Raw genomic sequence first — 70676 nt, forward strand, 5'->3', positions numbered from 1 at the left:
TTTCAATATTAAATGTAAATATACTCCCAAGACCAAGTGTACCCATCCCGGGGCATCCATTTCTCATCTGGGATGACTTCCTATCACTCTTGGATTCCCTCGCCAGGAGGACACTGGAGAAAGCTGCCAAAAACTAACGTTCCCCCCTTTGTGATCTCCGTGGGAAAGGGGGTGCCACCAGCCGCGCCGGCAACACCGGAATGCAGGTTTTCCTGAAGGCTCGTGTCTATTCTGGGAAGTGGCTGTGGTTCTGTTAGGCTGTCTACTTACCAGAAAGTAAGGTGTCCTCGGGCAAAGGGTGGGGGAGGCTGCAGTGGAGTCCCCTCTTCTGTGTGTTTGTCTTGGTGATCCCCTACCGCACATGGTGGCTGACCCCAGGCCATTCAGGCCACAAGCACTTATTGAGCACCTACTGTATGCCAGACACTGGGCTGGGTATCAGGAGAGGTAGCTTAGCTATGATTCCTCCTGTTGTTGTCCAACGTCTCTCAGGGAAGAGGAGCCCTTTGCTCACATGGATATAAAAGATAAAGGGCCAAAACTGTCAGAGGACAGAGGGCTGGGGCTGGGGAAGGGCAGGAAGGCGCAGGGGTAAATCTGTGTTTGAGCCGGTGCTTACTGGACCATATTTAGTTCCCTGTTGGTCCCACCCTGACCAGATGGCCCTCTTGTCTTTCCTAAGCATTTGCTCCTCAGGCCAAGCCCAACTGAAAGCCCAACTGAAATATCTGACCTTGGCCTTTGACCCCGGCCAGCCTGGGCCCTGGACCCAGCTCCTCACTCAGCTCTGCCTCTGTGCTGTGGTTGTGATCTGTTCAGGGGCTCACCTGGTGCACAATGGCCAGGAGTTCCTGGGCCAGGGCCAGCCCTGCCACCTCTGGCGGACCTCCCTGAAGCTGGCCAACCGACCCCGACCCTGATTCCCATCTGTGCCATTCATGCGCTCATGGTCCACACTGTCCTGTCTGCCACACTGTCACCTGCATGACTGGCTACTGCTGGGCACCCTTGGAAGGCCTGATCAGACCCAGGTTGCTGAGTGTCCCCTCCCTGCACCACTGGTGGGGACAGTTCCCCCAGCCTTGGCCAGCTCTCATCTGGGCCCAGTCTGGGTCTACCACTAGGCCAGGCCTTCACTGCCTGCCTGTCTGTCTCCAGATGCCCAGTGACAAGAGGTCTGTTTGGCCAGCAGTTCCCATGCATGGACAGTGACTGCAATTGACAGGGCACATGGTACAATTCCCTGTACACACATCATCTCGTGGTCACTCTTGTACTTGACCTTCATAAAGAGGAAGCAAGGACACTGGCCTTGATGAATCACCAGCTGTGAGCAAGCAAGCCCTAGGGCCCCCTGAGCAAGGGCGTTGTTCGCTGTTTGCAGGTGAGGACACAGCCCAGTGCCTTCCCGAGTGAACGGTGGTGTCAAGGTGGAGCGGGAACCTGAGGACCATGGGCGGTTCTTTTTCCTCCTCCTCCCAGCGCCAGTGGGTCCCTCCCGCCCTGTCTCCTGCTCCCTGGAGCGGAGTGCCTGTTCACTCTCATTGAAGCCACCCACTCGTGAAGGGCACCTTGATGGGAAGCTGTGATCGCAGGCACAGAGGCTGGATGGGGCGAGGGTGGGAGCCCCACCTGCGTCTGGCAGGTTCACCCCGTGCCAGCTTCTCCTCGTCACAGCGCGTAGATAGATAAGGCATTCCAGCCTTAACAGCCCTCATTATCTGACCCAAATACCTCCTGCTGCAATTGAAGTCCACCCTGCGGACCCGGCCCTGAGTGACACGGAGGCCCCATCGCACACCCTGAGGGGTCAGGTAGGGGAGGTGCCCGGGGCCCACCTCACCGGCGCTCTGCCTTGATGCCCACTTCAAGAGAGACTCGGCCCTCAGGTGCCCCCCTCTCCTGAGCTGGGGCTGGAAGGATGGCGTGATGGACGGGGTGGGGCCACACCAAGCTCCGGCCCTGGAGCCTCTGTAGGCTGTGCCCTCTCCCTTCAGGTGCCAGCTTTTATCCATGGACCCTGCTGTCGTGATGTGATCAGCTGTGAAATTAAGTTTGATGTCAGCCTTCTCCATTGCACTGTCAGAGGTTCCCAGGGCTGCTCTCACGAAGTGCCACAAACCAGGTGGCTTAAAAACAACAGAAATCCGTTCTCTCGCAGTTCAGAGGCCAGAGGTGCGAGATCCCAGCCTGGGCAGGGCCACGCTCCTGGTGGTGGCTGGATGCCATGGCATCCCTCGGCTGGCAGCTCTGATCACCCAACCTGTCTCACTGCTCCATGGCCCCTCTGTGTGTCTGCATCCCAACTCCCCTCACACAGGACCCGAGTCCTATTGGATTTAGGGCCGGGAGAACCTCGCCTTAACTAAGTGACATCGGCAAGGCACCCGCTCACGCATGGCACCTCGCCCTGGAAGGCACGTGTGGGTGTCTGGGGAGATGGGAGAATGAGCAGGCAGAGAGCTGACCCTGCAGCCAGACTGGAAATGAAAAGCCCGGGCATCCAAGAAAAGTCCGGTTTGTGCTGATGATTTCTCTCTTTTCCTCTGCCTTCTTGTATGTTTTGGTTCTTCTGTCTCAAATGTGAATTCTCTCAACTTCACCGCCCCTCCTCCATTCTCACTTCCTGTTTCCTGCCTCTCATCTGAGCTGTTTCAGAACTCGAAACCATCAGGGCTGAATAAGAAGCAATGGTGGGACTTTCTCTTGCGCCCTGACACCACACAGGTCCCGAGCAGCTTCCTGTGTCACCCTGGGGCTGCTGGGCATGGACCCTTGTAAAGTGCTGGCAGGGAGAGCCCCGGGGGCGTGATGCAGACCTGCCGTGATCCTCAGGGGCCAGGCAGCCCTTCTCACGCCCTGTTTTATTTCCACTTGTCTGCAGGGCAAACTCCTACACAGGCACCTTGCAAGGCCAGCTCTGACCTTGGGAGCTTTCTCCTTCACCCAAGAGGCTCTGAGCTCATCTCTGTGTCTCAGAAAACCAGCAAGACTAACAGTGCTAGGTGCTTACTGCCACCAACGTCCTGGCTAGCTCCTCCCATCACAGTGTCTTAGTCAGCTGGGGCCACCATAACAACATGCCACAGCCTGTGTGACTTAAACGCAGAAAGTTATTCATAGCTCTGGAGGACGGAAGTCCAAGATCGAGGTAACAATACCTTCAGTTTCTGGTGAGGATTCTTCTTACCTTTCATATGGCCACCTTCTTACTGAGTCCTCACATGGAAGAGAAAGCGAGAGAGTGAGAGTGAATGAGAGAGAGAGAGAGAGAGAGAGAGAGAGAGAGAGAGAGAATGAGAGAGAGAGAGAGTGAATGAGAGAGAGAGAGAGAGAATGAGAGAGAGAGAGAGAGAGAGAGAGAGAGAGAGAGAGAGAATGAGAAAGAGTGAGTGAGAGAGAGTGAATGAGAGAGAAAGAGGGCTCTGGTGTCTCCTCTTGTAAGAGCATGGATCCTATCAGATGAGGGTCCCACCCTTATGACCTCATTTTACCTTAATCACTTCCTTACCCCTAATATAACCGCACTCGGGGTTAGGGCTTCAACCTACACATTTTGGGAACACACAGAATTTCAGCCCATAGCGTACACACTGTAGTGGAGACTGTTGAACCTCTGTTCCTAGGACCACAGAACTTAGAGCCTGAGGTGAGAAAGGCCTCCTCCCTCCACAGGTGGAGAAAGCAGGCAGAGCTCAGCTCAGGTACCAACACTGAAAGCAGAGAGCACGGTTCATGTCCATAGAGACACTGGTTCCCGGGACAAGAAGCATGCTCATCCCGTGTGCTTGTGCATGTGTGTGAGCATGCTGGGTGTGTGCCTCTGCACGTACACACACATATGAGTGTGTGAGTGCGAGTATGCAGGGGCATGAGTAAATGTTCAAGCATGTGTGTCTGCATGTGCACACCTACATGTGAAAGTGTGAGTGTGCGAGTGCACAAGTGTGTGTGAGCATCTGCACAGCTGCATGCACATATCAGTGTGAGAGTATGGATGTGCATGAGTGTGCATAGGTGAGAGTGAAGGTGTGTGAGTGTGCACACATGAGTGTGAGAATGTGTGAGTATGGACATGTGTGAATGTGCCTGTATTATGTATACATACAAGAGTGTGAGTGTGAGTGTGTCTGTGTGCATGCATGAGTGTGAGTGTGCATATGTGTGTCTTTAAATCCAGCATCGCACCATGGAGGCTGCACCTAGGGTTAACCGGGATCTTTGCTGGATGAACCTATGGCCAAGCACACCCAGGAGGTGATAGATGTGATGTCCTGGAGGGTTATTTCCTCTTCAGAGTGTTTACATGAAAAAGGCAGATGTGGAAAATCCCTACAGTCATCATGCAGAAAAATATGCCTCCATAACAACTGGAGGAAGAGACCCCATTGTCGATGAAATTAACACACACACACACACACACACACAGACACACATCCTCCTTGTGCCTGTATGAGAGGGAGGTTGAGGGGGGGCCAAGCTAGAAACAGACTGTCCATTTTGAGGGTTTTATTACATTATATGAGTTTCAATATAAACAGAAAATGTGTGTGATGACATTTATTTTTATTTATTTATTTTTTTAAAGTCAGATTATCCTTAATCTTTTTTTAATATATATTTTATTGATTTTTTAGAGAGGGAGGGAGAGAGAGAGTTAGAAACATCGATGAGAGAGAAACATCGATCAGCTGCCTCCTGCACACTCCCCACTGGAGATGTGCCTGCAACCAAGGTACATGCCCTTGACTGGAATCGAACCTGGGACCTTTCAGTCCGCAGGCCGACGCTCTATCCACTGACTGAGCCAAACCGGTTACTGTGTGATGACAATTAATGGAGAATTTCAAATTAGAATGAAGTGCCCAGCTGCTAACATGTCGTGGCTTTGCTACCCTCTCTGGAGGCTGTGGCTGGATGTGCTGTTGGTTGCACTGTGACCAGCCAGGGAGTGGAGTGGAGCATGAAGGACTCGGCCTTTGGGGCCGACTCTCCCACTCGCTGGCTGCGTGGCCTCTCTGACCCTCAGCTTCTTCTTCTGTGCCGTGGGCTAAGGGACCTGCTTCGTAGGGTTGTCCTGAGCATGAGAAAAAATGGTGCACAGCACCGATTTCAAGTTTTAAAATGTATCATTACTCTTGATTTCACCTGCATATTTTATAGAAATGGCTATACATTATAGAAGCCAAAAGCTCTAAGAGATGATATGATAGAATGTCATCATAGAGAATCATCTCACATTTTTAAACATTGAGATTTCCCTAAATTACAATACATTTTGTATTTATTCTGTGAGTGCTCATTAAATTTTGTTCTCTTGAATATTGTCTTATAGCTTTAAAATGTATTCTTTTCTTATCGAGACTGTTTTTAACCTTCGTTCCAGCACTATCTGGGTCGAGAGTCGATCCTGCTCGCCTGGTTCTCTGTGAAGGGTGCTGTCTCCCCGGAGACTCGCGCTGAGCCCCTTAACTGCGCGATTATTTCTAGCTCCCTTTTTTGGTGTTCTCATCCTGGCATGTGTCGTTTAGCCATTAACCATGCGAACGCAGCAGCCAGTCATCTCAGAGGCTAATCCACGGAGAATGGGAGACATAGCAACGCAGCCACGGTGATGCGGGTGCCAGGCTAGAAGCTCCCTCTGGAAGAACTGCTTGGTGTTTCACACACAGGGGACTTAAACTTCTGCACCTTCAGCCAGGATGGGTCTCTGCTGCCCTAATTGGAAGTTTTCTCAGCAGAATTAATGAGATCTTCACCTAACGTTTGTGGACGAAAGGGGCCACACGCTGACCTGACAAGCTCAGGGAAGGCCTGCGTGGCAGCCTAGCAGACTCAGAGACCTAAAATAACCACAAAGGATGGTCTGAAATTAAACTTTAACTAAAAGCAGTTATGGTGGGCAGTTATGTCCTAGGCCGGTATCTTCACTGACAAGATCAACTTTGATCCTTACTGAGCCCATTTGCCTTTTTGCCTCTAAGATAACATTCCTTTGAAGTGTCTGGGTAACTTGTAACTTCCCTTTTTCTGGAGCCCCTGGGGCATAACCAAATGTTCTGGGCGCCAGGGCAGATACTACAAATTCCTTCATTATCATGTTGATTGATCCTGCACCCACCTAAGTATGTGTCCATCATTTTACTTTTTATCCTATCACAGAGGTTTCCCCGGCTTCGCTTAATCCCACCTCCTTAAATCTGTCACCAATGAATTTCATGTATAAATACGAATGTAACCCTGCCATTCTCCGGAGCACTATCTCAATTCATTGAGGTTCTGCTTCCTGGCATATGTCGACAGTTTGGCTCAAATAAACTCACAAAAATTCTTTACAGGTTTCAATGGTTTTTTTACGTTAACACGTTCAACATCGTGCCTGGGTTTTTAATACCAGGCACCGAAAAACAACCCACCAGGGGAACGAGACAGCACCCACCAGGCAGCATTTCATAGGAGATTTAAACCCGTTTCACATACAAGATCATGGCTACTGACATAAAACGGAGATCAGCCATCATTCTGTCGCCCTCACTATGGCTCCTTTTATTCCCGCGGCCCTTTTGGGACTGTGTCCACTGATATATAATACAGAGTCGTGGTCTTTATGGGGACAGACTGTGTGAACTGCCGTGTTGACCTGGCTTCACCTGTGTGAAGTTTTGTCTTCCTGCTGCTAAAAGCCTTCAGGCGAGCCTGTCATTGTGTGTGGATGTCACGCCCAGATGCCCTGTGGTCATTTACGCTCCCGCTCTCCTGTGATGCTCACTTGATGCTTTTCCATGTTAAATCCTGACAGGGAATGAGCATCTCTGGGACCACAGTGTCCTGGCCCAGGCAGGTCCTCTGGAGCCATCACTGGGTTAAGCTGAGGGCCGTTTTCAGGGCTTTTGATCTGTACTGTCTGCTTGTGGGAAGGATGCCTTTCTGAATCTGATGGACCACTTTGATTTGACGCTGTTGTCTCCTGCCAGTTCGCAATGATAAGCGTCAGAGAGTACTTTGTGCTTGATGGAGGGAGTCAGATTCGGGTCTGAAATGTGTTTCCTGCGTAACAACGAGATGGGACCCAGCGATGCAGCCTGGCGGGTGGGTACTCGCCTTTCCTCAAAGATGCCGTCAGCCTGGAGGGAGAATGGGCTGTGACATGCAGGCGCCCCCGGGGACGCGGCCGTGGCAGCAGCAGGCGCTAACGAGAAGGCATAAGGGACTGCTCCCTGGGAGCGCATCCTCTGAAGCCATTGCCACTGTCGGCGGCACAGGGAGCAGAAGGGCCCTCTCTCCAGCCCAGCGGCCCAGGCCCCTTTGTGCTTCTGCTCAGGAGAGGCCCAGAGCCGCCGCCACTGCCCGGCCATGCTCAGGACCCTGGGGCTGGCCCTGCTGCCCCTGCTCAGCATCGTGGGCTCCAGCCAGGCCAGCAGCTTCACAGGTGAGGGGTCCCGGCTTCACAGTGTAGGTGATGCCGGAGGAGGGAGCTCCCCTGGGGAGGGTCTCCATGAGTACGGGCAGCCCCGCTGAGAGCTGCTTGGAGCGGTAGCATCGGTTCTTCTCACCAAACTTTCTTGCAGCCACACAAGAGGTGGCATGAGTGCCTCTGAATCCCCTGGGGGCCGTGGTTCAAATGCAGATTCTGAGTCAACAGTCCGAGTGGGACCCGGAACTGTGCATTCCCGCCGGTGGTGGGGGATGCAGGGCCACAGCCACCCTGAGAGGAGGTGCAGATGAGGTCTCCGAGCCTTGGGTGCTCGGCTTACAGGGGAGATGGCGGCCCAGGGGGTCGGGACCTCGCCCAAGGTCACACAGCCGGCGGAGGGCGGTTTCCACGGGGGACCCTGACAGGGGGCCCTGAAGGGGGCTCTCCGTCCAGCTGCCCCTCACTGTGGGCTCTGCCAGCCTCCATTTCCTCAGTGGTAAGTGAGGATGGAGGTGGCCCACCGGGGAGCGAGGAGCTGAGTCGGGGCGCCTGTCCAAAGCCTTTGCCAGGCGCAGGGTCAGCTGCTGAAAAACATTTATTTCTGAAGCCCCAGATTTCAAAGAATTGAGATCGGCAACCTTTAAATCATTGTCTTCATTCAGCTGGGAACTCAAACAGGTCCATTCTGTCCCCATAATCAACTTCAGTTTTGTTCAAGTTTGAAGTTTTTTGACCCACAGGAGGATTTTGGTTTAGTTGTGATTGTTCTTGCTTGAGTTCCCCTTTGGAATGGGTAGCGTGTGAACCACGCTGCTCAGCCCAGAAGGAGCGGGACTATCGCGGAGCTAGAGGAGACCTGGGAGGTGTTGCGTGACCCCTCATGGTACATGTGAGGACCGGGGACAGAAGCTCAGCGATGCTCAGCGTCCCCATCTACTTGGTCTTCGGGGCTGGGTACAGCCTTTGCAGGCATTCATTCGGTTAATCCTGCAACCCAGGGCATAGCTAGCACTTTACAAATGACAAGACTGGGGCACTGGGAGGGCATGAAGCGGGCTCCGTACCACACAGCTGGTGATTGTGAAGCTGTGTGCATTGGGTCCTCTGACCCCAGGGCCCAGGCTCTGGAGCACGAAGAGGTCCCGTCTCTGAGACTAGAGCCTAGGACCCCCGGCTCCCACGCTGATGGCTCTCAAAGGGATTTATTTTTATTTTTTAAATATATTTTATTGATTTTTTTACAGAGAGGAAGGGAGAGGGATAGAGAGTTAGAAACATCGATGAGAGAGAAACACTGATCAGCTGCCTCCTGCACATCTCCCACTGGGGATGTGCCCGCAACCCAGGTACATGCCCTTGACCGGAATCGAACCTGGGACCCTTCAGTCCGCAGGCCGACGCTCTATCCACTGAGCCAAACCGGTTAGGGCCGAAGGGATTTATTGAATAGCAGGATCTGCTCAGGGGTGTCTACTCCGGGCTCTGCCGAGCAGCCGGGCTCGGAGAGGACCCGGTGGCCTCCGGGAGAATGTAAACAACAGAACCAAACAAGTCGCTCCCAAGTGCAGCTTCACAGGAGATGTGTGTGCGTGTGGCATGTGCGCTAATGACCAGCTGGGACTGGTGACTCTCTGGAGATGAGGACGAGGTGCCAACCACTAACGAAGGTTGGCATCTTGTCTAAGATCCAGGCCCACCTTGCCGAATTCTCCGTGCAGGAAGTCCTTGTGCCTTGTCCTGTTAGTCCATCACTTTCACGGCGGCCATTGTCCCTAGCCCCTCACCCAAGTCACCTCTGAGCTCTGGGCTAGGTGACCTTGGTCTCAGAGGCTGACTTCTCCTGCCCCACCCACCTACCAAGGGGCCTCCCATCCCTTCCCAAAGCTTACTGTCACCCACCCTTTTGGCAGAGACGGGCAGCAGTGTCTCCACTCCCAGAGGCCCTGCCACCTCCAAAGGTGACAAGGAGGCAACCAGTGGTTCCCATGGCTGTGGGGTGGGCTCACTCTGGGGTGGGGTAAGTCAGCACTGCATTCACCCCAGAGTAAGGCTGTGGGCTCTCCCACCGGCCCGGGCCAAGGGCCAGCTCAGTCCATTTCTTCCTGGGGACTGCTAGCCCGCTGTGTCTCGCTCTCTGCACACTTGGACACTGTTGTGAGGCAGACCATCCAGGGGTGCTGCCTGTTGCTGGGGATGAAGATGATTTATGCCGCCATCCCTGAGTTCCTCTCCAGAAACCCAGCTTCTCCCTGAGGGTTGTACACTATCAAATGGAGCACCTACCCATTGGCTGCACAGTCTCATAGAGCTTGGTGCTCAGAGGTTGAGAATCTGAAAGTGTGAAGTATATTCAGACCTTGCATTCATCCTGCCCTGAGAGTCCCATGCTGGCTGCGTGAGCGCCCTGGGGCTGGCGACCTGAGCTCCCTGGGGCTGCCTGGAGGAAGTACCACAGGCTGGGAACTAAAACAGTGGAGATTTATTTCCTCACAGTTATAGAGGCCAGAAGTCTAAGATCAAGGTGTTAGCGGAACTAGTTCCTCCTCTTGGCTGCGAGAGAAACCCTGCCCACCCTCTCCCAGCTCCTGCTGGTTGCTGGCCCTCTTGGGGCTCCTTGGCTGGTAGAGTGTCACCTGGATCTCTGCCTTCATCTTCATGTGGCCTTCTCCCTGTGCCCATTCCTGTCCCTGTGTCCAAATTTCTCCTGTCCTATTGGATGGGGGCCACCCTACTACAATTTAGCCTCATCTTAATACCTAACTGTATCTGCAAAACCCCTATTTATAAATAAGGTCACCTTCTAAAGTACTGGGAGTGAGGACTTCAGCATATGAACTTTGGGTGGGTGCGGGACACAGTTCAGCTCATAACAGTCCCTGCTACGTGAGACAAGAGCTCCCTGGGCAGATGGGATGCTCCAAGGCCACAGTGTCCATGACAAAGAGGCATAGGACTGGAGACAGTAGTGGGCACCACAGGGTCAGAGCCTTGAGTGATCATGCCGATGAAGGGGCCATGGGCATAGAGCCCAGTGTCATCCTACAGCGGGCACAATGCCTTCATCTCTCGATGACGACAGTAACAGTCAGACAGAACTTGACCATCTATGATTCCTCACATGTGTTTGAGATTTCTCTTTACTTATCTTCCATCTCATTCCTTTTTTTTTTTTTTTTTTCAGAAAAGAAAGGAAAGGAAAAGGTTTATTCTGCGTCCCCGGGAGACCCATGTACCCCAAGGACAGGGCACGTGGATTCACGCCAACAGGGAGGGGGGCGCTTTTTTTATACTGCAGTTGGGTGAGGGGCGGGGACATGAGCTGAGGAATTCTCTGCTGCAGGGAATGGGCGGAATACTCAGGACGAAGTTCTTATCTGTGTGGGGGCATGTGAATTCAGGGAGAAGAAGCTGGTATCTGTGTCTGGCCATCTCATTCCTTAAAAGGGTGTGATTGCTCTCTGAGCCTGGTGCATAGTAGGCCTTCAGTATATAGTTATTGTGCAAATTGTTACTGATGCACTTCTCTTGTGACAAACTGTGGCTCATGGAGATTGAGATGTGCACAAGATTCTCCTGGCTGCAGGATCACAGAGCATGAAGCTGAGAATGGGCCCTGAGCCCTAGAAGTCTGACTCCTCCGTGTCTCCCCACTGTGCACCGGGGGCTGGGCACAGCGCGGTTCGGCCTTGTGGCTGCTCCGTGTTCTGTAGAGGAGGGTCTCTCAGTGGGCAGGTCTTTGTTTACACTTTATCCCTTTGAGTTTCCGCTGCTGCATTGACTTCTCAGTGGGGCGGTGGGCAGATTCCGAGGGTACCCGAATGCAGAGATCTTGTTTCACTCGCTTCTGCAGAAGCCAGATAAACCCTCACTTCGATTTGACTCTGGTGTTTGTTCTTTCTTTGGCTCCTGCATCCTCCCTGCTCCCTCATAGACAAAGGCCTGTCCTTGCTGAGCTACCAGCTGTGCAACTACAGCGTGACCCAAAATGTCCAGAAAGTGGAGGCCGTCCGGATGTCCCATGTGACCTACGCCCCCTGCGGAGGGTGGATCCCATGGAGGCGGTGCCCCAAGACTATTTATAAGACCCGGTACCTGGCCGTGGACGTCCCTGAGTCCAGGAACGTGACCGACTGCTGCCAGGGCTACGAGCAGCTGGGCCTCTACTGCGTCCTGCGTGAGTCCAGGGCTGTGGGTGGGCTGTGGGCCACTCCCCCCACTTCCTTCCCCCTGGGCGTCCTGATGAGTCTTGGGATGGTTACTGATCACATCCACTAGCCCTGAACTTACTAGATCTTTGGGAAACACTGGTTCCTAAGCTCGAGCATAGGATCATGTGGAGGGCTTGCCCAAGCACACGTCACTGGCCCACCCCCGGCTTTGGATCCAGCGGGTCGGGGTGAAGTACAAGGTCCCAGGTGGTGCTGATGCTGCCGGCCCAGGGTTCTGGTTTGAGAACCTTTGCTCAGGAGCTGTGGCTCCCAGACCTCACTGCACACCGAAGGCCCCTGGGCAGCTTTAAAAACACAGCTGCCTGGGTCCTGCCCTTGGAAATTGTGATGGACTTGGCCTGGGGCATGGCTTGGGTGGTGGGATGTTGTTAAAGCTCCCCAAGCTACTAACTCATAGCTGAGTTTGAGAACCAATGTGGCAGTCACCTTTTCTTTTTAAAAGTGGTAGTGGATCCCTTTTTAAAATCTGAAATCCTAATCTGAACTCCAATATATGAAAGAGATGGAAGGGGTCCCCTCAGTACCCCCTACCTGCTCAGAGGCTCCAAGCCCTCTTACTTCCCCGGTGTGGTTTGGAAGGTTCTCGGGGCGGTTACCAGGGTGACCGGTGCGAGTGCGCTGGGCCAGCGTCTGAGGCCAGGTGGGCTGTGCTGTGTTGGGGTTCAGGGCTCAGCCTCTTGGCAGGAAGTGAACTTTCCAGAAGACCTCTTCTAGGGGAGAGGGTGCATTGTGAGTGTGTGTGGGTAGTGGTGATTGTTACATCTGAGTCAATACCAGATCTCAAATGAGTTTGAGCAGTCGGAGGTACCTCTGTCCCCATCCGTCATGGAGGGGAAGTGGGAAGGGTGTGACTTCAGTGAGTGCCAACGGGGTCACCCTGAGTTGTGAGGGCTACCATCTCCAGGGTGCAGAAGGCACCACTCAGGCGGGTCTGAGAGGGGATCCCACTTGATCCATCCTGGGCCCGAGGCTAAGGCGTGGCCATCACACCCCAGGGGCCACAGGATGCAGCCTGTGTCCTGCAGACCTGCAGAAGGCTGCGTGGGCTTGGCCCGCTGAGTCATGCCGAGCCCCCTCCCGCAGGTCCCCTACACAACTCAGCAACCAAGGCCTCAAAACGGGAAGAGCATTGAGGGCACGTACGATATTTCTTTCAGTCCAAGTGACTTTAAATTTTATTTTTAAACTCAGCACTAGGAATGCAGCGGTAACTCAGACATCACTTTATTGAGATGTATCTTTTTACTATAATTACAAATATGAGCACACGAGCCATGCGGAAACTCTGGAAACAAAGACGAATCTCCCAGGGACAGGGATGCCATTGTCCACGGACCTGCTCAGAGGGCCAGGCACAGGGATGTCCTGACAGCTCAGGGCTGTGTCTTCAAATGAAACCATTGTCACCAACACTGCCACCACCAATAAAAACCAGACAGGGCCAGCTGACCTCAGGGCAATGGCTTAGAGCCAGTTGCACATTCCTGTTGATTCTCTAAAGGGGTGCTGAAGGGAGGGCGGGGCTCTCCCCTGGAGATCCCGCCCGCCCAGGTGCTGGGTAGAAGGAGTCTCTTCCTGTGCTGACACCTGCCCCCTCTCCTCTCTCCGTGTCTTCAGGGCACATGCGTGAAGGGGTAGCCAGCTGGGCTGCTTGCCCATGCCCTGGGAGCCCCTCTCTTCCTGGGGGGGCGGGGGTTCCATTGTTTGTGAAGACCTTGGGGCTCATGAACCTTGGTATGGAGCATCAGAATCCACAGAGAAAAGGCAGGTGTGGCCCTGTTCCATTTGTCTTCATGTGTGAAGGCCACACAGGTCAAAACCTGCTGGCTGTGGTCGGGGCTAGTGAGGTCACAGGTCCAGTGGTCTGGAGGAAGGTCCAGGATTGGCTGAGCCACACCAGCCCCGCCCACCATAGGGTGACCTTTCTGTAAGGGCTGTTGCCCTGCAGAGCTGAACAAGGCAAGTCCCAAAGGAGAGGAGGCAGGGAGGGCTGGTGCTCCTCCCCCACCACCTGCCTCTCATCTTTCTTCCCCGAAGCAAACCAGCCACCAGGAAATGACTCTCATGGGACATCAACCCCACTTTTAAAGTGTTAGCACCTTTAATTAGAAGCTCACCAGGTGAGAGTCCCATGGGCAGGGCTGCTCTGGGGAGTTACAGTAGAGGTGTGGCTAGAATAAGGAGAGTGAGGATATGGGGGGGGCAAGCTGAGCACCTCAGGGCCAGCACATTGGCAGCTGGAACTGCCCTTGGTGGAAGCATTTACACCAGGGGCATTGGCAACACACCTCCTCCTCCTCCTGAAGCCCCTTCTTCAGAGCCTGACTGTTCGATTAGCGCTCATTCGGAGCAGCCTAGCAACAGGCTGGCTCTTTGGAAACTGAAGCGATTCAGTCTCTGTAAGGGATCCCCCGACCCACTGGTTACTTTGCACAGGTTGGGGCAGAGGCCAGACCCTGGATGCGGTAGCTATGGGGACAGCCTGGGCATCTGGGGAGGACAGGTGGGCCTCCAGGTCCCCCTGGGCCTGGGGAGACTTGTGTCTTGGCAACCCAGGGCTCTCAGCTCACAGGTCTCATCTCCAGGCAGCAGGGAGACGCAGACGAGCTTCCTCCTTTCCCCTCCCACTCAACAGCCGATTCACTAAAAAGGGAAGAGCGTTATGAGAACACAGTGACATGCCTTTCGGTCTAAATGGCTTTCGATTTCTAGAAACCCAGCCTTTAGAAGGCAATGATAACTCAGACATTATTTTTTTTTTAATGTATCTTTGTGCTATCATCACAAAGCAGAACGCACACGCCATGCAGAAAATCTGGGACACAGAAGAGATCACAGGGCCGTCACCAGTCAGCTGCCCCACTCCCCAAAGCGGAGCCACTGAGAACATTCTCCTCTGTCTCCATTCAGGGCGGGCATTCTACGGAAGGGGGTCACCCTGTTTGAGATTTTTCTGTAATAGGCTTTTACCACTTGGCAGTGTATTTGGGCCACGTTTCATGTCAATAAATACTGTCCTGTAGCATGATTCAACGGCACATGGCATTACCTCACATGGATGTATCAGCATGTAGCCATCTCCCACCATTTCACATCTAGTTGCTTCCAAGTGTTCATTATTGTACATAATGCTGCCATGAGTGTCCAATGGTGCAAACACCGCGACACACAGCTGGGTGTGGCGCGAACTGAGCGTCTTAGCCGATGCTAGCCAACTGCAGTGGCACCCTGGCTTCCCCTCAGCCTGCCTTCACCACGGGCCCATCATTGTGGCAGAAGGACCCCACTGCTCCCAGAGACTACCCCAAACTCCCCGTCCCCCAGGCTGAGACCAGGGCCCCTTTGGGGAAGGAGTTGGCCTGGGAAGGTGGTGGGAGTGGGAATGACATTCCAGAAGGATCACATTTCTGAGCCCAGGCGGCCTCGGTGCTGCCGCTCAGACAGAAACCTCTGTGGGTCGTCCCCTCGCACCGTGACTGACCTTGGGTTGCCAGGCACGGAGCAGTCCTGTTTCATTGTCCGTAATGAGATAGTGGAAAGAGAAGCGGATTTCTGAGTTTCTACCAAGTTGGGATTGTGGACTGTATTCTTGGGCTCTCCGCGAGCGCCAGCCCTGTGGGGAGGGAGGAAGGGTGTCCCCACAGCAGTCAGGGCAAGATGAACTTGAGCTGGAAAACACATCTGTTGTGATTGACAACCATTCTTGGCTGCTGTTTTTCTTGGTGGCCTATACTTTCTTCTCACTTAAGTAAACCTTTCAGTTTAGAATAGTTCAGATTGACAGACAAGTTGCAAAGGTGGTAGAGTTCCCCATACCCGTCAACAGGGTCCCCTGTGTTAGTGTCTGTGTCACCATCGTATACACGTCCCCAGGAAGCAACCCACCTTGGTGCATTGTTGTTCATTCGACTGCACACTATTTGGGTTTCCCTGTTTTTCCTCCTAATGTCATTTTTCTGTCCCAGGAGCCACCTCACATTTAGTCTCATGTCTCCCTAACTGTAAGGCCGTTGGCGTTTAGGATGGGGAGAAAGCAGTCCTTGGTCTTGGGCCCACAGGGACGCTGGAACTTCTGTCCCAGTGGCTCTCTGGGTGGCGCCACTTGCCCATTTTTTATGTCCCCAAAGCCAGTCCCCATGTGGCAATTTCTCCAGCACTTTAGATATCAGAATGGCGCTGCCCAGACCTGGCCGTCGCCCTGGAGCGGCTGCCCTGTGCTCTCCTAGGTCCATAGAGGGAATGAGTGTCGGAGGCACCTGGAGGTGCGGCCTGAGCGGCTCACCTGGTTTTTGTTGCCGACACCATTAACGGCTAATTGCTCTCCCCCAGCCCTGAATCGGTCCGGGGAGTTTGCATCAAGACCCGGCATCTGCCCGCAGGAGGGGCAGGGAGCATCCACCGCGCTGTGTACCCTGGATGCCGACTGCCCTGGACTTCAGAAATGCTGTTCCTTTTCGTGGGGCCACCGCTGTGTGCCTCCTGCACCCCAAGGTGGGACTGAGACCTGCAGCAAAGCAGGCGCCCGGTGAGGCAGCCGCCCGTGGGCTGGGCCCGGTCCCGATCTGGTGAAGGTGGGGGGGGGGGGGTGATTTCCAGGAACCTCAGGCAAGGTCATGATTCATGGGGAGTCCATAGCTGTGTGCGGGCACATCCCACTCCCACTCGATGCAGCGTCTCTGCAATGACTCTGACACTGACGCCTCAGGGGACGGAGGGGAGGAGCCTCACAGGCCTTCCTGGCAGAGCACTAACCGGTTCCCCAGTTGCCTGGGGGCCCTAGAGTCAGCGGCAGGTGGTGCTTATTGGAAGCGGGCTGTCTGGTAGCTGCTCCTGAAACGCCACAGGGGCACGAAATCCTGCTCATAGCACCTGCCTGGCAGGCCCGCAGGCCCAGCCCTCAGGGCATGCCTGTCTGGTCTGGGAGGTTCTCCTTGATCGTGGCTGCCCCCAGGAGAACGGGTTGGTCAAGGTTCAGAGCTAAGGATGAATATATCGTCCTCATTGCCCTGGCTGGGTGGTTCAGTTGGCTGGAATGTTGTCCTATCACCAAAAGGTTGCAGGTTTGAGTCCATAACCTAAGTATGTGCTGGGCAAGGCACATACCTGGGTTATGGGTTTGATCCCCAGTTGGGGCGCATATGGGAGGTAACCAATGGATGTTTCTTTCTCACATCAATGTTTCTCTCTCTCTCTCTCTCTCTCTCTCTCTCTCTCTCTCAAAATCAATAAAAAAACATAACCAATGCATATCCTCTGGTGAGGATTAAAAAAGAAAAAGAAAATATCATATACATTATATGTTATAATATAGTCTAGTATTAGTATAGTATAAATAATGTAAAGTATTATATATCACATATATTAATTATGCTATTTTACTATCTATCACAGTATACATATCCTATAAAATACATATTACACACATTATTATCTAGTATACATTATCTCCAAAAGTATAGTATGTAGTATATATAAGATTACAAATGTTATAATGTAAGAGACGTGCGGGACAGGAGGTGGGGGAGGTGTCCCATGCCGGCCATGCGGCAGCCCCCCTCACGCAGGAGGGTGAATGCAGACGGGCCAGCTCCTGCCTCCCAGGCCTCCTGTCCCCCTTCTCAGCCCAGGGCCTCTGGTGGCCCCACCTGGCCCTGGGCCTGTAGCTCATCAGCCTGTGGCCCCTGCAGCTCCAGAGGGGACTTCGGTGCCTTCCTGGTACAACGTGACCGTCCTGGTGAAAATGGACTTCGGGGAACTCCAGCAGGTGGACGCCAGGCTGCTGGATCACATGCGGCTGCTGCACTCCATGGTGGGTGAGGGGCGGGTGAGCCTGCCAGCCGCCCTGCTGGCGCCAGCGCAAACCAGGGCTTGGGGAGGGGTTCCACGAGTGAACGTAGAATGCCCGGCTCTGAAGCAGATGTCAATTCCTAATTTAAAAACAAAGCTTCAAAGAGGTGTGATTTATGTGCAACAAAGGGCACACACAAACGTGTGCAGTTTGAAGTTTGACACACATGGCGTTGAAGCCGTACACCATCATGGGGTAGAACACGGGACCCCTAATCTTCTAACAGGCTGTTGCTTAAACCAAAGGGTGTCCAGTGTAGATGGCCTGGGCCCCAGAGCTGTGCCCTCACTGGCTTCCCCCTCGATCCCCAGTGTGCTGGAAAGTGCTGGATGGGGACCTTTACCCGGCGCTATCGCTGTTCGGGGCTGGATGGCTCTCTGTGGTGGGGGCCGCCTGTCATCATGGGGCTGCACAGCATGCCTGGCCTCTCTGCACACGCACCCAGATGCATGCCTAGCTGTGACAGCCACACATGTCTCTGAGTAAGGTCACATGTCCCCTGAGGGGCAACCTGTTCCTGCTGCAGACACAGCTCACACTTGCTGACACTGCAGAGCCTTCCAGCCAGGATGACTTTACCCGGCGGTGGCCGGGCCATTGCCCATCCTCACGGTTGGAGGTCTCTCCAGGGTGTGGTCTGCCCTCAGGGCCACGTGGGCCCGTGTCCCCTGGAGTGAGCCCAGGCTCAGAAGGCCCCACACTGTGTTTAATGCTCTGGCATTGCCCCTTGAGATGCTTCATACTTTTTGAGCAAGGCCCTCAATTTTGCTTCTGCACTGGGCCCCACACACTCTGTGGTTGGTTTTGCCTGACCTTCAGATCCCACAGATGTGTCCCATGGGTGACGGGGAGGGGGTAGACCCGGACTTGGGTCCCTTTCCCACTGAACAGGTGGCACACACACTTACCTTGCTCTGGGATGTCCAGTAAAGTGACTTGAGAGGCATTCTGAAAGGTTACCATCCCCCAGAAACCTCCTTACCTGCCCCAGCTGGAGGAGAAGATGGCCCAGCTAGGGCAGGTAAGAAGATGGCCCAAATAGCCAGTGAGAGCATGGCTCAGGAGCCAGACTGCCTGGGTTCAAATCCCGGTGCTGCCACTCATCAGCTGTGTGGCCTTGGGCAAGTTACTTAACCTCTCTGTGTCTTAGATACCACTTCCTTGAACTAGAAGTGGTCATAATCCTGTCGGAGACAGTGGCTGTGAGGTTTAAACAGTGCATGGAAAGAGCTTAAAGAGATATAAGGCTGGAGCAAAAAGGATTCGGATGAAATGAGGAAAGGGGTCATGAAAGCTAAAAAAGTCAGATGTGCAACATGAGACCATGGCTTGACGTCCAGTTCTCTAATTCCTGATATAACCCTCTGTCATGAGCGGTGAGGATGGGGACCGCGGGGCCCGGGGTCTGACCGGTGTTTTTCCCGGGGGTGGCCGTGACAGAGCGCCACAGACTGGGGGGCTTATGTAACAGACACTTAGGGTCCCACAGGTCTGGAGGCCTGAGATCGAGGTGTGGGCAGGGCTGCTCCTTCCGAGGCAGTGAGGGAAGGGTGCCTCCCAGGCCCCTCTCCGTGGCTTGTAGGTGGCTGCCTTCTCCCTGTGTCCCCACAGCGTTTCCTTCTATCGGTGTCTGTCTCTGAGTCCAAATCTCTTCTCTGTGTAAGGACACCAGTCACACTGGCCAAAGGCTCACCCGAATGACCTCATCCTAGTCTGGTTACATCCACTGAGACCCTATGTCCAGATAAGGGCCATTCTGACGTCCGGGGGGGGGGAGGACTTCAACATAAGGATGTGGGGGTGGGTGGGTGGCCACTATTCAGCCCATGGCAACCAGCGTTGCAGAAGTATTTATAATCTGGTTTGCAGGCTTTCACTGGGCTGATGACAGAAATAAACTACCATAGGGGTTCTCTTCTGCAGACCAGAATGCCGCATGCGCAATTAACTTAAATTCTCCGGGCCTCCGTCTCCCTGTCTGTCTGATGGGGCACTTTCCCTGGGCGACGCTCTAACTCTGGCTTCACAGGTGACCAGTGCCCTGCGGCCGATGGACGCCGCCGTCTACCACCTGCACTCGGCCTGTGGGGACACCTCGACCACAGTGTCGCGGCTGCTGCTGGGCCTGCCGTGGCCGGTGCCCGTGGCCAACGTGTCCACAGTGTTGGACGGCATCGTGAAGCGTGTCTATGAGGTGATCAACATCCAGGTGCAAGGTGTGCTTTCCCTTGGTCCTCTCCTTGGGGCGGGGGTGGGGGGGCGGTGGGCGAGAGGAGTGGAAAAACAATCCGGCAGGTGAGGGTGGGCTGACCCACCTTAGGCCATTCTGGTCCAAACCGAGTTAAGCTGTGTCTCCGCCACACGCTCCGGCTCCCGGCTTTCTCCTTCCATCCAGGTGGGCGCTGTGAACAGACCCCAGAACACACCAGGATTTCTCCCTTCAGTTCTCGGGTTCCTACACTTCCCCTTCTTGCCCCTTTCCCACCCTCGCCAAGGACATCCTTATACCCAGGGGCTTTGTCAGCAGAACTCGTACGAAGTTGGATTTGGTGAAGCGCACAGATGTGGACTTGTGTCTGGAAGAAATGACCTGGTGTTTCCTTCTTTTTCTTTTCCTTTTTCCCTTTGGTCTATATCAGGGGTGAGCAAACACTTGAACAGTGTCAGGCAGTAAATGCTTTGGGCGGTGGACCACATGGCCTCTGGCTCAGCTGCCGTGGGTCGTGGAAGGAGCCGTGGTAGGGTGTGAGCGCGCCCACGGCGCCAGCAGCACGTCCTGTCCCACGACAGGAGGACCTGAGTCCCCTGCTCCCCTGGGAGGGTGGCTGCTGCTGTGGGGAAGCTCCTCCCAGGACGGTGAAGGTCACACACAAGGATGCCAGGCCCTGGATCTTTAATTCCCCTGAAAATCCACACATGTGCTTGAGGACCAAACCTACTCGTGCCAATAAGAGAAGTGCCTGGTGGTCTGTGAAGGCCCCCAGCCGGAGACAGGAATGCACCTGTAGGTGAACAGATTGGGGTAGCACTGAAGGGAGGGAGGAAGGGAGGGAGGGAGGGAAGGCCACGGGGTGGCGCAGGAGGGGTCAGGTGGGAGAATCTGTTATGGGATGTGGGCTTTGACTGGGTGGGGTATTTTTTTGGTGTGTGTGTGTGTGTGTGTGTGTGTGTGTGTGTGTGTGTGTGTAGCTTTGATCCAGGGCTTTGTTCTAGATTGGATGGTGTCAGAAAGTGGGGATGCTATGATTGGGTATCTCAACAAGGAGCAAATTTGCCTGAAGATAAGCTATAATTAGTAAAACAACGAAGAGCCACTCCTTTTGCCCAAGGGGTGTGTGTGATATTCTGTGGGTAGCACAGTGGTCTTTTTGTGTGTGTGTCTGGCTTTGGTAAAACCATGCAGAGGCATGGTTCTGTGTCACTTTATCCTGGTCGGGAAGTAGCCTGGTGTGTTCTGAGATGGTTTCTGTCGGTAGGAGAGGGAAGGACCCAGCTGTGAGGGACAGGCCACCTCCGAATGCCAGGGGCTGCTCTGCTCCCTTTCTCAGTCCAGAAAGGAGCCCATCCACCAGACCAGTTCTTGGGTAGGATGCTTGGACCCATCATCTCATGACCCTCAGACTCAATACAGCCCCAAAGCGATTGGCTCAGGCGACCGCAGCCACCCAAGCGCAGGTGACGGCTGCAGGCGAGGGCGGCACGTGTCCTGAGACGCGGGCCAGCTGCTCTGCAGGCTTTCTGCTACACCGGGGCCCACTGCCCCGTCCACTCCTCAGCTCAGAGGACACACACTGGGAGGCTAGTGAGAATGACCAGTGGGTGCCACTCACCTGCTCTTCTTTTCCATAGATGTGAACGAATGTTTGCATGAGGAGCTTAACGCCTGCTCTGGAAGGGAACTGTGTTTAAACACGGAGGGCTCATACCGGTGTGTCCGCCACCCAGAGGCGCCGGCCTCGTCTCCGCAGAAGCTGGACGGCACGTGTGAAGGTAAGATGTCACAGGTCTTGGCTAAGGAACCTTTTCAGATGGACCGTGGACCACAGACATCCTCTCGCAAAGATGAAGGCTGGCTCATGGGCAGAGAGCAGTCCCTGGTTCTGTAGGTTGTTCTGGCTCTCATACCCGGCTATTCTCACCTTCTTTCTTCAATTGAACCAATCTGCGAGATGCTGGTAATAGAAACACGTATGAGTAAATCATCATCTCTGCTCTCAGGAAACTCGGTGGAGAGCATGCCAGATGCTAGGCAGGCGTGATGCATATGAGTAGGATGCCTGTGGAATTTATTGTTTAAATCAGGACACTGAGAGTGAAGGGGCCTCATTAATACTTACACTGGGCGCAGGAGTAACCCGGACCATCCCTGGGATTACTGATTAATTGGATGTAAAAGAGAAAGAGAGAAATGAGGCAGCATGCAGATGTTTTGGCCGAACAGTGTAATAGATGGCAATTCCTGAATGAGTTGGGGGAAGACTAGGGTTATAATTATTATTTTTAACAATAATTGTTTAAATTGAGAAGGGGTTGAAATTGAGTGGAGAGGCCAGGGTGCGGACTGAGCTGCATATTGGATGCTGGAGCTCAGAGGGGGCTGAGCTGCGTACGGGAATCTGGGGTCATCAGCGTCCAGGTAGCATCTCACTATGGGCATGGTTGGGGGTCCGGAAGGGGGGCCTGGTGCCTGGGGCTGAGGAACCCTGCTATTTAGAAGTCAGTACAGGAGGAGGAGGGGCTTGCAAAGAGACGGAGTGAGATGGGAAGAACAGTAGGAAAGACAGTCTCAGGAGTGTTTACAAGGAGGAGGTACAGAGCCTGGAGGAAGGGCAGACTCCCGGGAGGGCCTTTCTGGAAGATGGAAGATGGTGATGCCAGAGCAGGCTCGTGTGCTGATGGGAGAGACCCTGGTCGGTTCTTGCAGCTCCGGCGCCCAGTCAAGCTTTCTCTCTTCTGGGAAGCTGCTCTTGGACGTCTCCCCTCCCCCCAGGGCTTCCCCAGCTGGGATGACGGTCACCTGCAGCTGCTCTGGTGGCCAGCGTGTGGTCAGGGGAAGCTCGGTGGCCACAGCCTGTAGGGCTGTCTGCAGGTGAGTGAGGCTGCAGGTGCAGCTGGACGGTGAGCTGGACAGGAAGGGGCCAGTTAGTGAGCATTCATTCATTCACTTACAGGACCCATTTTACTGAGTTCCTGTAATGCGCCAGGTGCGGTGCCTGCTGTGCTGGGTGAAGAACAGACTAGAGGAGCCATGGCAGACCACAAATCCACTCTTTCCTTCCTTAATGACAGAAGTTAGGTTGCGTTTTGTGTGGAAATGTTAGTTGAAGAGATAGGTTTCCCTACCTCTCTTGCAGGCAGGGTGGCCATGTGACTTGTCTTAGCCAATGAGACCTGGCAGAAGTTTCCATGGAACGAGGAAGACTGCGTAATGGTTATAGGCCCTGCTAAGACCAGGCTGAGCACAGGATTATGATGGCTGAGGCCCCCTGGCCATCTGAGCCATAGGGTGACCTTGAGGATAAGGCTCAGACACTAGTGATGGGGAAGCAAAGACGATGAAGAGGCCTGGTCCTGAGGTACCATAGATGTTTCCTACACAAAGGGTCCACCTGACGGGTGTCAAACCCTGTTATGTGGTGGGGTTTCCTATTATATGGAACAATTTATCCCAATGCAAGTGGCTTGGGGTAAGGCAGGAAAGTGCAGGCAGGGTCCCGGAAGCAGGTGGCTGGTGGCAAGGTAGTGGGTGTGGCGGGGAGGGGTGTCTGCTAGACAAACACCAGGCCTCCCAGGACAACGGGGCACAAACGACAGACTGGGCGTTAGTGGGACAGGAGACTGCAGGATGGGACTCCATGGACTCGGTACCTCTCTCAGGGTTCAGCCTAGAGCAGATACTGCTTATTCAATTTGGCCACTAAAACTTTCTCTTGTTATTGCAGAGTCTGATTTATTACTTTAGCAACATTCTAGCAACAGCGGAAAGATAAGTCACCCCCAGTCTCAGCGTGCCAGAGAACAGTTTTCTTTTTCCCTCTTCTCTTCCAGGTTTTCTACCCTATTTAAATCCTGCTATGCGTGCAGTTTCGTATTCTGCTTTCTTCACTCACCATTATGTCTTGTAAAGGCTTCCAAGAAGCAACCTGGTCTTCATCATCCTAATTTCGATGGTTGAGTAATAGTGATGGCGTATGGCAGTGATATAATGTCTTAGCTATTTGCCTCATGGGGGGCATTAAGGTGGCTCCCAACATTCTGCTATAGAAACTACAACTTCCATTAGCGGTGTGAAGCGGTTATGGAGAATACTGTCATACTCCCGTTTGAATCACTTCACTTAATCCGCATGTCCTATCCCCTTAAAGGAATGGAACAGTTCATAGTAACACAGTCAAGAGCTGCTTAGCACGTAAGTCACGCGGGCTCTGCAATAAGCACCTTTACAGCATCACCTTATTTAATCCTTAGAACAACCCTGCCAGGCAACTGCCCCACGGTGCACCCCCCAGAGGCTGCCCTCGCACAGCGTTGTGCCACCCAGTGGCCGTGCCCTTTCCTCCCCCATTCATGTGGAGGATCGGGAGCTGACCAGGGTTCTAGGGCTGTGGACTGTTTCCTCAGGTGACCCAGAGCTCAACGGGATAATGAGCGCAGGGTCCTTGCTGACTCTTCCCGCTTTGCCATGGAGGGGTGAGGGTGGAGGCTGAGGGAGGATGCGGGGAGGACCTGGAGGGTCAGTCTTCATCACTGGAATGTTCTACTTCTTCCAGGATGGAGCTCCACGGAGCAGGTCTCCTGATCACTGCCAGTGAGTCCTGTACTTGGCAAATAGTGGACACTCAACACATCTCTATATATAAAAGCCTAAGTAATCATTATGACCAGACGATCAGAGGACTGGCCAGTAGCTACTGAGCACCAGGGGGCAGATGCTCAATGCAGGAGCTGCCCCCTGCTGCTCAGTGCACTCTCACAGCCAACCTCCCACGGCCAGCCAACCTCCTGTGGTCTCTCCCCCCAGCCAGCAGGCCCCGATTGGCCCAGATTGGGACTGGGTGAGATGGCCCTGATTGGCCGGGAGGGACCCCATCTGTGCACAAATTCATGCACCGGGCCTCTAGTATCTAATATTAGTGAATGAAGAGGGAGGTTTGAATGGTGGCTGCTCCTAGGATCTCTGAGTGTTGAGTGGTGAACATACCAGCCCACCTGTAGCAACAGGGCACTCCTCCACTATGCGGGTCTAATTAGAACTGTGCGTGCCCTCCACGTACAACTGGGCCTGCACAGACTCCCTTGCAGACCACCCTGGATCTGCACTGTGGCCTCTGGGGGGAGAGTCCTTCCGTCACTGAGAATAGAAGACTGGAATCAGTTCTTGAGAATACTCTGGTCAGTAATCTGAAAAAGACATTAGGCTCTATTTATAGTTAGGGATGTTGTCAGCCAGACTTTGCCATGCTGCCCGGACACTGAGTTACAAGGTTCCGTGCAGATAAAGGGCTGTCCCACAGGTGAAGGGAAGGCTGCCCTGCCCGGCTTCACTCCCTACCGGGCGGGAAAGGCAAACCAAGCGTGGCCAGCTCCGAAACAGAGTGAATTCCAATCGCATATTGCTAAGGGAAGAGGCACATGGTTTAAATTTAGAAGCTAATATAAATGAGCAATCTGCTGGAACGGTTTAGAGGTACAAACCCGTGGAAAATACAGCACAAATTTCACATGCTTTTCTTGTGAAATTAGTCATTCGATTAATGACACACGGGACAGCTGGATTCTTGCACAAAACAGAGACCGTCGGAAATGTTGCCTGGTTGGCATGTGACGTTCCAGGAACACGCTCTGCTTTCCGGACGGGGTGGAACTGTTCTCGGACCCTCCTAACTCCGTCTGCCACGGTCCCCTTCTCCCCTGGAGCCGCATAGCTGGCCAGCACCGTAAAGAACCGTCTCCTGAACGCGTGCTTGACCAGGGCAGGGCTTGCCCGCTCCAGAGCGGCCAGGCTGGCAGGCCGTTCACCGAGCCAAGACCCCTCATCCCTAACTGAATGCTCAGGCTCTTGGCTCGCATCCTCAGCATTTCTACCTTTACGGGGTCAGGTCTCAGGGTGACAGGCCCCAGGGAAAAGAGAAGCAGCCTGACCGGGGTACCCTGGGAAAGGCAGCATCCCAGCAGGCTCCTTCCTGCTTCCCCAGAGGTGGGTCAGGGCTGCCCCAAAGAAACAAGGCCCAGACCCAGGGACACAGGGACTCCAATGTGCTCACGGAGATAAAGATCACGTTCCCACATGAAGGTCGGGGAGGCACATGGCAGCAGTCTCCTCGGGTCGCACAGACTCAGAGGTTGGGTGTTATTTTCAAGGGCCTCATTATACGAGGGGTGTCAAAAAGCTAAAGGGCCGCGAGAGCAGCTGTCCTGGCTAATGAAGGACTAAAACCCGGGTTCGAGCACAAGGGGGAGAGGCATCACATCCAGTTTAACAGGCCTGGAGCTCTGATTATAGCAGAGGGCTTTGGCCGAGTGTGGCAGGGAGCTGGCGGATTCTGCAGCAACACGAACAATTTTCCAAGTGGCTGTCCAGCCAACAGCTGCCTTGAAACTCGTTAAAGAAGGCTGGGAGGTGGATTTGTTTCCTGTGGCTGTTGTAACCAAGGGCCACACACCTGGTGGTGTCAACCAGCAGAAAAAAGGTAAAAAGAAAAGCAAAAGAAGGTGATCAAATGTATTTATTTATTTATTTTTTTAAAAAGACTAAAAGAGCAGTCATGTATTCTCTCACAGTTCCGGAGGGCAGAAGTCTGAAAAGGACAGATGTGCCTTCCTCAGACACTCTCTACCTCCCATCCTGGCAGAGTCGTCAGGGCACAGTGAGAATTTAGGTGGAGGTCCCAGGTCCCATCCAAGTAAGGCCGGGAGGGAGGGCTGGGCTCACTGTAATTTATCTCCATCTGCTTTGAGGGGGATCCACAGGGGCTCACAGGAAGGAAGCACACACCCACGGGGCACCCCCGCTTATAAGAGGCAGCTCCGTGCTCCATTGGAGGAAGACACAGCAGGGCTGAGTCATAGGACTAGGGTGAGGTACTAACCTTGATTCTGAGCCTCTTGGCAGCCAAGGCAAAAAGGAAAATGGGTTGAATTACACTGGTTTTTATTCTTATTTTTTTTTTACTGAAAAGAAACATACACATTTGTTTGGAAAGATGGAATTTTTTTCATGATCCTAGAAAACATGTTTTATGAAGCCTTTCTTGAAGGGCTTTGGAAAACTTTAGTCACTTCTTAACTCTGTCCTTTTATTATGGTTTTGCAAAAGGTTTTTTTAAAATCCTCATGATTGCTTTTTTATAGCACTCAGATTCTGATATAAGAATTATTGTGCCTAGACTGAGGGCTAAACTACTTTTCACATAATTCATATTCCTTAGGTGCCTGTTGTATGCCAGAATTTTTCTTCAAAAACAGAGATTAATTATATTTGAATATAAAAATATATGTTAATGATTTTATTAGAATACTAGAGGCCTGATGCATGAAAATTCATGCAAGAGTAGGCCTTCCTTCCCCTGGCTACAGGCACCAGCTTCCCTCCAGCACCCGGGATGCGGCTTCCCTCCTCTGGCTGCCTGCAGGCACCCAGGACCCAGGCTGGCTTCCCTTGGACTACCCACAGGCACACAGGACCTGGTCTGGCTTCCCTCTGGCCCCGGCTTTGTCAGTAAGGACATCCGGAATGACATCCGGAAGATGTCTGTTCTAATTAGCATATTACCCTTTTATTATTATAGATTACATGTTATAAAGTGCAATATTACAGTTTTGCTCCCCAATACATGGATTTTCACATGAAAATGTAAGAAGCCTGGTTTCTGAATCTGGCTCTCCTTCTTAAAAGGACACAGTCAGCCTGGCTGGTGTGGCTCAGTGGTTGAGCATGGACCTTTGAACCAGGAGGTCACAGTTTGGTTCCCGGTCAGGGCACATGCCTGGGTTGTGGGCTCGATCCCCAGTAAGGGGTGTGCAGGAGGCAGCCGATCAATGATTCTCTTTTATCACTGATGTTTCTAACTCTCTTTTCCTCTCCCTTCCTCTCTCTGAAATCAACCAAAACATTTTTTTTTAAAAAAGGACATAGATTGGAGTAGGGCTCAGCCTAATTACCTAGCTTTAACTTAGTTACCTCTTTAAAGACCTGTCTCCTAATGCTGTCACATCCGGATGTACTGGGAGTTAAGACTTCACCCTGTGAATACTGGGGGATGCAGTTCAGCCCATGACACACCATAATGACCACACCTGCAGCGACAGCTTAGGTCGTTTCCATGTCTTGGCTCTTGTGAACGATGCTGCAGTGAACTCTGGGGCGCACACATTGCTTGGAGATAGCGCTTTCATTTCCTTCGGGAAAGTACCCAGAATGGGCTTGCTGAATCATGTGGCGGCTCTATAGTCTTAGTTCTTTGAGAACTTCTGTACCGTTTCCCACAGTGGCTGCACCAACAGTGCACAAGGATTCCCTTTTGTCCCCACACCCTTGCCAGCACTTGCCTCTTGTCTTTTTGATGACAGCCATTCTGACAGGTGTGAGGCGATATCTCATTGCAGTTTTGATTGCATCTCCCTGATGATGAGTGATGTTGAGCATCTTTTCACGGGCTTGATGGCCATCTATATGTCTTCTTTGGGGAAATGTGTACTCAGATTTCTTTGCCCATTTTGTAATTAGATTATTTGTTTTTGCCGTTGAGTTGTATGAGTTTCATACATATTTTGGATGCTAACCCCTTACCAGATGTGTGATTTGCAAATATCTTTTCCCATTCCTTCGGTTGCTTTTGCGCCTCGTGGCTGGTTTCCTTTGCTGCGCAGAAACGTTTTTGTTAGAGGGGTTTCACTTGTGGACTTTGCTGCCTCTCTGACGTCCTCTGATTCTTCTCTTTCTGTGTGTTCACAGACAGCCCTCCCATCACAGACTACATGGTCCTCAATGTCACCAGCAGCAGCTTTCAAGTGTCCTGGGGTTTAAATTCCACCCAGAACCGCACCTTCCACGTGCAGGTTTCCAGGGGCGAGGAGCCGCTCAGGAGCGCCAGGACCCAGGCGACGACCCTGGAGGTGACGGGGCTGGAGGCCGGGGTGCTGTACTGGGTGAAGACCAGCTACCAGGCCTGCAGGACCAATGTCACCGCCACGTTGACCGTCAGAACCGGTGAGGCCCTCATCTGAACACCGTGTGTTACCTGTGAGCTGGTCTGTCTATCCCGATTCTGTTGCCCCAGAAACTCAAACTGTGGCTCTTCTTCTCACCAGGCAGGGGCAGGCATGGGCTTGGCCCCACCGTCCTAGTGGGGCGGCGGGCGCTCCGTGTCCTCTGAGCAATGTCTGGGGGTCATGGCCCTCATGGCTCCCTCGCTCCCCTCCCTGCGTCCTGCAGGCATTGAAAGACCTTCTGTGACACTTAACCCCTCAGGCTGAGTGTGTAACTTCCCCAAACCAGGACCTGAGCGCCATGCAAAACCTGTAGAAGGTGCACCTCATTTCCCACACGGTGCATGTTTCAAGGGCATGCCCCGCCCACTGTGTCAGTGCCAGGAGAGAACTTTTCTCCAAACACACACGGGTAGGAATGAACTGGGAATTCTGGCATCCGGAAGGCAGCTGGCGTGGCCACATGACTCTGCCAGGTGGCTGACTCCTGCCTGGCCCCATGGTTCGAGCCCCCCTTGGCCTGGTCACGGTGGAACCTGGGTGGTGCAGGCCTTGATCGATATTTTTAAATTTCCCTCAAAGCACAGGCTTTGTGGAAAGCGTTGACAGAAAACCGTGGGATGCTGGGTCACTGGGCTTCCGCTAATGTGCACGATTGTCTGTCTCAGAGGCCCGTGTGTTTGGAGTCACAGTGAGGATCCTGGACCGCACCGTGACCGAGCCGCTGCTGGACCGCGGCAGCCCCGAGTTCCGGGACTTCTCCCGGCAGCTGCTTCAGGAGGTAAAGCCAAGGGGAGCTGTCCCTGATGCTCCGAGCGAGGAGCCCACATAAGCCGTTGCTCAAACACTCCCCCCTCCTCATTTATGGGGGTCTTAATCTAGATTTGGGGCCAAACTGTCTTTGAAATACGTGTTTTGGATTCAAATGGTCTACACCACTTGATCCTACAGCTGGGTTTCCTGTCGAACTTCCTCCCTGGGATCTGGGGGCTTGGTCTTCCCACTTGGGAGCGGCTTCATCAGGAACGCTAAGCAGGGATCAGGCATCCATCCCCCTGTGGCTAAAGGGGCACGTTAGCACCCAGCCTGGGAGGACCAAGAAAGAAGTGACTTCATAAACAGTCAAGAACCATGAAAGGGCTAAGATTTTACCCTCCCTGCAAACGAATAAGTTAGCCTCTTCCTGTTGCCTGGGTGCTGGCCGGAGACACGGGATGCCTGGGTTAGAGACACAGGGCTTTGTCCAGCCCAGCAGGCAGTGTGAGCATCCCGCGGGGGCCCGTTCCCCCTCTGCCCCCGGGTCCCACAGGTGTGACTCAGAGGGGCCCAGGTGGGTGATGCACGCAGTAGGTCTGCATCACAGCAGGGGAATCCCCAAGCTTGCGGAGCTCGAACCTTTGTAACTGGGCTGTGAGCAACCCCGACTAAACCTTACTCCGTAAGGAGACATTACCTTTATTCGCTCCGACAGGGAACAAATCTGCCCTTTCTGTGCCATGTTCTCTCTCCCCTAAGGCTGTTCATCATACAAACGGAACGATATTCTGGAACAAAAAGGCAGTTATGGCTTCTGCTTCTGCTTGCAAAATGTGTAGAAATGCGAGAGACCAGAGGAGGGCTGTCTCTCCACAGTCACCTACAGGGAAATTTGGTTTTTGGACTTTCTGAGAGAAGCCCCTCTGCTTTGCACTGGGCTTGGCGTGTGTGCAGGAATGGTGTGGCAGGAGCTGGGGACAAGGCTGCTGTCTCCCTGGCTCCGGCAGGGCTGGCCCTGAGCCCCTGGCTCTGCCTGGGGGAGACAGCCCTGTAAGTGGGGGACAGTGCCAAACAGCCATGAGATTGTTCCTTGGCGGCCCCTTGGCCAGTCAACCATCCGTCCGTCAATCCAGCAACCCCCTTCTCTCTCTCACACACAATTTGCCTTCACACCGATGTTCAGAGCACCCAGAGGGCACTGCATCTCTCATGCTCCACGACAGAGAGCCGGACTGTAGTGGCCACTGCCCGTCCTCACCAACGCCCGGTCTGCTGTCCCAGGGGAAGCCCCTTTGGGGTGCAGTGAGCTGGGGGACCTTTGCTTGCCCCAAGAGGTTGGTTGCTGGGTGCCTCTTCTTGGTCCTGGAGGGGACACATGGATCCTGTGCCCGGTCTGCAGCCACGCCTGGGCCTGCTGGCGGAGTGAAGGATGCCGACGGAAAATCGGGTCTCACAGGGCTGTCGCCTCTCCCTGGCCAGGTTGAAAGTGCCTTCCCGCCGGCGGTGTCGGACCTGTGCAAACGGGGGAAGCTGAGGCTGCAGATCGTGTCCCTCCAGGCTGGGAGCGTGGTCGCGAAGCTCAGAGTGACGGTGCAGGACCCCGAGTTCCCCGTGGGTGTCTCCACACTGGCCCCCATGCTCCCGCGGCTGTGGGCAAGCACCGTGTTCCAGATTGACCAGAGCGGGACGCTGGTGCAAGGTAGGTGAGGAGAGCCAGAGGCCACTGGGGGCTCTACCTGCTGCAGGCCTGCCTTCTCCCTCGGACCTGGAGGGCCGCCTGGCCTTGGGCTTTAATACAGGGCCAGGTAAAGCTGTGCCGCCTTCCTGGGCTCGCTGCTGAGCTGTGTGCTGGGGGAGCAGGGGTGAGGGGTGGGGGGGAGGGAGGGGGAGGAGGGGAGTCACCAGCACTAAAAATAGCCACCAGGTGCTCTGCAATTTGAGCCCAGATCTCAACTGGGACCTTGAGCACCTCGGGGCCCTGCTGCCTGGCCAGCCTGGGCTCCGTTCTGGCCTCCACCCCCCAGCACCCTGGCGCTGCCTGCGGGCTGGTCGGGCTGGTCATCGGGCAGGGTTGCAGAACATCTGGGGGCTGGACCAGCAGGGCCCTGTCTGCAAAAGAGCCCAGGCAAGGCGTGTGTGTGTGTATGTGGTGTGTGTGTGTGGTGGTGGTGGTGTGTGTGGTGAGTGGTGTGTACGTGGTATGTGCGTGGGGTGTGCGTGGGGTGTGTGGAGTATATATGGTGTGTGGTGTGAGGTGTGTGGTGTGTGTATGGTATGTGGTATGGTGTGTGTGTGTGGTGTATATGGTGTGTGGTGTGGTGTGTGTGTGGGGTATGTGGGGTATGTATGGTATGTGTTGTGTGGTGGTGGTGTGTGTGTGTGTGTGTGGTATGTGTGTATGTGGTATGTGTGTGGTGGTGGTGTGTGTGTGTGTTGAGTAGTGTGTGTGTGGTGTGTGGTATGTGTGTGTGTATGTGATGTGTGTGTGGTAGTGGTGGTGGTGTGTGTGGTGTGTGTATGAGGTGTGTGGGGTATGTGAGGTGTGTATGGTGTGTGGTGTGTGTGGTGGGTGTGCATGATGTGTGTGCGTGTTATGTGGTATGTGTGTATGCATATGATGTGTGTGTGGTGGTGGTGGTGGTGTGTGTGGTGTGTGTGTGAGGTGTGTGGGGTATGTGAGGTGTGTTTGGTGAGTGTGGTGTGTGTGATGTGTGTGCGTGTTGCATGGTCTGTGTGCGTGGTGTGTGTGTTTAAGTGTTGCATCAGCTGACAAGTGAGCCTGCTGGTCTCCGGGGAGCTGCTTCCGTGAAGATCACATGAAACAAAACTGAAAACCACAACACAGGCCCCTGAGCATCAGCTGCAGTTTATCTGCACAAAACTGACCCCGTCCCTTATCTGGACTTGACCCCAGCCCAGCCGGCTCCTGTGGCGCACTGGGCACGATCGGGCACGCTGCCCAGGCTCAGGGAGGCGTGTGCAGAGGGCCTCGCAGCCACCCCCACGCGGGAATCCAGCCCCTCTCGGGGCCCTAGCGTGCCCTGCCAGCCGAGGTGACTCTGCTTGGAGCCACTTGTTCCCCTGAGGGAGGGGAGGTGGGGCAGGCAGTGACCCCAAGAGCTGGGTGGGAGGAAGGATGGAATTCTGGGCGTGTGGGAAACTGCCTCCCGGGCGCCCCCAGCCTGGAAAGCAGTTTGAGATATTCATTCCTGGAGGTTTGTGGTGCTTATTGCACGTAGCCATGTGTCCAAACGCACGAGGCCATCAGATTCTTTCTTAAGCAGGTAGGGAAGGACGGGGGGTGGTCCCAGGGGTGCAGGAGAGGGGAGCAGAGAGGGTGGGAGAAAGAAGGGAGTGGTGTTCCTGGTGAATTTTGTTTCTCACTCTGGCCTGATGCCAGTCCTGGCTGCGGCCGATGGGAAAAGGCAGGGCTGGGCTGGGTGTGGGTGGGTGAGCCAGGGCCGGGGGCCACTGGGTGTTTACAGGGACAGGGGCTTACCTAACATTTCCTTGCCCGAATCAGGAGCCTCAGGGCTTCCTGGTGACATGGGGACTTTGAGAGTCATTTCCCAGAGGGGGTGCTCCGGGGCCATTCCTGTCCATGTCAGAGAAAGCTCACATGATACTTAACTGGGCATCTGGCTCCGTCATTGTCCTATTTCTTTCTTTCTTTTTTTAAAAATATATATTACTGATTTTTTTACAGAGAGGAAGGGACAGGGATAGAGAGTTAGAAACATCCATGAGAGAGAAACATCGATCAGCTGTCTCCTGCACACTCCCCACTGGGTATGTGCCCACAACCATTACATGCCCTTGACCGGAATCGAACCTGGGACCCTTCAGTCTGCAGGCCGATGCTCTATCCACTGAGCCAAACCGGTCAGGGCCTATTTCGTTCTTGAACACCAAGTATTAGGGCATGTTGACACATTAGAGAGATTTAGATCTGGAACAAAGAATAAACAAGGAAGAAATATATTCACATCTGTGGGTGTTCATACTTTAAACCAGTGATGGCGAACCTATGACACATGTGTCAGAGGTGACATGCAAACTCATTTTTTTGGTTGATTTTTCTTTGTTAAATGGCATTTAAATATATAAAATAAATATCAAAAATATAAGTCTTTGTTTTACTATGGTTGCAAATATCAAAAAATTTCTATCTGTGGCACCAGAGTTAAGTTAGGGTTTTTCAAAATGCCGACACGCCGAGCTCAAAAGGTTCGCATCACTGCCTTAAACAGTAACCACCATCCCCTAATCTTTGCCGCATATCAGCCAGCCAGCGGGGAGGGTCGGCGCATCAGGCTTAGCCCGTGGCCTTGGTGCAACTGCAGGTCCCTGGGGAAGGATCTGTGCAGAGCCTTCTCCCAAGGGTGCGGGACACCCGGGCACTTCACTCACCCTGGGCTCGCCGTTGGGCGATTCCCTGAAAGACCATCAGGAAGAACTTTGCTCTGCTCCCGTCCATTTCCTGACCAGCCTCTGGCCTTTCTCCCGGGCTCCGGTCCGTCTCCCTCCCTCCCACAGACTGGGACGAGTGTGCCGACAGCCTGGAGCACGACTGCTCACCAGCCGCCCAGTGCCTCAACCTGGAGGGCTCCTATACCTGCCGGTGCCTGACGGCCAAGGACGCCAACCCCTCCAGAGCTGGCCGGGCCTGCGTGGGTGAGTCCTCCACCCACCCCTCCCCAGTGCAGGGCTGGCCCCCACCCTGCGGGCCTGCGTGTGGGGTAAGGCCACTTCTCCATCAGGCACAGCGTCGAGGGCTCCTCATACAGTTAGGAACCCACAGAAATGTTTTCATTTTTTTAAATCAGAGAAAAGGAATGAATGTAATAATAGTAGTGACTATCAATAATGAAGCCTATCTTCATACCAGTGCAGTTTTAAAATATAATATTTCATCTTTTTATGGAAGAAAGGGTTCACCCAGCAGGGGGCCCTCCCAGGTGGCCTGGAGCCCGAGGCTAGGGAAGCCCAGGCAAGTGTGGAGAAGGCCCTGATGTGGGACCCAAACATCTGCCCTGAGTTTTGGGGGGGCCAGTTCTGATTGATTGGTTGGGGCGCCTGAAGGGCCGAGTGAGAAGCAGGAGGAGGCCCGTATGGATTCATGTGCTGTGATGGGCCAGCTGTGTGTGCCCTGGACGCAGGTGGGCCGTGGAGGGCTCGGCCGCCTTTGCCGTCCCAGCTCAGGCTCTGGCTGGGAGCCCTGGCAGAGAGCTGTCCTCAGCAAGGAGCTTTGTTCCCTGCCCGCTGGGCCCCTGGTCCCACCCCCCCCCCCCCACATGGCAGACCTTCCCTTCTCCGTCTTCTCAGTCATGTGTCCAGTAGGTGGGCACCGGTGCCAGCGCCAAGCCTGCCCCCTGAGCACACATCTGGGGAAATCACTCCATTTCCCAAAGGCAGATGGATTTGTGTGAACTTGCAGGAACCAAGCCCTGCATCTAGGTCCTGGCTCAGTACCCGCCCCCCGCCCCCCCCGGCCCCCGCTCCCACCCCGGGGATGTGACTGTGGGGCACATCCCCCAGCTGTGTTGGGCCCCCAACACCTGCTCTTGGTGCCCCAGCACCCTCATGTATTAAGTGGAAAGGCTCCTCCTGGCCCTCCATGAGAGTCGCTTGGGTGACACCACATTAAACATTCCTGGTCACAGAGACAGCCTGTGGCCCCACTTGGGGTCCACCTGGAGGTCTCTCGCTCATCAGTAGCATCTGGGGCATTGCTGAGATGTTGGTGGGCCAGACACCCCATCTGAGAGTTCCTGTGTCCCAGCAGGTGACATGGTGAGCCCCCTGGAAGGTGCGCTGTCCCTGGCGGCAAGGACAACAGCCCCAGCTGTCAGCACAGAAACAACAGCCCTTGGCCTGGAGACCCCTGCCTTGTCTCCCAATCCTGGGCACTTGTGGGGCACCCCTGCAGCAGGCCAGGACAGGACCCCAGGGCCCCCGCCCAGGAGAGGGGACAGTGGCGTGGTTGGGCAGGACAGGAACAGCACAGGACAAGGCGTGGAGGAGGCGGCGCCCGGCGAGGCCCCAGGTCTGGGGACGAGCCAGTGGACGGCCAGCAGGGCTCCCAGGCCAACCCGCAGCTCCCTTCCCGGGCCCACGGGCGGCCTGTTGGAGGCCTCTGGATGGTTGCTGAGGAACTCCACTGCAGAGTCACACGCCTGGCCCAGCCCCGCTGAGGGCCCTACTGGCCACGTGTGGCACGCCAGCCTCCCCACGCAGGGCACAGCGCCTGCACCTCTGGACCCTACATGGCCGCAGAACACAGACCCTGGACACTCCAGCTCCCCAGACCTGCCCTTGGCCTCCACCCCCACGTCTCTGAAGACCCCGGCCTGTGGTGAGTGCCTGGGATGGTGTGTCCCAGGGGCACTGGGACCACGTGGTCAGCGCACGTTCTGGTGGCACAGGCTCAGACAGCTGTCGGCTCAGAGACCTTTTAGCAACACTCAGGTGGATCTCTCGTTTTAAGGCTCGGCAAGCTGCGTGCAGAGCCGCCCTGTCCCTGGGCGGCCGGCTTCGGGTCTAGTTAGGATGAGAACTCCGTCTCCGTGTTCTCTCTAGCCCTTCCTCCCTCCTCTGAAGCCTCCCATTTGCCAACACCTGGGGCAGGGATTCAGGCATCTGGAGGAGACTGTGGGGCACCTCCCCCAGCTGTGTTGGCCCCCCCCCCATTTCTGCCCCTCCCCAGCCTCGCTGACCCCAGCAGCTCCACATTATCTATTCCATGTAGGGGGGTTAGCCTCGCCAAGGCCCACGGGTGACAGCTCAGGAGCCAGGAGACAGCTCTGGCAGGAGACAGCCTGGCCGTGCCGCCTCCCTCAGGGTGGCCACGCTGGCACCTCTGTGAGCCTGCTCGGCTGGCCCGGCTCTGGACGGCATTCAAGTGGAAGTAGCTGTTCGATGTAGTTCCTCTGCTGAGCCGGCAGCTTCTAAGACTGAACTGTTCAGCCTGCGTAGCCCAGTGCTGTCGTGTGCCCCGGGCCCCCCTGTAAAAAATGATTCTGCAGCCATCAGTGGCCATTGTGCCGACTCCTTGGAAAGGCTGCCCAGGGGGTGAGGGGCATGAACCCTCTGGAGGAGCCGCCCACAACCTGTTCCAGAGGCCTTCGTTTGGGGAAGTCCGGGGACCTCAGAGGCAGACACCAAACCGAAGGGGCAGGGGTGCTGTCCGGGGACCTGCCCCCCTGGGCTCTGCTTGCAGTGAGGCCTCACAGGACTTCCCTGGGCCGGCGTCCCCTGAGGACGTCCCGAGCGAGCTGTGCAGTTGATTTTAGCACTGGGGGCGAGGCTTCTCCTTTCTTCTCTCCTTGGAACGTTTGTTTTTAATCTCAGCGTTTATATCCACTTCCCAGTTCCTGCCCCCATCGGAAGGGTCACTGTCTCCAATGTGACCAGCACCGGCTTCCACGTGGCGTGGGTGACAGATCTCGCCCCGCGCCCCACTTTCCAGCTCACCCTGATGTCCACACGGAGCCCCGCCGTGCACCTGGAGACGCGGAACACGAGTCTGCAGCTGTGGGGCCTGGAGCCCGGTGTCTTGCACCTGGTTGAGATAGTGGCCAGAGCGTGTGGGGAGGAAAGTGCCAGGGCGCACCTGAAAGTGAGGACAGGTAATGGGCTTCCAGAACGCTGGTGGCCACTTGCTCTTTAAGGGAGGGGAGATGTATGAAAAAGGGGTTTCCATGGGATCAGGGTTGAAAGAGCTGCATTTACATGCAGGCTGCTGGGTTTCCATAGAAACATGGGGTTCACTTCATGCTCGGCATGGGACAGCCAGACAGAAGGCGGCTCATTTTGGGAAAAGGTGTTAGAGGTGGAGTTGCAAAGAGCTCCAGGCTCTGCCGCAAGATTGTGGACGCCAGCCTACCTGTGCCCTCCATGTGGGCCGATGTGGGTGGTGCAGCTGAGCATCAGCCGTTCCTCCTGATCACTCTCACTCTCACTCTCACTCTCACTCTCACTCCCAGTGGCAGAGCACCCAGAGGTCCTGACACAGTCAGCTGTCAGGACCTGCATTTGGTTTTCAGGAGTTAGGACAACAGACAGATGGACACACCGTGGGTCTGTGAATGGCCCCCAGAGCCTAGGGCTGCAGAGTAAAAGGGATGGGAATAGAATTGAGAAAGTCACATGCAGACTCTGATAAGCTGCCGCTGATTGCTGACCACCTATAATAATAAAAGCATAATATGCTAATTAGACCAGACGTCCTTCCGAGGGAAGCCTGGGTCCTGCGTGCCAGAGGGAAGCCGGTGCTGGCAGCTGGGGGAAGGAAGGCCTACTCTTGCACAAATTTCATGCATTGGGCCTCTACTAGTCATATCCCATATAATAAAAGGCTAATATGCAAATAGGCTGAACAGAGGAACAACCGAACAACTGGTCGCTATGACGTGCGCTGACCACCAGGGGGCACGCACGGAACATGGCGGGCATCAACTGCAGTGGATGGTGGAGCAGGTGAGCGGGGGTGCCAGACCAAGGCGAGGCACCAGTTGGTGTCATTGGGACGAGCCTCTGGTGGTTACTGAAAATTCTTTGCTCCCGTATGCCATGTCCCGCCCGGCACACGCTCACACCTGCTTCCAGCCCTAATCGCTCAGCGCTATCAGTGGATGTGAGTGGCCGCTGCCGGCCCCGATTGTCCCTGAGGGAGTGGCGGTGGCAGGAGCAGGGCTGCAGGCAGACAGGGCACTGGGCAGAGGGGGGGGGCACAGCAGGAGGGGCTGGGCGGGGGTGTGGAGGATGGGCTGAGACCCACCCCTGTGCCTACCACAGACTCATGGCCCACAGTTCCTTTCAAGGTGCATGAATTCATGCACTGGGCACCTAGTATACAGATAAAATTCCTCTCTTCTCCTCTCTGGCAGCTGTCAGCAGATGTTTTCTTGAAAGTCTAACTTACCTGAACAGCCAAAGGGCAGGCGGGATATTGTGGTTCGTCCTCAGATCTTGGGCAGCTGTCCGGGAGGTGATGGCAGTGTCTCTAGGTGGGGTGCCCCCCCTTGGGTGATGCCTAAGGTGACCTATCCAAATGCAGTCAGAAAGTTTAGAATTTTTGTTTATATCTTTAAAGTTCTAGTTAGCCATGGGCTGGGAAATAGAGAAAAGGTGGTTGATGATGCTATTGTGCAAGTTGGTGGGACCTGGAGAGGGGGGTGACTGTCGGCCGGATGGCCCGGCAGGGTGGCCTCGGGTCAGCATCAGTCTGGCCTCTGAAGGCCTCACCCACTGGACCTTCACTGGAGGGAGGAGCTGCCGCTGCCGGAGGTGGGTTGGCATCTGCTCTCATCTGTGCACTGTCCGGCTTCTAGGTCAGGCCGCACGCTCCCGTTGTCCTGAGTCTGGACCGGTGGCCTCAGATGCAGCAGTGACCCCGAGCACTTGGGGTGTAGGCTCATCCAGAATGTGGAGTGAGATGGCACTGTGGCTTGTCTTACACGCGGGGGGAGGGGCAGCAAGCCTCTGAGGGGGCGCCTCTCAGCTCCAGGGGGAGAGCCTTGTCCTCCGCCTTCGCTGCCCAGAGGCCTGGCCCGTAGCAGGGGCCTCCCAGACGCCCGGGGAAGGGCTGCATGAGAACAGACGGCTGCTGTGCAGGAGTGGGATACGGCCGGGTGACATCCTGGACCAGCTCTGTACCCCGCGCCCCTGGAAGTCCTGTGCGGAGGAAGATCCCAGTGGAACTGGCCGGTGCAGAAGCAGGGCGGCCTGGACCGCAGCGGGCGGGGCTGTAGGGGCGAGGAAGAGCTGACTGTGTCGGGACCTCTGGGCGCTCTGTCCTGGGCACAGGGCTCTAAGCAGAGGTTTGGCAAAGCCACCTCATGTCTGGGTTTGCCAGGACAGCCGGTGTGCACCTGAGGCCCTGGCACAATGGACTATGTACGTGCCTCCTTTCACTCTCAAAGCTGTCCCCACTTGCTGGCAAATTACCTGGACAGGCTGTGCACAGAGAGTGACACAGGCAGGGAGGAGAAGCTGCCGGGGCTGAGCTGGTTCCACAGCCTCCACAAGGTTCTCCCCTGTGCCCCGGCTCTGTCCTGGTGTCCTCCAGTCTGCGGGCCATGTCTGGAAGTGTCGGGCGCTGTTCCTTCTTTGTAGAGCCCAAGTCAGCCTAGTTTGATGTTCTGCCCGGCCAACATGAAGATACGATTATTAAGTTAGAAGTGGCCATGGCCAGTGTTGCTCAGTGGCTAAAGCAATAACCCATCAAATCCTCATGGGTTCAATTCCCGGGCAAGGGCGAGTACCTAGGTTTCAGATTCAGTCCCCAGCCCCAGTTGGGACTCGTGCAGGCAGCAACCAATTGATGTGTCTCTTTCACATTGATGTATTTCTCTTTCTCTCCCCTTTTCTCTCTCTCTTTCTCCTTCTTTCTCTCCTTCCCTCCCTCTCTCTACTCTCTCTAAAAAGCAATGGAAAAAAAATCCTCAGGTGAGGATTAAAAAAAAAAATGTGTTCATCTGTTCCCTAACACATTCCTGTCCCAAACATGCTTTTTCTTCACCCTGCAGCCGCCCAGAAGCTCAGTGGGAAAGTCAGAATAGCCAACGTCAGGTATTCTGAATCCTTCCGCAACACCAGCAGCAAGGAGTCCCAGGATTTCCTAGAGCTATTCTTCAGGATGGTAAGTTGGTGAAATCGTCCTTACTTCTTCGCGGATGTGAAGGAGGGAGGCAGGTGGAGTCCTAGCTGCAGCCCAGCAGGATTTAGACCCTCTTTTCGGAAGGAGGCTGGGACTTCTGGCTCCGGCGTGGGGCCTGGGTGTCCCTGGGTCTGCTATTAAATAGACACATCAGTAGATGGGAGACACACCTTGTCCTTTGCTGCCTCCTTGCCTCACACTGTTTCCTGCTCAGTGCAACTTTATCCAGGTGGGACCCCTTGAAGCAGAAAGCCCCTCTCCTGCCTTAAAAAGAACACTTAAAAAAAAAAAAAGAGATCTATTTCATATACCACAGGACGCAGGGTTTTAAAGTGCACAGTTCAGTAGTTTGGACTGTACTGTATTCATAAAATTGTGCAACCATCACCACCTTCTAATTCCAGAACATTTCATTACCACCCCCGCCCCCAACCCTACCTATTAATAATCACTTTCTATTCCCCCTTCTCTCTGCTCCTGGCAACCACTAATGTGCTTTCTGTCTCTATGGTCTTGCCTGTCCTGGACATTTCATAGAAACAGAATCATACCATATGTGATCTTTTGTGTCTGGATTATTTCACTGAACATACTGTCTTCAAGGCTCACCCATGTTGTAGCATGTGCAGAACTTCATTCAGGAAACCATTTCCTCTGACTGGCTGAAGAATATTCCACCATGTGGATGGGCCACATTTTGTTTATCCTTTCACTCGTTGGTGGGCATTTAGGTTGTTTCCAATTTTTACCTTAAAAACTTATTTTCCTGCTCCTTCTTGCCCTTCCTCTGCCATCTCGTCGGCATTCTTTGGGATGGTATGTTGTTACAATTTAGTCAGGGTAGCAATCTAAATGTTATTTTTGACGGAGGTTAGACTTCCCTTTGATGAATAGAGAACACACTTGTCATGACCTAGTGACTTATTTGCACAGAAATCTCATGGATGCTAGCTTTTCCGTATCCTGGGCGTTTGAGATACAGAATAGCCAGAGTTTAGCAGCGCCATCTAGTGGTGGAGTGTGACGACATGCCGGCGCCTTGGCAATGCAGGTGGCCTCACCTTTGATTCTGTTCAACCCTGTCAGCATCACTTAGTGATAAAACGGTCACACAGCCTCCAGGAACTGTCCGACTGAGGCTCCCCAGGATCTGGGACTCCACATTATTTATTCTGGGGTCCCCAGCTCCTGGTCCAGTGCGTGGGTTCCAGAGCTGTTGACTCATTCATGCACCCATCTGCTTTAGGTTAAAGATAGCTACGCTGAGATTGAGCAAACACCGAAATCAGTCCACATCACAGAGCTCTGGGGGTCACGTGAGGGAGCTCCATCTCCACCCCGAGTTTCTTGGTTAACATTTCCCCTCTAAACCATTTCCTCATTTGTCAATTTTGGGGGATAATTTTTGTTTGTTTTTTATTTAGAATTTCAGGATAGCAAATAAGGTGCCACCTATCTCATTTGTAGTACTTTAAGACAAGTTTTGGGAAGTTGTGGGTTAATTCAGTACCTTGTTCTTTGTAACTGCCTAGCAAGGAGCCTGGGACTTGGTTTGAGATGGGTTTGAAAGCAGTTGAAGGTGGCATTGATCCAAGACTGTGGCAGATCCCTCTTAGGAAGTCCCAGAAGAGCAAAAGAGACAGAGAGAGGGAGGGAGAGAGAGATGATTACAGATATATGATTGCTAGCTAGCTGGCTAGATGACAGATAGATGATAGATAATAGATACATAGACGATAGGTAGGTAGGTAGATAACAGTTGACTGTTCAAATAAGAATGTTAGCCATGTGACTGCAGGCAGCTCCTGGTCTCTGGGCCTCTGCAGCCTCTGATGGGCGACACTAGATTGCTCGGGTTGACTGTCCCCAGGCTGGGAAGTGAATCCTTGGCTTGAGCGCCCCCTACAGGGCAGAAGCGGCAAGGCTTTCTCTGTGACAGCAAAGTCTGGAGGTGCGCTTTCCATAGACGATTTCGATCCTGTGGGCTCCTTAAAGCTCATCACTATGTCCTGTCTTCCTGGGCATTTTGGCACGATGGGCTGGACTGGAGTAATACCATGTGTGGTGTACGGTGCTGTCCAAAGTGATAGAATAAGAAATGGCTTTCAGAGGCAGGAACCGCCTGCCCCAGCAGGGTGCTCACGGGAAGCAGTTTTTGGAAAGGCAGGGAGGAGGATTAGAGGGGAAATGTGTCATATCAGGAGCAAAAGGATTATTCTAGGAAAAACAAAGTGAGCGACCCCTCATCCAGGCCCCCGCCCCATGGCTCTGAGCTGATGGGGGCAGATCCCAAGTGCCACTGTGAGTCCCCCAGCAAGTGAGAAGCCCCTAGGGTAGGGCTTTTGCACCAGCCCCAAACGGACAGCTGGTTAGAGGCAAACAGGACTCTTCTCAGTATCTCAGACCCGGCCTGCGGCTTTGCCCAGCTGCTGCCTGCAATCCCAAGAGGAGTCCTTTTCACCAGCTCTGTCTCTCTGAAGGTGCGCGAGTCCCTGTCACCCACCATGCGCCAGCACCTGGACGCGGGCGGGGTGCGGGTGGAAGTGACCCGCATCGCCAATGGCAGTGTCGTGGTGGAGTTCAGCCTGCTGATCCTCGCGGACTTGGAGGTCCCAGCAGTGTCTGCCGCGTTCCTCGCCGCCTTTCAGAATGCCTCTCTGCTGGAGGTGGTCGGAGGGGACACCTTCATCGGGGGTACGTGTCGGTCTGGCCTGGTGGAGGCCCACCGGGTGTGGAACGCGAGGCAGCCAGCGCCCAGCTACTGCCTTTGTTTCTGAAAGATGTCCCTCCGGGGCTTCCTCTCCGGGGCTTCCCGGCATTCGATGAGAATGGAAAGCGGGACCCTCCTCTAGCTTTTTGCTCCTATGCTGTTGTTTGTATTTATGACGTACGGGTTGAGAACAGCTCTGGTGAACCGGGGATGCTGCTCCCTGGTCGCAGGCTGCGTCCTGCCCCCGCCCCTCCTCCACTGCTGTTGCCATGGGCCAGGGCAGACGCATCCCTCTCTGCAGCCAGACTCCCTCCAGAGCACGGTTGCCAAGGAGATCCTAGCGGAAATAATTGAAAAGCAGGGAGAAAGGGCAACTGAGATGCTTCCCTCAGATGGTCTTAGTCAGCTCAGCTGTCACAATAAAACACGCAGATGGGTGGCTCACACAGCGGACATTGGTCTCACAGTCCCGGCGGCCAGAAGTCCAGGCTCAGGTGCCAGCCAACCTGGTTTCTGAGGAGGGTCCGCTTCCTGGCGTGTGTCCTCGGAAGGAGAGCCCCTGGGTGACTCTTCACGTAAGGACACCGATCCCACCAGATCAGGACCGCACCGCCATGACCTCCTTTAACCTGAATGACCCCCGAAGGCCTGTCTCCAAACACTGTCACATGGGGGTTAGGGCTTCTGCAGGTGAACTTTCAGGGGCACAGGCCCGTCCACAGCACGTATCCCACATGAAAATCGTGATAAAGGGCTTGCAGGTACTTGTATAACAAATCAAAGACAACATAGGTGAATATTTTTCTGAATTTTTGGAGTAAGAAGTGTTTTCCAAGATTAAAAGCGGAAGGAAAACAAGCCCACAGAAGGAAAGACTGGAATATTTGATTCCATGAAAGTGTATATCTTTTGTGTCAAACAAACAAAACAAAGGCTCGCTTGTCACCAAGCAACAAACCAAAGTATAATTTCAATAATGTGACGAGGAATGAAACCCTAAATAGAGAGAGAGGTCACGTGCATCGGTCATATCCATTTTGTTCAGCAAACCTGCACGACTGTTAGTACGTAAAGTAACTGAGCACAGGAACCAAAGGCAGGTGTCTTGTTTTCGGGGCCCCTCGCCTGAGACCAGGGGTTGGGTGGGGCCTGCTCACCTCCTGGCTGCTCTGATCTGACACTGCTTTGCCCAGTGTCTCCCCTCCACCCCCAGCCCCAGGATCAGGAATTCTTCCAGAACAGCCCCTGCAGCCCGCTGACACCTGCCCCCACCCCATCCCTGCCTCCAGAACGGATAAGTTGGATAATTTTTAACTTTCTCTGAGATGCGCTTTCCACGCAGTTGTCTGTAAACAGCCGGCAGGGTACCCCTCTCCGCAGCCCTCAAGCCCACTGAGAAGGCCTGTTTTGTTCCCGAAATGTCGCACAGATTTCGATGAGTGTGAGAGCAGGGAGGACGACTGCGAGCCCGGCACAGCCTGTCGCAACACTCTCGGGTCTTTCACCTGCAGCTGTGTGGGAGCTGCCCCCGACTTCCCTGTAGAATATTCTGGAAGACCCTGTGAAGGTAACATCCTCCCGGTCCCTTTTCTGGAATGCTGTCGGTAATCTGTCCTGTGAAAAGAAGCAAAGTGCCTCTTTTCCAAATGAGGTCGGCCTATTTTATGTCCTGGGCAAGATTCCTGGTGTGTGTGTGTGTGCGCGTGCGTGCGTGTGCGCACGCGTGCGCATGCACATGTACCCATGTGAGTGTGTGCGTGCGCACATGTACCCGTGTGCATGTGTACATGTGTGTGATGCTGTCCCTTCACATCCTCTCATATGTCTCCAGCCTTCTCGGTGGTGCCTCATATCCCCAAATGATTCTCTGATGACTGAGATGAGAAAACACACTCAGAACCAAGGTGTGTTTTCTTGCAAAACGTACAGCCCATGAGACAAGCACCATGCGCGAGACGTTTCTACTCAGCCCCTGTCTCCACTCAGCACTTTCCCCGTCCAGTGGGGCTGTGGTGAATTCAGCGCGGACTCTGAGATGATGCCTGCCATGCAGGGATCTGTGGTCAAGTGGAGGGAGACAGATGTTTATATGAGTAAACACAGTGTCACAGGGAATGTGGAATGTGCCCTCCTGCTTGAGGTAGAAACAGGAGGCCCAGAGGAGACTACGTTGTTTCAGCTCCATGTGTATGGTCAGGGAGGGCTTCCTGGAAGAGGTGCCTTAGAGCTGGTCTCAAAGGACGGCTAAGATAAGCACTGGGCAGAGGGGGCCGTGGTGGGTGGGGGCAACAGTGAGAACAGAACTGTTCAAGGTGGGCATGGTCCAGGCATGCAGCTGGGCTAGCTTCAAAGTGGGTGCCTGCAGGAGATGGGTGGGAGGAGTGGGAGGCAGGCTGCCAAGAGCAGTGGGTGAGGCCAGTTGGGAAGGCTGCAAACGCCAGGATCAGTGATTTGGACTGCAGGCTGGAGGCAGGGAGAGCTAGGTGAGGCGGCAGAGTGATGGCTGAGACACCCCATCCCCCACCTTGAGACAAGAAATAGCAGGTGCCGAGGTAGCAGGCAATGGGGCCGGGCCGTAGAGGAGGGCCCAGGGACAAGCTGAGATGTGTCTTGGGTCTGCTTCCTGCAGGCCAGGGAGGGAGCCCAGGGCGAATGGTGGGCGCCTTTAAGGAGCCTCTTCATTCTTCCATAGGGTGAAACCGAGTGTGCTTTGCGGGAAGCAGGGAGCCGGAGCAGGAGCGAGGGACTCCAGGATCCGGAGAGTAAACATCACTAACTCATCTTAGAGACAGGACTCGGGAACTCCCGAGGGTAGATGGCTTGTCCCCAGTCCATAGGCTTGGCACCTGCCCAGCCTCGGCCTGGGAAAGGTTGGGAGAGGCTGGGCGGACAGGAGGCCCCTCGATTCCCTGGCCCACAGGGCCCCTGGGTAGCCAAGCCAAGCCCAGCTTCTTGGGTTGGCAGAAACATGCAACACATGTGTGCATGCAGCCGTGGCTGGAATGTGCGGTTCCCAGGCGTGTGCTGCAGGGGCAGGGGATCCCCATGGGCTCTCCACCCTCAGCACCGGCCTCACAGTCCAGGCTCACATCACAGTCCCCAAACGCAGACCCACCTGCTGCTTGTCTCCTCGTGTCTTGTAGGTGACTCTTCTGGTAACACAACCCAGGCCTCAGGGTCTTCTGTGGGCCCCAGCTCAGAGCAGCCCCCCACCCCCACAGAAACCAGGGCGGCCTCCGTGCAAGGGGCCAGCCCGGCCCCCCAGGACCCACCCCCGCGGCTGAACCTGACAGGAGCGGTCAGGGTGCTCTGCGAGATCGAGAAGGTGGCCATCGCCGTCGAGAAGCGCTTCCTGCGGCAGGAGTCCATCCCCGAGTCCTCCCTGTACCTGGGGCACCCGTCCTGCAACGTGAGTGACAGCAACAGCACACACGTGTTCCTGGTGGCCGCGTGGAGCGAGTGTGGCACCCTCGTGCAAAGCGTAAGTCCTGGGCGGGGCCGTCCAAGCTGTCCGGACCTCGATACGGGGAAGGCCCACACTGACCTGGGGACCGGAAATCCTCTGTACCCTGAGATCCTGACTCTAAGTGTGGGACCCGCAAAGGAGTCAGGATAGGGCCGAGTTCTCACTGCAGATTGGGCTGCACCTTAGAACCAGGAGGGACCTGAGAGCCCCACCCTGCCAGGATTCTGGTGCAAAGGGCCTGGGGTACAGCTGAGAGTCAGGGTGCAAAACAGCCTCTGGGGAGTCTGAGGTGCAGGCAGAGCCAGTGGGGAGGGAAGGAGGGAGGGAAGCTGGAGCCTATGTGTGCACGTGAGCATCCATGTGTGCACATGAGCATCCATGAGTGAGAATATGTATGTGTGTATGTGTGTGTGTGTGAATGTGTGTGTAGCTATGGTTGTATGAGTGTGCGTGGGTGAATGTGTGTGTAGCTATGGTTGTATGAGTGTGCGTGTGTGAATGTGTGTGTAGCTATGGTTGTATGAGTGTGCGTGTGTGAATGTGTGTGTAGCTATGGTTGTATGAGTGTGCGTGGGTGAATGTGTGTGTAGCTATGGTTGTATGAGTGTGCGTGGGTGAATGTGTGTGTAGCTATGGTTGTATGAGTGTGCGTGTGTGTGAATGTGTGTGTAGCTATGGTTGTATGAGTGTGCGTGGGTGAATGTGTGTGTAGCTATGGTTATATGAGTGTGCGTGGGTGAATGTGTGTGTAGCTATGGTTGTATGAGTGTGCGTGGGTGAATGTGTGTGTAACTATGGTTGTATGAGTGTGTGTGGGTGAATGTGTGTGTAACTATGGTTGTATGAGTGTGCGTGGGTGAATGTGTGTGTAACTATGGTTGTATGAGTGTGCGTGTGTGTGAATGTGTGTGTAGCTATGGTTGTATGAGTGTGCGTGGGTGAATGTGTGTGTAGCTATGGTTGTATGAGTGTGCGTGGGTGAATGTGTGTGTAGCTATGGTTGTATGAGTGTGTGTGTGAATGTGTGTGTAGCTATGGTTTATATGAGTGTGCGTGGGTGAATGTGTGTGTAGCTATGGTTGTATGAGTGTGCGTGTGTGAATGTCGCTATGGTTGTATGAGTGTGCGTGGGTGAATGTCGCTATGGTTGTGTGAGTGTGCGTGTGTGAATGTCGCTATGGTTGTGTGAGTGTGCGTGTGTGAATGTCGCTATGGTTGTATGAGTGTGCGTGGGTGAATGTCGCTATGGTTGTGTGAGTGTGCGTGTGTGAATGTCGCTATGGTTGTGTGAGTGTGCGTGTGTGAATGTCGCTATGGTTGTATGAGTGTGCGTGTGTGAATGTCGCTATGGTTGTATGAGTGTGCGTGGGTGAATGTGTGTGTAACTATGGTTGTATGAGTGTGCGTGTGTGAATGTGTGTGTAGCTATGGTTTGTATGGGTGTGCATGGGTGAATGTGTGTGTAACTATGGTTGTGTGAGTGTGCGTGTGTGAATGTGTGTGTAGCTATGGTTTGTATGGGTGTGCATGGGTGAATGTGTGTGTAACTATGGTTGTATGAGTGTGTGTGTGAATGTGTGTGTAACTATGGTTTGTATGAGTGTGCGTGGGTGAATGTGTGTGTAGCTATGGTTGTATGAGTGTGCGTGGGTGAATGTCGCTATGGTTGTGTGAGTGTGCGTGTGTGAATGTGTGTGTAGCTATGGTTGTATGAGTGTGCGTGGGTGAATGTCGCTATGGTTGTGTGAGTGCGGGCATGTGTTGGAGGGTTTGCCGTGGGCAGAGCTGTCCAGCTCCTGCTGGCGATGCTCCCGCAGGCTGTTCCCAAGCGTGGGTCCGCCGCGGTGGTGGGCGAGGGGGCTCGGGGTCAAGGCTGCCACGTGGGCTCGCTCCCTTTGGTTTTCTGAGCTGGGCAATCACCTGGCTTAGCACTTACAGCCAGCCGGGTTCAGGGCCTGGTCAGAGCAGAGGGAAATTCGTCTCCTATGAGTCATGCCAGCCCTGGAATCCACACAAGTTCCTGATGTTCTTTGACGTTTGTCAAAAGCTAAGTTTGCCTTGAAGACTTATTTGTACAAACTGATGGATTACACAAAGCAGGTTCCACCTTCCTTTTTTTTTTATTATTATTAAGCAGTTTACATTTTATTCACCCCCAGGTTAAAAGAAAAAAGATCACAGCCCTAGCTGAGTTGGCTCAGTGGATAGAGCGTCGGCTAGCAGACTGAAAGGTCCCGGGTTCGATTCTGGTCAAGGGCACGTACCTTGGTTGCAGGCTCCTTCCCAGCTCAGGCCCTGGTCAGGGCGTGTGCAGGAGGGAACCAATCGATGTGTTTCTCTCACATCGATATTTCTCTCTGCCTTTCCCTCTCTCTAAAAATCAATAGGAAAATATCCTAGGGTGAGGATTAAAAAAGAAAAAAAAAAACAGGAAAAAGGTCACATTTCTCTGATTACTCTAAACAGGTCATGCAGATATGACTATGAAGAGACACAAATTCCTCCATGCCCCCAAAAGTTTCGCTGGAGAACAGAATCATCTTCGTAAATACATGCAAGATTCTTACGCAGATAGAAAGGGGCTTCTCTGTTTTTCCTGAGACACTTTGCAAAATGCTGACCGAGTCCTCCCTGTACCTGCTGTCTCTCCTCCGGCCCATCAAAGACTTGGCCTCGGGACTGAGATAAAACTAAGAGGAACAGGAATGTGTTTGGCTGAAAACCCTCAGGGCCTGTAAGCATCTCGCAGACAATTCCTCCCAAATACGGAGATACAAACACAGGCCTTTTTTAAAGAAGCCAACACAAAAGATTGGCATAAATTCAAAAGGGATGAAAGGCTTCCGTGAGGGACCCATCAGTTAAGAACTGCACACCTTTGGAAGCTAATGCATTGCTAGTCACTACTCAGGAAAATGAATTCTAAACATGAACCTGGTTTTCAGTAATTCAGATTTTGCTCCTTATATAAAATCCTAAAGCAAATCTAATAGCTTTCAAAGACATGCTAGTGGCTCTGATGTAATCGACTTTACCAAAGTCTGTCCAGGCCTGTTTAATACACAACAAAAATCTATTCGTTCTATCATTTTGTGTCCAGTAGCAACGAAGGAGCTGCAGAAGGGGAAAGAGACTTCTCTTCAGTGGCTCCCTCGTCAGAACCATTGAAAGCCGCCCCTTCCCCTCACACTCCGTAAGCCTTGCCCCCTCCAGCGTTCTGTTCTTAAACCCTCTCACGCTGGAGCCTGGCTGGCCACTGGACTCCTTGTCTCTCGGATTCCTGGGTCCCGTGAGCCATGTGAGCCTGGGAATTTTTACTTTCGGCAAGCACTGCACGGACAGCCTTGTCAGGGTCAGACGTTTTGTCTTATAGTGCACAGTCGGCCTCGCTCGCGCCTCCTCCGAGAAGTCCAGCGGCTTCTACTGTTCTTGGCTTGTTTCAACAACTCTAATTGGACTTCTTCACTGTCCCCAATTTTCAAAAAACCCTGCCCCTCGTTTCCTCCCCAGTCAATGGTTCTGACTTGCTGACTTCACACAAAATTTCCCTTGTCTAGTTCTAAACCGGTGAGGCTAGTGAGCTACCCGCAGGGCAGTGCCCACTGTGAACTGTCGCGAGCTGCTGGTCACCACGGCAGGTGACCAGCTGCCCTCGGAGGGCCCTGTGCTCTGTTCTGGTGACAACTTCAGGGGTGTCAGTAAGGGGACACGGGAGACCCACCACCGTGACAGTCAGACTCCAGGCCACAAGCCAGCAAAGTGCTTCAAACAAATAATTAGAACTTCAGGTATTTTGTCCAACAACAGACTTCAGTGTAGTGATGACACCCACTTCCCCCTCCCCCTGGCCCCTTCAGGCCCTCCCTCTGGTTTCCCTGTCTCGCTACAGTCTCTTAGAAAAGCCCATTTCCAGGCCAGCTGTCCGCAATCTCCTCCTCTTTCTGCTCAACCTCCACATGCCAGCAACCAGACGTAACCCAGCAGACAGGGGAACAGGCCTCTTTGTGCTTGAAACCAATTGCTCCACACATTTGTTTAGAGCAGGGGTGGGGAACCTCCACATAAGGCCCGAGAAATCATTTGGTCTGGCCCTGCCAAGGCAGCAGGAGTGAGGCCATTAAATGTTCGACCCAATAGAGCAGGCTAATCTTTAGGGTGATCATTCTGTATGGCCCAGGAATGATGTGATAAATATCCAATGGCCCTTGGCAGAGAAAAGGCTCCCCATCCCCGGTCACTTCATTAACATTGACAGGCTTAGCATTGCTCCCCGGAGACTCAAGTACACACTTTAGCCGTGTTGTCACTTGCACACCTTCGTTCTCATCAGGATCATGTTCTTTCCTTCCGTTTCTCTTCTGGATCTTGGCTCGGTGTTGTTTCCCAGACTCGAGAACTTAGAATGAGTGCTGGCTGGCTCGGCCTCAGGCCTTTACCAGGTTAACTAGATTCCTAGGGCCCTGTGCTCTCATTTTCAGAAATGTTCATGGGATAATCTGGTGGGGGGGGGGTCAGATGTGTTATTGTGGGTACCCCCTGATCTAGGCCACCTCTATCCTCCTCCAGTGAGGAAGCTGGCACTGGACATAGGCATCAGCCAGCCCCTGGACTTCACCCTCTCTATGACAGTTTATGTTAGAAAAAAATCATTTGGGTTTTTGTTTTTTTTTGTAATATTTTATTGATTTTTTACAGAGAGGAAGGGAGAGGGATAGAGAGTTAAAAACATTGATAAGAGAGAAACATCGATCAGCTGCCTCCTGCACACCTCCCACTGGGGATGTGCCTGCAACCAAGGTACATGCCCTTGACTGGAATCGAACCTGGGACCTTTCAGTCCGCAGGCTGACGCTCTATCCACTGAGCCAAACTGGTTAGGGCTCATTTGGGTTTTTATATTTTGGGGGAAAAAGCTTTTAAGAAGACCCCTCCCCAGCACTCCTACTGGGGTCCTGCTGGGTCCTGATGGGGCCCAGGAGCTCACTCATGCCCCACTTGGTTTGTGCTCAGAACATGACGAACACGGTGGTGAGGACCACGCTGAGAAATGACCTGTCCCCCGAGGGCATCATCCACCACCTGAAGATCCTGAGCCCCATCCGCTGCGCCTTCCGCAACGACCTCCTGACGTCATCGGGCTACACCCCGGAGTGGGGGTGAGTGGAGAGGCCCCCACCTCTCCCCAGTGCGCGTTCCTCTCTAGCACCACAGTGAGGATTTTCTTAGGGTTCCAATCACTTAAGGGCCATCTGAGAGACGGAATACACAACAGATGGTGCCCGGACTTGGCTAATAATGGCCAGCTTTCTTCAACCTTGTTCCCGCTTCCAACTCAGGACCAACCCAAGGAAGCCATATATGTTTCTCTAATCAACCACATAGGACATCCCACTTATAGCGAGCCTGCCCACAGCTTCCCCCCTCTACTCTGCCTGTCTTTGAGTCTCCATCAGTCAGGCAATGGGACTGAGCCCCCACTGCCGCCAGTTCAGAATAAATAGCCTTTCTCGCTTGTCCTCATTTGGGTTTTATTTCCACGCTTCTTTGAGGTTGCTTTTTGGGGAGGATTGGGGATGAGAGGGATCCCAGGAGGGAACCTCCAGCAAACTGCTCCCTCCACAGGGTTTACACCATCATTGAGGACCTCCATGGCGCTGGAAATTTTGTCACAGAAATGCAGTTGTTTATTGGGGACTCTCCTATACCTCGGAATTATAGCGTGTCTGCCAGCGACGACATCAAGATCGAAGTGGGGCTCTATAAACAGAAAAGCAACCTCAAGGTGGTCTTGACCGAGTGCTGGGCAACGCCGTCCAGTAACGCCAGGGACCCGGTCATGTTTGGCTTCATCAACAACAGGTAGGGGTTCGGGTGGGCCTTAGGCATTGCTGGTGGCCTGCTTTGGGCCCTCTGAATTTCCAGACTTGTACGTGCATGGACCTGGGTTTTAGGTAACACCCCACAGGAGACCCTTTCCTCTCAGGAGCTGGAGATCTAGCCATCCCTGCCTTCCAGGGGGCCTGGTGGGGATGCTCCATGTGCAGCCAGATGGATTGTAACTCTCTCGTTTGGAACAAGGATAGGAGGACCCATTTATAATTAATGAGTCACCTTTTCTCTCCTCCCAGCTGCCCCATCCCCAACACACATACCAACGTGATTGAGAATGGGGACTCCAACAAGGCCCAGTTTAAGCTGAAAATTTTTTCCTTCATCAACAACTCCATAGTCTACCTGCACTGCAAACTCCGCATCTGCATGGAGACCCCCGGAGCCACGTGCAAAATCGTAGGTGCTGGGTGTTCTAAGCTTCTGTCTGGGTCCTCGCTCCCTCTTGTTATGAGGAGGGTTGCTGTGTTCTCCAGGGCATGGTTGGCTCTGAGAAGAGGTGCTGGGCCCTGCAGATGTGGCCCCTAAAAGGCAGGAAATAGCATTTCAACAGTGGGCAGCCTTTGGGGGAGGACTGACTTAGCTGGGTGTCACCTTCGTCCTTTTTGAGGCCATACCATCTGCTGGCCGTCACGTCAGAGCTTCCTTGTCATGAGGCTGTTGCACTTCTCAAGGCGATTTAATGCATATTTAGGTGCAAAAGTGTTATTTTAATTTCACTTTATTTTTAGCTGCTTTGACGGAACACTGCTGATTCGTAGCCACTGTGACATTCAATCAGGTGTTTTTTCTTTCCTCTATGCAGCATTCATGCTGGGATTATGAATAATTTTACATTCTCATTTTCTTTGACCTTTGAATCCAAAATGTGCTTTGCAGTCCTGAGATTTGAAAGCTCCCCTTCATACCAGTGACACGTATGAGAAGTGACTATTGTGTGTTATCTGGGGCCAAGGACAGGGTAGGGGGCTCTACTGGCCGCTGATCGGACCACTGCATGTCTCTGCATGTCTATGCTTGTCCCTCTGGTTTTCCTAAGGTTTTCCTGCACAATCCACCTCCGAGCGTCAGTAGGTCATGGATGAGCGAAATCCAGTGACGGTCGGTTTTGTTGATGTCACTTTTTATCAAGCAGTAGATCTGCTGGAGCACGGGAGGAAAGGGACACAGGCTCCCGATGACGGCCAGCTAAGGGCGCGGAGGAGTCTGCACCTGGTTGCACTGGCCCCACAGAGATGCTGAGAGTATTAATAGCCACAATGGCACTTGGCCTCTGCAGGGAGCTGCCAGTCCCCAGATTCTTTACAACAGAGCTCCACACATTCCTTCCCAAGTTCCTTGAGGATGGCCATTGTATTGGTTTCCTGTGGCTGCTGTACAAAGTACTCCGGAAGGATTGGCTTAAGCAAGAGAAATTTGTTGTCTTCCAGTCTGGGGGGCTGGAAGTCCAAGACCAGTGTGTGGACAGGGCTGCTTCCTTCTGGCTGAAAAGGAGGATCTGTTTGATCAATCTCCGAGGCTTGTAGAAGCCCATCTTCTTCCTCTATGTGTGTTTGTGCCTGTGTTCAAATTTCCACTTTGGATAAGGACACAGTCATATTGGATCAGGACCCATGCTAGCGAGCTCATCTTAACTTGAACACCTGCAAAGACCCTGCCTCCAAATAAGGTCACATCACAAATACTGGGAGTTAGGGCTTCAACATTTTTTGGGGACATATGAGCCCACAGTGGGTTTAGGCAAAGGCATTAAAAGGAACACATGGTTGCAGTAGGCTGTAGAGATGCGAAGGTGACTCTGAGAACTTTGTTGAGAAAGATCCCCGAACCATGGGATAAAGGGATCAGTACTGGTAACTAGAGACAGCTCGAGGGGCTGCTGCCTCTCATTGCTCTTGCGTACCTCCTTGAGGCCGGCCCTTCCTCCCTTTCACACTTGGCAGAGCATGTAGTCCAGGTGGTCCAGGTGGTCCTGATGGTCCCGGTTGTCCCGGTGGTCCAGGTGGTCCAGGTGGTCCAGGTTGTCCTGGTGGTCCAGGTTGACCTGGTGGTCCAAGTGGTCCTGGTGGTCCAGTTGGTCCTGGTGGCCCAGGTGGTCCAGGTTGTCCTGGTGGTCCTGGTGGTCCAGGTGTTCCAGGTGGTCCAGATGGTCCTGGTGGTCCAGGTGGTCCAGGTGTTCCAGATGTTCTAGGTGGTCCAGGTGGTCCTGGTGGTCCAGGTGGTCCAGGTGTTCCAGGTGTTCCAGGTGGTCCTGGTGGTCCAGGTGTTCCAGGTGGTCCTGGTGGTCCAGGTGGTCCAGGTGGTCCAGGTTGACCTGGTGGTCCAGGTGGTCCTGGTGGTCCAGTTGGTCCTGGTGGCCCAGGTGGTCCAGGTTGTCCTGGTGGTCCTGGTGGTCCAGGTGTTCCAGGTGGTCCAGGTGGTCCTGGTGGTCCAGGTGGTCCAGGTATTCCATGTGGTCCAGGTGGTCCAGGTGTTCCAGGTGGTCCAGGTGGTCCTGGTGGTCCAGGTGTTCCAGGTGCTCCAGGTTGTCCCGGTGGTCCAGGTGGTCCAGGTGGTCCAGGTGTTCCAGGTGGTCCAGGTGGTCCTGGTGGTTCAGGTGCTCCAGGTTGTCCCAGTGGTCCAGGTGTTCCAGGAGGTCCAGGTGTTCCAGGTGGTCCAGGTGGCTCAGGTGGTCCAGGTGGTCCAGGTGTTCCAGGTGTTACAGGTACTCCAGGTTGTCCTGGTGGTCCAGGTTGTCCTGGTGCCCCAGGTGTTCCAAGTGGTCCAGGTGGTCCTAGTGGTCGTGGTGTTCCAGGTGGTCCAGGTGGTCCTGGTGGTCCAGGTGTTCCAGGTGTTCCAGGTGGTCCAAGTGTTCCAGGTGGTCCTGGCGGTCCAGGTGTTCCAGGTGTTCCAGGTGTTCCAGGTGGTCCAGGTGGTCCAGGTTGTCCTGATGGTCCAGGTGGTCCTGGTGGTCCAGGTGGTCCAGGTGGTCCAGGCAGTCCCGGCAGTCCAGGTGGTCCTGATGGCCCAGGCGGTCCAGGTGGTCCTGGTGTTCCAGGTGGTCCAGGCGGTCCAGGTGGTCCTGGTGGTCCAGGTGGTCCAGGCGGTCCAGGTGGTCCAGGCCTATGCAGCCCTCCTTCTCCCTTGCTGAGCTCATCCATTGCGATTTCATGTCTCCAGCAGGAAAAAAATCTACGAATCAGGGTACCATTCCAGAGACTGGGTACATTTCTCATAAACGTTGTTGCACTAATTGAATTTCTCTCCTTTAAAAAAACAAAAACAACAGAATTGCAATGACTTTCGGTCGCTGAGAAGCGGTGAACCATCGGAAACACACCAGATGTCCTGGGGACCCCTCATTCGGTCTGACGGTGAGTTGATGCCTTGGTTTAGAAAACTCAAGAAAAGACACCACCAATTCCATTTCATTAGCATGTAAACCGAAAAGCAATTCCTTGGAACACAGAGCTCATAAGATTTTCCCTAAAGACTCATACTTAGTAACAATGCCAGCTAATGCCCACGGAGAGCACTGACTTCCCAGCACTGCACTCCGTTCTGTACGCACAGAATGTAATTTGCTCTTCTCAGCAGCCCTGCAAGGTCAGACCTATTACCATGCCCATGCTGCAGATGAAAAGGCCGAGGCTTCGGCAAGTGTGCACATGTTTACATAATGCATGTTCGGGTAAGGGGCAGGCAGTAAAGTTTCCTGACACTGGATAATTGCATGCAGTGGGTGGTTACCAGGAAGGAACTCAGTCTATAGGCAGGCCAAATTCTGTGTATTTGCATGTGTGTGCACACACACGTGTGTGTGTGTGTGTGTGTGTGTGTGTGTGTGTGAGTGATGTGTGCATGTGCAAATGCATGTGAATGGGGAAGCTGTTGTATTTTAGGCTTTGCTAAATCAGAAGATGCAAAACAAAAAAATGGCACTGTTGTTCTCTCTCAGCATAAAACTTCCATCAGCCAATGTGAAACTCACCATTAGTTTTCTAGGAAAATGTTTTCCTTTCTTTGCGATCTAGCCTATTTTTATTTTTATTTATTTATTTTTTGTTAATCCTCACCTGAGGATTTTTTTCTATTGCTTTTTCAGAGAAAGTGGAGGGGGGGGGGAGAGAGAGAGAGAGAGAGAGAGAGAGAGAGACAGAGAGAAACCTAGATGTGAGAGAGACACATCGACTGGTTGCTTCCCACATGCACCCTGGCCTAGGGCAGGGAGCAAACTGGCAACCCAGGTACATGCCCTTGACTGGAAGTTGAACCCACAACCCTTCAGTGCATGGACTGACATTCCAACCACTGAGCCACACCAGCCAGGGCGATCCTATTTTTAAAAAAATGGTTTGGAGAAATTGTGTGCTTTGGGTATAAAGACAAAAACTGCTAGCTGTTCCCCAATATCTGTTCTCCTCTCCTTCCATAATAAAACTCCAACTTTTTAGCTGGGAATAAAAACTATTTATTTTAAAATATGTAACTGACCTGGCAGCCAGGTGTGGCCATATGAGTAAGTGCTGGCCAATGAGATGCCGATGGGAAGGTCCAGTGATGACCCCCTAAGGTTTGCCTCCTCAGAACATCCTGTGCCCCTGCTTCACCCCGTCTTCCTCCTCACCTCCCCATCCTGCTTCCTGGCATGCAGGTGAGACGGCTGCCACTGGTCCCCATCCTGGACCATGAGGACCACAGGGACAGGAGCTGGACGAGCCGGGCTCCCGAGGACACTGTGGTGCAAAGCTGCTGGGCCAGGCCTGGGCTCTGACTTAACCAGTTTTATGCACGAAAGAAATAAACTTCCATATTCTTTGTCACTGCTATTTTAGGTCTTCCTCTTTTTTGCAGCTACACTTAATCCTACTTGATTTTCCTTTTTTTGTTGTTTTTCTTCCTCATTTTGAATGGCCCTCCTTCCTCTTGATATTTTCCGGGACAAGAATGTCGGTGTTTTGGATGCAGGGTCTGAGCTGGGAAGTGCGTGCTGATCTGACGTGGACAGGGAGGGCCCCTTGCCCGGGCATTCTCAGCTGCTGGTTCTCATGCCAAGCATTTGGGCAGTGCGCGCTTCCACGGGTCCCAGGCCACGCCCGGCCTCGTGGGCTCTGGAGCTGGGTGCTGGCACTGGCCCTCGGGTGACTTTGGCTTGGGTCCTAGGACAACATGCTCGTCCTCCCCTCCTCATTGTCTTAACACATTGTTTGCGGGTAGTTTTTATCGCGCGCTAACAGGTGGCGCGGGCCATTTTTGCTAATTTTTTGCGCAAATGGCAACGTTCAGTAAAATTATGATAACTTTAGTTTACGTATTTATACATTACCCGCATTCTACCGCTAGTCTGTAAAAAACGTATTAGTACGTGTCCCGCGCTCTACTACACTGGTAGCACGTATAAATACGTAAAACGTGTAAACACGTTTCCCACATACAATGTGTTAAATTGCTGAGCAGAGCTGGGGCCCTCGTGTGAAATGGAACAGATGTGAATTGCATTGCCATGTCTGTCCATGCCTCCTGTTTATTTGTAGATATTACAGAGGATGCAAAAACCAGAGTGGAAAAAGTTATGGGCTTGGCATTAGGAGACCTGAGTTTGATTTTAGGCTGTCCTACTTATGAGCTGTGTGGTCTTGGGAAAATTAGTGAACCTTCTGGATTCTATCCATCCATTCATCCACCCATTTATTCACCCACCTATCCATCCATCCATCCATTTATTCATTCATCCATCTACTATCCTTCCATTCATCCATTCACCTACTCATCCATTCATCCTCTATCCATCCATCCATCCATTCATCCATCCATCTGCCCACCCACTTACTATTTCAGCTATCGACTGTATGTCAGGCACTGCTTTTTCTCTAGAACATGGATGTGTACCTCATTTTTATCCATTCATCCTTTGGTGGACACTTGGGCTGTTTCCACCTTTGGCTGTTGTGAAGAGTGCTACTTTGAACGTGGGTTGGAAAGTATTTATTTGAGTCCCTGTTGTCAGTCTTTTGGGTCCGCACTCCTGTGTGCTTTTGTGGGTTTTTGCCCCTCCTGAAAGGATCCGCCTGCACTCCTCCACACTGCGGAGTGTGCGAGCCCCCTGTGTCTCCCTGTGGGCAGTCCCACTGAGCCGTCCACCTCTTCCTGGAGGGCCTGTTGCTCCCATATGGCCTCCTCCTCTGGGCCAACGCTTATCCAGAACCCTGAGCAGGCTGAGCTGTGCTGGCTGCTGTGCTGTCCGGCCCTCAGACACCTTCCTCGTCAGCTTTGGGAACCACAGGCACATGGCACACACCTCACTGCTACAGGGCTTCGGACGACTCACACTCAGACTATCGTGCTACAGAGTAACTGACAAAGCGGGGGGCTCGCCCTACCCAGGCTCCGTCCTGAGCCCCTCTACTCTCACAACAACATCTCAATGCGGGGACCGGCGGGAGACCCGCCAGGGACGTGCTTTCCTCCTGCTTGGGGCCGACCTCCCACCTGTGCTGTCTCATCCCCTGCAGGTGAGTCTCCAGAGGTGAAGCCGGGCCTGAGACCCGGCTACATCGTCCTCATCGTGGTGGCCGTCTTTGCCGTGGTGACAGGGGCAGCTGCCCTGCTCATTGTGCGCTACCAGAGCGTGACCGGGAAGTACAACTTCAAAACCCAGCCGGACAACTTCAGCTACCAGGTGTTCCGGGACTAGGAGTCCTGGCTGCGCTGAAGGTGGGTGAGCAGCGAGGTAGCACACTCGGCTGGTGCACGTGACCTGCTTTCGCCACCGATAGAGGCCGTGCAGTGGGTCTCGGGGACTTTGGCAGAAGGTGGATTTGTGGGTGTCAGCATGTTGTGCCTGTGATATATAATAAGACAGATATACCTGGTCTTCGTTCCCGTTCCCGGTTTTAGAGCTCCTGAAACCCTTGGCTTTCCTCAGCGATGGAGGCAGGAAAGGTGTCTTCTACTAGGTTGTGAGATGACTTTTGGAAAGCACCCAAGGGTGGGGGTGGGTGCCAGGAGAACCAACCATGTGACTGGAGAGTTGGAAATTTTGGTCCCACGGCCTGATCTCAGGGGAGGTGAGGAGGGGTTGGAAGTTGAATCAATCACTAATGGCCGATGATTTACTCAAACAAGCCCATGTGATGAAGCATCCATAAAACACACAAAAACGATGGGGTTCAGGAGCAATTATCTAAGACATCCCCAGTTCTCAAGGTGGGGTACCAGGCATCCAACAGTGGACTGAGCAGCTGTTGGGGTCAGGAGAAGAGAACTTTCCTGGGATCCCTGAAGCCTCCTGCTATTTGGGGTGCTCTGTCCCGCTCCCCACTGACCCCTGGCCGAGAGACCCAGATAGGGGAGTGAACAGCAATTTCAGTTCACCTGACCCTCTAATCATAGAAAACGACCTGCCGCAGTGGGGTGCCTTAGTCTCTGGGTGGGCCCCCCGAGCTTTGGGCCATGAAGACCCTGTTCCATCTTGTGCCCGGTCTGGATACTGTCGAGTGGATGCACCCACAGTGGCTGGCCCCTGCTCCCCATTTCCTCACTAGGCCAGCAGCGTTCCCAGCCAAGGCCGCCTCCCTGTGCTTGGCTCCTCCTTCTCTTGAGGTAACAGATCTTCAGGACAACTCAGCACAGAGTGGTAGATACCGGCCACATCCTGAGCATGAGGAAGTCGGTCCCAGGGAGCTCCAGGGACTCCCCAAGGTCACACAGCAGAGGCAGATCACAGCACACTGCCCCACAGGCCCACGACCCTGCCGGGGCCCTTCGTCTCCACCAGAGATGGGGGAGCTGTTCCAGGAGACGCCAGAGAGATCCTGCCATGGCTTGTCCTGCCCCCTCTGCTCCGAGGACGCCTGACAGCTGTGTACCCGTGATCTGGGGTCTTGGAACCCTCACAGCCCAGATAGATGGGAGGGCTAGGCCAGTCACTCCCCTGGGGAGACTTCCAAAAGGATTTCCATGGATTTCACCTAACGTGTGAAGTGTGAATCCCGATAACCGGCCAGTGCTTGTCCTAAATGTCTCAGGAAAGCTGCGTGTTGGTGCCACGGCCGTGCTGGGTGTCCCCCTCCTTGAAATTAAAACACCAGGGGAAAATGGCGTTTTATTTATTTATTTTTAAAAATTAATGTTCAGAAAGCAAGGTCTCCTTCTTTTTTTCTTTTAAATATATTCCATTGATTTTTTACAGAGAGGAAGGGAGAGGGATAGAGAGTTAGAAACATTGATGAGAGAGAAACACCGATCAGCTGCCTCCTGCACACCCTGTATCAGGGATGTGCCCGCAACCCAGGTACATGACCCTGACCGGAATCGAACCTGGGACCCTTCAGTCTGCAGGCCGATGCTCTATTCACTGAGCCAAACCGGTTAGGGCAGTGTTTTATTTTTATTTTTCATTTTCATTCTCCTGGGGCTTGTGTCTTCCAAACTGAAAACCACCTAGAACGAGTGTTCAGGTCTCTGCAAACCTCAGCTCTTTGAAAAACGGCAAACAAACAACCACCTCTCCACACACCAGATTGGCACCTGGCACAGGGGCCCTGGGTCCGAGGGGGGTTCTCCACAGATAACACAGAGACACAGGCCCCTGAGGATGTGTTGCCCAGCCCGGGAATGTGCGCCAGGCACAGCTGCCGCTGGCATGGGGGGCTTCACTCACAGAGGCCAGGCCACAGGCACTGCTGTTCGGTTCCTCTGTGCCTCACGGGAGTTGCTGTCCTTTTACTGGTGCACAGCCCCTCACTCTCAGCCAGCAAAGGAATCGTGTCCTCAGCTGCTGGTGACCCTCCACTCCCATGCTCCACGGGTTTCCTGTACGAGCCTCTCCTTTGCTGCATGCGGCTGATCCAGCTGACCATTCCTATACAGGTCGCCGTGAATCAAGCTCGGTTCTTCATTCACCAAACATTGACGGACGCCTACTCTGTCCCATACTTGGATGAGCCCCAGAGATGATGAAAACATAACCTCTGCCCGCCCCCAGGAGGCCTGTAGGTTCCAGACAAGCAGGCTGGTGGGAGGAGCTGATGGAGAAGTGGGCATGGTGTCGGCGATGCCCGGAGCTCAGACACAGGGATCTTCAAACCCAGCACGGACACAGCTCTGCCATCACCCAGTCACCTCCACCACCCCAGAGCTCCCAGACCCTTCACTATCTAATTTTGTCCACGTGGCCCTTCCTGGTTTTGCTTCCCCTTGACATCCATCTATTCATCCATCCATCTTTCCATTCATCCAGCCAGCCAGCTATTTGGTACTCTTTGTCAAATACGCAATATTCCTAATTTTCAAAGCTATTTGACAGTACACTTGAAGTTATTTTTTTTAATAGGTCAGTAATAAATATATTGTCTAGTAGACATATATGCTCTTGACTTTTTTCCTGCATTACTAGGGTATTATTTTACACACACAGTGGTGACTCAAAAGACACTCTATTAATTTGAAAATCTTTATAATAAGTAGAAATAACATACTATATATTACTCTGTTATATTTTTCCAAACATTTTCTCAGCCATTAAAATATAATCACACTACAGGGGAGGTACCCTTTAACCATTATACAATGGGAAACCAGAGAAGAAATGGGGGAGTTATTTACTTAAGGTCACAACATGAATTCATGAGGAAATCAGTAGAACCTAAATAGCTTAGTTTAGAATTTTCTTCATTACACCACGCTAACAGATATTGCTTATTACTTTATTTAAAGCAAATTGAACTGTATTTGATAGTTAACACCTGAATGTATAGTATTTTTTCTGGATGAACTTGGAATTGTAACATGATCTTTAGTTCTTAATTCATGAGATTAATTTTGTTGACTATAATTAACTAATAGAAACATTTGGGAAAAGTGAGATTTTTGATGTATTGGATATTCTCAGAGTCAGTAAAGAGTTACGCTATGCACTGTTGTGGGTAACCAGTTTTGAACAAGTAGAATAAATTGCTTCTGACATTGAAACGTGCCTGTGCCGGCTGCTCTGTGGTCCAGATGCTCAGCTCGCATCCGTGAGGGCCCAGTGCTGTGCTGGGCAGCCCGGGGAGACCGGGAGCGTGTCTCTGGCTCTTCCTGATGATGACAGCCATGCCAAGTGCTGAGAGGGACAAATGCATGTGTGCCGTGAGGCACCCCTGACCTGGTCCATTTGCTCCAATAGCAGCTCAGGACCCATGGCATACTGTCCTTGAATGAGAGACAGTGAGCGTGCAATAACCTGGCGTTGAGCCCTACGTCTGTGTGGCTTTTGGATTTCAGGGATGACATGCATTTTAAAACTCCATCTTGAAATCTTCTACAGTTTTCATGCATCTCAAGAAAGAGTCTACATGTATTCATGTGTGTTTTCCTTAACAATGAGAATTTGGTCTCCCCTCTCCTTCCCTCACCTGCCCCAGGGCAGTGTCACCCATCTCTCCTTTAACAAGTGTTTCCCGAGCACACACCGTGCTCCAGGTCGCGGGCTCAGAGCTCCTGATGAAATTGTGGGAGAGCAGACTGAGCTCTGCCCCCGTCGAGCACATGGTCTTGTTGGGGAGAGAGACACTCACATCAATCGATGATGACGGCCATGCCAAGTGCTGAGAGGGACAAATGCATGTGTGCTATGAGGTACCCCTGACCTGGTCCATCCATCTACTCACCCAACCATTCACCATCCTCCTCTCCACCCACACACCCATCCACGTACCCATCACCCATCCCTTTACCCACCCACCCACCCACCCACCCACCCACCCACCCACTCATCCATCCGTCCATCCATCCATGTAACAGAGCAATGTTTACTGAGTTCCAGTTCTTATAGTGATACCAGGAAGACAAAAGGAATGTGGTAGAGTCCTTGCCCTTAGGAACCCAAAATCCACCTGGAGAAAGTCCCTGTGAAGACCACCGCCAGGGAGGCCAGGGAGGGAAGGAGAGAGGCAGAATAATGCACATGTGTGCATGTGGGCCTGCACATGCTCCTGTGCTCATGCCACTTCTACGGGAGGGTTCTGGGGTGCTGCTGTGTCCAGGCTGCTATGTAGGAATACACTCATAGTGCTTGCAATTCAAATCCCTTAACCTAGACTCTTTCTGCTGGCAGAGCTCAAGGCACTAAAGCCATAGCATCTGAAACAGAAGGAGGAAGGGAGAGTCCCGGTGCCCTGGACACCCGTAGAGGCTGTTCATGGCTCCTGCTCTTCAGTGCAGATGCCACACACACTTGGAGCTGGGGGTCTTGGGAAACCCCTTCACAGACCATTGGGCTCTGGGTCCTCCTGCTCGTGGAGGGGAGGGGATTTTGTAGGAGCTATGCATGTACTTTATAGCTATTGCCTTATTGAATCCTCATTACCAGCCTTCATGCATAATTATTCTCACTTTACAGTTGAGGAACGGAGACATTATACAACTTTTCCACAGTCAAGCAGCTAGTAAAAGGGAGGGGCTGGGATGAAAGCCACGCCCGTGTGGCTGTGAAGGCGTGCTCCCATCTGCCTCCTGCCGCAGGCCCAGGGAGGACAAGGAACATGACCACCAAGGTTCTCCCCTCACTCGTCTAGTTGTCACACTAACCCTGTGAGTTAGAAGTTGTGGATCCCATTTTACAGATAAGCAAACTGAGGCTGAAAGTCTAAATTACTGCTTCAAGCAGCTCAGAATGGAAATGCAGATCTCCTTCCTCCTAGTTTAAGCTCTTGCTCCTCCAGGGAAGACGTAGTTGTTTTACTGGTGAGGGATGGGGCGTGGGGGGGTGCGGGGAGGACCTTTGAGGACCTTAGAACTCAGCGTACTTTTGAGAGGTGGAGAGATATCCCGGGCCCTCGCCAAGGCAGGTTGGCCTCAGGCAGCTGAGGTTCTGAGTCCTGGGTAGTTCTCATGTTCAGACACCACCTGGGGCCCCAAGTCCTTCCCTGCCCAGGAGCCCAGGCTGTGATCCCCTCTGTGGTGGCGGGTTAGATGGAGATAGAGTCTGATAGAGAGTTACCTGTGTGGTCCTCCCCCTCTGGCCCAGGCTGCACCACCCCTTTCTGACCACTAGATGGCGGGCAGACCAGGGCAGGAGATCGCTCTGTTTCCTCAGCCTCCGCAGCCCTGCTTTTCTTGTTTTCTTTTGCAGGATTGCGCCTCTTGCCAACAAACAAAGGGGAATTTGAAATCATTCCACAGGGCTTTGGGGTCCTGTGGGGGAGGGGTCCTGGGTGCCCTGGAAGCGGCTCAGAAACTGACATTGGTCATTCAGGGTGGGCAGACCCGGCATCTTCAGAATAAGGAGTTATTGGATGCTCTGGCCAGTGGGCAAAGCCGGTGTGGACGCCACTCCCTCCCTCAACTTCCCACCAAAGGGAGTCACCTTCTTCCCCCTCCCTCTCCTTTTCTGGGAGGAAAGGGGCAGCCTTGCCAAGAATCAGTCTCTGTGCGTGTGGCAGTGTCCCTGGGGGAGGACTCCGGGAGGGACAGTGGTGGCTCCTGCAGCAGGTTCTCAGGGTCTGAGCCAAGCTGGGGATCTGGCTGATTGAGGAGGCAAGCGTAGTGTTAGAGCAGAAGTGCTTCCGGCCTGGACACAACTTCAGCATCTTTGGGGGAAGAAGTGCTGGGAAGTTACGGTCTCACAGGGAGGGAGGTGTGCAGGGCATAGAGGAGAACTGCAGCCCCACTGGGTGCCCCCACGACTCTGGATGTTGAGCCTTGGTTGGATGGGAGGGTCATTCTCTTAATCAGGGACTGCAGATCTCACTTGGGAGACTGGACACCAAAGTAGCTCTGATGGAAAGAAATCGGCAGTCAGACCTTCGCTGGGGGTTCCTTACACCAGAGAAAGCTCAGAGTTTGCACCCCACAGCGTAGTGTGTGATTGATTGTCAGGATGATGTGGAGAGATGGCGCCTTTAAACTCTCTGAGCCTCCGTTTCCCTGCCTGTAAAATGGAGACGGTCCTGGCATTGGTTAGGGAGCCTTGGGCCACAAGCAATGGAAACATCAACTCCCACAGGCTTTAACAAGCAACGAAGAACATTTCTGGCCGATTGTCAGTGACAAGTCCCAGGCAGGGTGCGCGTCAGGTGAGGTTCGGTCCTGCAGATCTCAAGGACCTGGTTTTGTCCATCTTTTGCTCTCCTTCCATGGTTTCAGCCTCAACGAAAAGTTCCCTCTTAGTCCCCAAATAGCCGTGGGCAGTAATCAGGGCCACACGCTTCTTCATGCGTGTCTAGCAGAAGCTGGTGCCTCCAGCTGTGGACCAAAGGGGCTGTGACTGTCTCGATTGACACCTCCTGGGTCATGTCCCCATCCCCAAGGCCATCCCTCTGGACAGGAGGCAGGTGCTGGGTGTGGAATGACTCAAGGGAGCTCTCTGCCCGGCGACTCCCTCACCTGCTGGCCTGCAGCCAGGTGACTCCTGTCACCTGGTGGGGAAGGAATGAGCTGGAGGCTGGGGAGGAGGTGGTCTCAGGATCAAGGTCACTGCCTCAGGCTTGTCCAAGGTCCACTCTGGCCCTGGGCTTCTCGGGCTTCAAATCCTGGGGCTCCCTGGCTCGGCCCCTGAGCTCAGGAAGGTGGCCTGGGAGACCAGCTCCTCTATAGGACACAGAGTCCAGTGTCAGGGTGACTCTTATGAAAGGTCTCATCAGCAGCCTGATAGAACCATCCAGAACATGTCATCCAGGTCCCAGATCCAGACCCAAATCGCTCCCACAGCGAGAGGGCAGGCCCGTTCCTGCTTGGGATGGGGAAGGTGTTTTGCAGGGAGAAGCCTCTTTTCACTCCAGCCATGTTTAGAGTCAGTCGCAGGTGATCAGCCGAACCCGTCGTAGTCACACTCCCCTGTCAGGTTCGGGTTGTCTCTGTTTCCCAGTGTCCACGAGGTTGGGGGAGGAAGGCGGGTCAGGGGCTCCGCAGCTTTTCAGAATTTATCCCTCAGGAGAGCTGGCTCCGGTTTAAAATGGGCCGCTCCTCATGGGCTGCTGGGTCCAGGCTGAAAGATGGAGGAGAAACAAACGAAATGTGTCAGTGGATTGGCCCTGGAACCGAGAGCTGCGCGCTCCTACGTCTGTCATCCACGTCGCTGGAGTTCTTTAAAGTGCAGGTGCCGCCCGGCCGAAGCGCCTGCCGAAGAAAAGCAAAGGCATAAAGTTTGTAAACACAGTTTCAATTCATACGCAAGGATGTTCAGTGAAGAGGTGGACTGGTGATGAGGGTTTCCACCACTGGAGTTCATCAAACTCCAGATGTTCCCTGGAAAGATGGTTAAGAGTTCCCAGATGGATGAAAAACACACATAAGGAAAAGATTCATGAGCTGAATTTACTTAAGAAAAATAAATTGTCTCTTAACAATGATCCTCCATAATTGCATGAAATTGTCAGTAGCTGTGAAGGTGTTTTCAGTGCCCAGCAGCCTCCTGGGACATCAGGGGCCCCCGACGGACACCTGCTGGGCAGGACTGTCAGTCAGGGCCCAGGTGTGCGGAGACGCTCTTCCAGGTGGGACATTCCCATCGCGATCCAGTGCTTTCTGGGAAGGTGCAGGGTTTGGACAGCCCAACCCGGCCGAGTTAACCCTTCACTGCACAGGGGCCTGTGGGAGGGAGCGAGTGTCTGAGGGTGCCCGTGGGCCCTCAGTGCGGCTGGGAGGCCGGCCCCGCCCTGCCTCCAGCTCAGATGGCCTTACAGGGCCTGGAAGTCACCCTGGGACCCAGGTGGAGCTGGGCGCGGGGGCGGGGCTCAGCTCCGTGCCCTTGACTCCGGTCCAGCAGGGAGAGTGCTCAGGCATTTAGGCTGCATCACATTCACACTCTCTCCGAGTGTTTATACCTCTTCTTTTAAGAGCAGCCGCAATTGCCACCAGCTCAGCAAAAACAAACATGGAGTAACCATGGTGACACGCGCATTTTGGCACGGGGCAGAAACAGCCGCAGGCGGGCGCGGTTTAATGCGTTTGCCCAGGTTTGATGCGAAGCGCAACGGACCAGATGGAAAACCTGCACGGTGCCCGGTGAGCTGCGGCTCTCCTCTCTCCGCAGGTGTCTGTCCCCCTACGTCATCACAATGTTGAAGCCCAACAAGGGGTTGTGGTCACTGGCACCCAGGCCGGCCTCCAAGGCCACGCCCAGCCCCCTGGTCTGGGAGAACGCTGTCCAGCAGGCTTCCTTGCCTGCAGCCCAGACCCACCACGTTCAGGTTTCCTTTTCACAAAGTTGGTGCCCAAGGATTGCAAAGGCAGGCTCTCCGCGAGAGGCCCAGCTGGCTGCCCTCTCGCAGGGCTGGCCGCGCTCGGCTCCCCGAAGCTCCGAGGCTCGGCTCCCATGCTCTGAGGTTGGCTAGACTCCAAGACTAGCATCTTGAATGATGTCACGCTTCACATGGGCAGGTCACACGCTTTGTTCTGGTGTTGGCAGTGATAACTTACAATGAGTCTAAGGGTCTGAGCCCCTGACTGGCCTACAGGGAACAGACATTCATTCCAAATCCTGCCCTTCCCCCCCCTCCATTCCTTCTGACCCATCATGGGCCTGGACAGAGAGCAGCAGCTACTGTGGGCTGGTTGCATTTGAGTGTACACCCACTTTACACGGAATTAGGAAAACATATTTACATATTCCACGGCGCTCCTATAATCAGGACCAAAGACCTTTTATCAAAAGGGATTGTATCTAGGGCTGTGCAAATTAAAAAAGAGTCCAGAGTCCATGCAACAAAATTGACCTGGGTCGCAGGGAAGCCCTGGTATCTCCACGATGGCTTCACAGGACAAGACCCTAGAGCAGTGATCGGCAAACTGCGGCTCGTGAGCCACATGCGGCTCTTTGGCCTCTTGAGTGTGGCTCTTCCACAAAATACCGACTTCTGCGCATGGGCCATGAAGTTTCAATCGCACTGCACGTGCACGCCCACACGTGGTATTTTGTGGAAGAGCCACACTCAAGGGGCCAAAGAGCCACATGTGGCTCGCGAGCCGCAGTTTGCCGACCACTGCCCCAGAGTGAGCACACCAGGCCTCAGAGCCGAGGTGGACTCTGGAGGGAGAGGTACCTGTGCAGGTCACTCCATGCACCGAGGCTGGCTCCCTGGGTCCTGCTGGAAGGAGAGGTCTTGTTCATGGGCGCTGCCAGGCAGTTCCTCGGTTCTCAACGCGAGCTGGCAAAAGGCAGGCTGCTCCCGAGCAAGAGCAAGATCTGGGTGACAAATACCAATAAAGCACAGATGCTTGGGGCAGGGATGAGGGTGGCCTGGAGAAAACCCCCTGGACAGAAGTCCCAGGCCGTGGACACTGCCTGCCGCTGCGCTGCAGTGTCACAGGCACTGTGGGGACCGTGAACTCGAATCCCGTGTGCGCAGGCAGGAGGAAGCCTGGCCCGGTCCCGCCAGGCCTCGTCATCTGTGGGAGGATGGGATGTGCGGTGACGCAGGAGCACTCTGACCCGAGAAGGGTCTTCCCAAACTTTCACCAGCCCTAGAACCCCTGGGGGTGGGAGTGGGGGAGGGGGGGGGGTTGTATCTCAGATTCCTGGGCCCCACCTGCAAGAGTTCTGATACAATAAACTGGAGGGAGCCTCATTCTGTATCCACAATCCTTACAATGTTCAGGGGACCCTCCCACAGTGGCCTGAGCACTGCTGGAGTCTTCTTTGCAGATTTCCAAGTGCACACGGACCTTCGGACCTTCGTTGCTCTGGCAGCTCAGGTGGGCGGGGCTGTAGATTCTGCCGAGGACTGGAATGGAGGTGCCACCCCGAGGCCCTGCTCCTTGGGCCGGACTTTAGGGGGCGCAGTGGAGTAAATTGTGCAGCTGCTGGCGAAGTTGATGCTTGTTGAGCCTCCTATGTACAAAGCAAAGAGACGTTCTGGGGTGAGAAAAAGGAGCGAGACCCACAGCCATGTCTCAGGACTTATTGCCGAGAAGGGAGGATGGGCGAGTTAGGAGAGGATACTGCCCAGGAGCACTAGTGCTGGGGGGCCCCGTGGGGGCACAGTCCAGCAGGGCCGGGGGAGGCCTAATGCAGAGCCCTAGAGCCCATCCACCATGAGCAAGCAGGGCATGTGTCCTGGCACCTGAGGGCCCTGCCAGGGGCCCATCTGCTCAGCCAGATCTCCCTGCCCAAGGCTGACCGGAGAGTCCCTCACCCCCTCATGCACGCGGGCACCGTGGGGACTGGCAGCCGAGCTTTCTGTCTCCCGCTGCCTGTGCGGATCCCACGGCACAGCTCGCTGCAGCCAACTTCTCGGGGCAGAGGGACGGGAGGGCGTTTCTCTTCCTTTGGTGCTGAGCCTGCTGGATGCCCCAGACACTGTGCTGTCCTGGCCTTGGACACTGGGGTCTGATGGCCACACGGGACCCCCCTCCCCAGATAGAGCTCCGTCTGCAATAAGCTCCGTCTTCTCCCTGAGACCTGAACTTCCCTGGAGAGAGCCACTCTGGTGGCTGGTGTGGGGCCAGGGGCTCAGCTCCCTGGTGCCTCACACGTGGGCCTGGAGGCTAGTCCTCCTGGCCCGGATCTGGGATCCGCCCGTTGCTAATGAGACCGCAGAGGGAGAGGCAGCAGACGGAGATGCCAGACCAGGTCGGGGGAGGGAGCAGGAGGCACAGGAAGAAAGGGGAGCCTGGCACCCAGCTCCCTCCCTTGCAGCAGCAAGGCCTTTCTGGCATTTCTCCAGACTCCACAGCCCACACCTTGAACCTGGGAGCAACCTGGGATTTCTGGCTTGTAGGGACTGGATGGTGAAGGATCGAGGCAGGTGTGGGGGAACCTCGAGACTGTGAAACAGTCCGGCCCGTGATCTTTATCCCTCCTTCTCTCAGCAGGTGTGTTTGTGAAAACGACCCGCTGGCCCTGCCCCAGCCTCTGATGGCACTTACACCTGCACCTTCTCTCGGGTGACACTTGAAGGGCTGGAGGCGGGCACCTCCACGTGAGCGTTCGGTGAGCGTTCAACTGGAACCCCGGATGTGGCCCTGAAGGCTGGCACTCGTGGTCCAGCTGTGGCAGAGGAAAGGGGCATTTCCTGCTTTGCTGATCTGTTTGAAGGACAGGGTGCCCGAAGAGGGCTTTCTCCCAAATCACCAAAGGACAAAGGCAAACCAACACACAGGCCAGGCCACCGTCGGGAATTACATTCTGCAGCCGCATCTGTGTGAGACAACGCACAGCAGGCCTTGCCCTGAGACCAGGCTGGCTTCCAACTGTTGTGGCTTCTGGAAAAAGACCCCAGGCGCCCCAGGGAAGCGGCTTCATCTGGACTCAGCCCTTCCTGCCTCTCGTCCCGGAAAAGATGGCCGTGGCTCACAGCCAGCAGAGCTTCGCCGGCATTCATAATCTTATTAAATCCTAACAGCCGCTGAGATCAGTATCGCTCTCCTTTTTCCTCTTCCTGCAGCTAAGTGGCTGCCAAGGCCCCAGGGGGTCCTGCCAGGCCCTGGCTGTTGCACCCCAGGCCAGGCACAGAGGTCACAGAACGGGAGATAGGAAGGCCAGGGCTGTGGGTGTACCAGTGGCCGCTGTGACAAACAGCCATACACTTAGTGC

The 70676-nt window shown here is 53.9% G+C and overlaps 1 protein-coding gene across 1 annotated transcript; it reads left to right on the forward strand.

The window, feature by feature from the left end:
* Positions 1–7353: 7353 nt before the first annotated feature.
* On the forward strand, positions 7354–58853 carry UMODL1 (uromodulin like 1; the record flags this gene model as incomplete). Its single annotated transcript, XM_081088045.1, has 21 exons — positions 7354–7429; positions 11346–11588; positions 15973–16134; positions 17331–17452; positions 19521–19707; positions 21341–21481; positions 28446–28700; positions 29368–29480; positions 30935–31154; positions 33992–34129; positions 35241–35810; positions 36826–37083; positions 39985–40097; positions 42596–42809; positions 44255–44392; positions 45969–46306; positions 51302–51447; positions 51914–52150; positions 52420–52579; positions 55449–55533; positions 58672–58853. The coding sequence occupies 21 exons, from the start codon at positions 7354–7356 to the stop codon at positions 58851–58853; spliced, it is 4098 nt and encodes a 1365-aa protein (XP_080944171.1).
* Positions 58854–70676: the final 11823 nt, after the last annotated feature.

The sequence above is a fragment of the Myotis nattereri genome (genome assembly GCF_964212035.1).
Source record: "Myotis nattereri genome assembly, chromosome: 3".
In the NCBI taxonomy this organism is placed as follows: Eukaryota; Metazoa; Chordata; class Mammalia; order Chiroptera; family Vespertilionidae; genus Myotis; species Myotis nattereri.